This window comes from Rattus rattus, chromosome 1 (assembly GCF_011064425.1).
Source record: "Rattus rattus isolate New Zealand chromosome 1, Rrattus_CSIRO_v1, whole genome shotgun sequence".
Classification (NCBI taxonomy): domain Eukaryota; kingdom Metazoa; phylum Chordata; class Mammalia; order Rodentia; family Muridae; genus Rattus; species Rattus rattus.
The window spans coordinates 6345674-6416735 of record NC_046154.1 but is presented as its reverse complement, the minus strand read 5'-3'; the positions used below and the strand labels follow the sequence as shown (position 1 = coordinate 6416735).

Below are 71062 nucleotides of genomic sequence, written 5' to 3'. Positions count from 1 at the left end.
TGCAAAAATACATTTACTACAACCGTCAAAGCCACATAGTCTATATCAGTCTCACCAATGTTATAAGTCCGAAGTTCAAAGTCTCTTCTGAGATAGATCTATCCAATCGCTTAACCATAATCCCCAAAGCCAGACAGGAACCCAGCTGGGCAAACTCCAAACTCTGCATCTCCGTGTCTGATATCAAAGCCGTCTTCAGATCTCCACTCCATTTTCATCTTTGTTGACTGCAACACACTTCTTTCTCCTGGGCTGGTTCCACTCCCCATTAGCAGCTTCCCTCAGCAGATAGCCCACGGCTCTGGCATCTCTAACATCTTGAGGTCTCCAAGGCAACTTCAGTCTCACGGCTACTTGTTCCAATGTCTGGGATCGACACACGATCTTCTGGGCTTCTCCAAAGGACTCGGGTCACATCTCCAGCTCTAACCTCTGTAGGACTCTAGGTTCTGGTTGACTCCAACCACTGATGCTGCTGTTCTTGGTGGTCATTCACGGTACTGTCATCTCCAATACCCTGGGGTCTTCCGCCAAAGGCTTCACCAATAGCCTCTCATAGGGTCTCTTCATAGTGTGAGGCCTCAACTTCTTTGCATGACCCCTTCAGTCTTGGGCCATCAACTGCAACTGAGGCTCCACCTCCACCAATGCCCTTCCCTGGCCTCTCACAGTGCCCAGCCTCAGCTGCTTTCCATGAACCCTTCACCCCTTCAAAACCAGTACCACCTGGGTGGCTCTTACACATTACCAAGGACAGCTGCAGCACGAGGTACAAACTTGGCTGTCTCTGGAACACAACTTCTTTGTGCTCTCAGAAAACACTTCCCTGAAGATTTCACCTCAGCGATACTGGTCTCTTGTTAATCACCACTAATTTCTTAGCTCAAGCTGACCAAGCATCAATTGTCCCAGTCGTCCCTTCTATTCTTGACTCTAAAGCCAGAGCCATGTGGCCAAAGTTGCTGAGTTTTGCTGCTTGCCCCCCTTTTCTATTACATTATCACTTTCTGCTCTCCAACTCCTTCACTGCCTAAGCTTGGCTGTCCTGGAACTTGCTCTGTAGACTGATTTGAACTCAGAGATCTGCATGCCTGTCTCCTGGGATTAAAGGTGTGTAACACTATGCCTGGACTTAAGCTTTTCTTCACCTAGAACCTGCTCTGTCCCAGGCCTTGAACTCACAGATCTGCTTCCCTTTGCCTCCTGGGATTAAAGGTGTGTACCATCACGCCTGGACCTAAACTTAGCTGGGTGGGATCTTGCCCCAAACACTTCTCCCTTAATTCAATTTAATATCCTCCAACACAGGATTCAGCTCCGTTTCACTTCCTAGAGCCCCTTTAATACTCAAATCATGTATTTTGTATTTTTCCTTTCTTAGCTTACTACGCTTGCTTAAAACACTCGTCACGAGACTTAACCAGAGAACAAAGTCTGTGATAGGCGTTTCTGAGACTTCCTTTGTCAATGCAATTAATCTGAGTTTCTTCACTTTAGCCTCAGGCAGACTTTTCAGACAAGGGCAAAAAGCAGCCATATTTCTTCACCAAAATAACACAAAAACGCTCTCTAGGCCACATACCGAAATTCTTCTTTACTGAAATCTCTTGGGCCATGTTTACACATTTCAAATCACCCTAAGCAACAAAGTCTTCCATAATCCTATCCTACTAGGATGGCTCATTAAGTCCCACTTAAAACGTTCCATTGCTTTCCAAATCCAAAGTCCCCAAATCCACATTCTTCCAAACGAAAACATAAACAGGCTTATCACAGCCAATACCCCAGTCCCCGGTACCAACTTCTGTCTTAGGGTTTAACCTTGGTGAACAGACACCATGACCAAGGCACCTCTTCTAAGGACAACATTTCATTGGGGCTGGCTTACAGGTTCAGAGGTTCAGTCCATTATCATCAAGGTGGGAACATGGCAGCATCCAGGCAGGTGTGGTGCAGGAGGAGCTGAGAGTTCTACATCTTCATCTGAAGGCTGCTAAGAGAAGACTGGCTTCCAGGTAGCTAGAGTGAGGGTCTTATAGCCCAACCCACAGTGACACATCTACTCTTACAAGGCGAGTGCCACTCCCTGGGCGAAGCATATACAAACCATCACAGGAGGTAGAGGGGGAGAGGGCAGGTGAGGGGGAAGCTGGGAGGAGTGGAGGAAGAGAAAGCTGTGATGGATATGTATTGTATAAAAGAATATATTTTTCAATACATATGAGAAGACTTTCAAAACATGGGGCCTGGAGAGATGGCTCTGCGATTAAGATCACTTGCTGCTCTTCCAGAGGACCTGAGTTTGGGTCCCAGCACCAGTGTTGGGGTGCTTGAAACATCAATTCCAAGAGACTCAATCCCCTTCTCTAGTTCCTGAGGGTATCTGCGAACGCGCGCGCGCACACACACACACACACACACACACACACACACACACACACACACACACACACACAAATTCTTCTAAACCCTCCAAATTACAATTGCATTAGTTACTGTCCTTGTTGCTGGACAAAATGCCCAATAAAAGCAACCTAAGGAACGAAGGACCTACTTGGGCTCACAGTTTTGGGGGACAGTTTGTCATGGCGGAGAAGTCATGGCAGGAGGGATGCGAGGCAGCACCATATTACAACCACAGTCACAAGCAGAGAGCAATGAATGCTGGTCTTCAACCCCCTTTCTCTTGTGTTACGCTGGGATCCCAGTAAATCGCATGGCGCCTCCATGCTCAGAGTGGTCTTCCTCACACTGTCAATCCAGTCTAGAAGCATCCTCACACGCATGCGCACGGGCCTGCCTCTAAGTGCCTCCTGGCTTTTCCAAGTGATGGCATCCATCGAAACAGGAAAGATCACAGATCCTCCAATCAAAGAGCCCCAGAACAGCAGACGTTCAGAGCAATGCATGCTGGGTAGACTTATGAAAAGCCAGGCAGAGCGTCTTTAGGGGTAGAGAAAAAAACTCAACCGGATGTCAGAGTCTGCACACCAGGGGCAGGATGGACACCTCTCACACGCAAAAGAACAATCCTGTCATCTGTGTTGTCTGTTTCTGGTGAAGATATCCTTCAAAAAATATCCTTTTTTTTTTTTTTTTTTTTTAAAGACAGAAGCTGAGAGAAGTTATCATCACACCCTCTGGGCAAGAGCTGGTGGGAGTGTTTTTCAGACTAAAATGTTGCATGTAATCTCAGATCCGCACCGGGATAGGAGCCCTCCAGGTATTTAAGCATGTGCATAAATATTAAGTAATCTTTTTTCTGTGCTTTAAATTTTTTGAATGCTTTTAAAAACAAAAATAATGGTATTTTTAAAAAAGTAAATAATATTAATTTAAAAACAAAAAATAACTCTGGTATCTGGGAAGTACGATAAATCGAATCACAGCAGAAGTTCCAACGCAAGAGAGGGCCTGTGCCAATTGAGGGCCAGCCCGACTTCCTGGACTATGATCTGCAAAAGGAACTAAACCCTCCATTCCCCAAGATGCTTTTTGGTCACATGGTGTTTTATCAGAATAGAAATCCCAACCAAGACAGGAACCCATCACCTGGATCTCCAAGGAAATGCTTAGTTTCAAATGCTTGTATTTGAGAAGTAAGACATATTTGAAATCCATGGTCTACCCTTTTATCTTCAAAGATTTTTAAAATCAACATAAAATAAAACTGAAATAGGTAGAAGAAAAACAAATAATAAATTATCAGAGGCTAGTATATAGGAAATTGATCTACAAGATAAAAACAAACGAACAAACTGCAGAGATATGATTTGAAAAGCTCAATAGAATTGATATCCCAAGACCTCTCAAAAAGATGGGAGGGAGGGAAGGAGGGAGGAGGGAGGGACAGAGAGAAAGAGACAGAGACAGAGGGAGAGAGCCATCACTACAGATCTTACAGTCAAGTAGATTCAACAGCTTATAGAAAAGCCCCTCTAAAGGTGCTATCCATCAAACTGGGCCCAAGCACAAATAATCGATCTAAATGGAATTGTATCTATTGAAGAATTAGAGTTAGAAGTTAAATTTCATTTATTTGTTTACTTAGTGTGGGGAACATACATGTCACGGGAGTCAGTTCTTTCCTTCTGCCATGTTGGCCCTATTTAACTCAGTTGTCAGGCCCATCAGCAAGCACCTGTACTCAAAGAGCAAAGAAACAAACACAATTTCTGCAGAGAAACCTCTAGTCCCTGAAGACATTGCTGGCGGATCAACTTAACATCCGATCCAAGGGAAGAGATAATATTCATCTTGTATAGAATGTGTCAAGGACTCCAGGAAGCAGATTACACTTCACGTGCCTGCTATCACCCTAAAATCAATATTAGCCACATCGTGAGAACCCCCCAAGGAACTGCAGGCTAATAGATTTCATGAACATAGAGGCCTTTACAAAATACCAATGAGTCAAATCTGGTGATGTGTGCGGTAGATGATAATAATCAAGTCGGGCTTTGTTTTTCAAATGCAAGGGTAGTTCCATGTCTAGAAACAAAAATTCAACGTCATTCACCATATTCACAATAAAGGAGGCTGGCTGTGAGCTATTTCGCATAGGTGGAGAAAAGACATTTGATCTGACCCAGGAGCTATTAGTAATGGAAATCTCATCGATATGTGAACAGAAGGGGATCCAGATGAGGGCGAGCATAGCTAACATCAAATAGTGACAAAAGGCTGGCTGCGTTCTTAGGCTCTGGACAAGACCGAGAGGTCTGCAGGCCATTTCTGACTACTGGGGGATTTTTATAGCTGTTTTACAACACGATGAAGCAAATGTGAGAAAAGTCTTCCCTCTCCTTCCCCCATGCCCCAAATGCATTGCAGGTGACTTTGAACCCCGCCCCCCCAGACTCCAGTTTTTTTTTTTTAAGATTTATTTATTTTATGTATATGACTACACTGTAGCTATCTTCAGACAGGCCAGAAGAAGCATCAGATCTCATTACAGATGGTTGTGAGCCACCATGTGGTTGCTGGGATTTGAACTCAGGACCTCTGGAAGAGCAGTCAGTGCTCTTAACCACTGAGCCGTCTCTCCAGCCCCAACTCTCCAGTTTCAACCTCTCTCTTTTTCTCCCCTCTACATTGAACTTATCCATCTCACACATGGCTTTGTTCTTAGGAATCTTGCACTCGTACCCATAAAGTCTATGTTCTCGTCTGGACTGTTCTGGAACTCTGTGGATGATACCAGATGGAAAAAATCCCTGCACACAAACCCTGTGCTGGCTGAATCTGAGCAGAACACGGGTAGCCAAGGGTGAGCGGTTCTGGGGTGCTGCCGAGCCGACTTCTCAGAATCATATGCCCGACCGATCACCCTTCCTTCCTCCCATGGTCTCGATCTCCCGCCTTCTTCTTCACACTTTCCTCTTCCCTTGCTCCTTCCCCATCACCTCTGCCCTTTTTTATCCTTTCCACGGTTTCTCTCAAGAGACTGCTGATTCGTATCTGGGCAGCTTGAGTGTTGAGGGACGCAGGGATCCTCCACAGAGGGCTGGATGGCTTGCTAGGGGAGGCTGGTACAAGACCAAGGCTCAGCAGGCCCCTGACAACCTGACACAAACCTTGTAGTCATACTAGAACCTCTGTGAATTCTGGACTCATTTTCTATGGCAGGACTGGGTGGCACACACTGTTCCTAGGGGTGGGGACCTAGGCCCCGTTTGTGTGCCCTTTTCAGAGGGTCAGCTGAATAGCATTGACCCTTTCCTTCAACTCAGCACCACGTGAGAGAGTCAGCCACACTGTGGTGACTCACACTGGCTCTATTCCGCTGGAGAAGAGGAGACTGAAAATCACACCGACGGGGAGATAGCTTTGTATGCTGCCAAATGGCCAAAGTCAGAGCACCGACAAAACCAAGTGCTGGCGAGGGTGTGGGCCGGTAGAGACTCCCATGCTGCAGATGAGAGCCAGTCTGTGCAACCATGATGGGAAGCATCCATCCACCGTTTGATCTAGCGGTTGTGACCCTCGTCATTTACCCAAGGGCGTTGGAAACTTCCATTCCACGTAAACCCCAGTTCTCAGGCGTTTATGTTATCATTATTTATATTGCCCAAATGGGAGGCAGCCGAGGTGTCCTTCAACAGTCAGGAGGCTGAATGAACTGTGGTCTCTCACAGTGTGGAATATCATTCAGTGCTCAAAAGATATGCATAGTCCAGCTATGGGGAAATACCAGGGAATCTTAAGTGCATGCTGCTAAGTGCAAGAGGCCGGGCTGCTTGGCTGCACGCTGCGTGAGCATCACACCGCGACAGTCTGAAACGGTGGAATCATAGAGAAAGTGAAAAGACCGGTGTCATCAGAAATTATGGAGAGGAATTGCTATAGGGTTCCCAGAAAGGATGGCCCTGAAACAGTTGTCCACAGGTCTTATATAAGCAGCAGAACCCTACAGTAAATACAGGTGACATCGTGGCAGTGTTTGTGACAAACTAGTCACTGATAGGTCTTGTGTCCATTCTGGGGATGGTTCAGGGGCCTGGGTATGAGCTAAATCCCTCTTATTTCTGGGCAACTTTGTTGTAAGACTGAAATGGCTCTAAAAATATTAATTCTTGGGGCTGGAGAGATGGTTGTGCTTAAGAGCACTTGTTCTTGCAGAGGACCCGAGTTCAATTCATAGTGCTACAGAGCTTTGTGGTCATGCACACACAGCACACTGCCCTGCAGAGCCTGGGGTCATGCACACACAGAACACTGCCCTGCAGAGCCTGGGGTCAGGCACACTCAGAACACTGCCGTGCAGAGCCTGGGGTCATGCACACACAGCACACTGCACTGCAGAGCCTGGGGTCAGGCACACACAGCACAGTGCCCTGCAGAGCCTGGGGTCATGCACACACAGCACACTGACCTGCAGAGCCTGGGGTCATGCACACACAGAACACTGCACTGCAGAGCCTGGGGTCAGGCACACTCAGAACACTGCCGTGCAGAGCCTGGGGTCATGCACACACAGCACACTGCCCTGCAGAGCCTGGGGTCAGGCACACACAGCACAGTGCCCTGCAGAGCCTGGGGTCATGCACACACAGAACACTGACCTGCAAGCCTGGGGTCATGCACACACAGCACACTGACCTGCAGAGCCTGGGGTCATGCACACACAGAACACTGCAGTGCAGAGCCTGGGGTCAGGCACACTCAGAACACTGCCGTGCAGAGCCTGGGGTCATGCACACACAGCACACTGCCCTGCAGAGCCTGGGGTCAGGCACACACAGCACAGTGCCCTGCAGAGCCTGGGGTCATGCACACACAGCACACTGACCTGCAAGCCTGGGGTCATGCACACACAGCACACTGACCTGCAAGCCTGGGGTCATGCACACACAGAACACTGCAGTGCAGAGCCTGGGGTCAGGCACACTCAGAACACTGCACTGCAAGCCTGGGGTCATGCACACACAGCACACTGCACTGCAGAGCCTGAGGTCATTGCACACACAGCACACTGCCCTGCAAGCCTGGGTTCATGCACACACAGCACACTGCATTGGGTAGCTTTGACTGAAGAATTCACATTGTAAAGCCTGGTCCCTGATCCCACGCTGCCACCTCTGCCTTTCTATAACCGCCTGTTTTTCTGGGGTGTGGGCTAGGAATACAAGAACTACAAACCTCACCTAGGGTCTACTCCTTCCACCAGGTCATGGGGGCTCCAGCCCCTCTGCAGGGCCATTGGCTCTATCTTGGATTTGTGGGATCCGGTTCTAGCCTCCTCCGCCAACACACACTTTCTCCTCTACCCTTTGCCTTTTGGAATAGGTGGAGTTGTGGAACGGCCTCGTCCAGCCTGGAGGGGAGACAGGAGGTTTTTCCCCAGCAGGGCTGCAGTCTAGGCTCATGGCTGGGGACCCCTCATGTTTCAGAACCTCTTGGACAATCGACACAGCAGGCCTTCGCTTTCTCCACTGCAGAAAGACACAGCCCCGGCCGTGGCTACTGTACCCCAAAGCATGACACAGCTTGTATAGTGGAAAACTTTTGCTGCATGAGAAATACGGTTTAGGGCTCCCTAAATTAGCTTCCCTGCAAATGGCCAGCAGTTCCTTGGCCCAGAGGGGGAGCGAAAGGGAATGAAAAGCCCTCTCTTCCCAGAAAACAGATTCCTCTTTGACACATTTTTTTTCCCTCCTCTTAATACCCCATCCCCTTTTCCAAAATGGGGCCCTTTTCCTCAGTCTTTTATGTAGGGGACTGGGCTGTGAGAAGACAAAGTCCACTTGTCAGCAATCTTCTGTCAGCTCCCGTTCCCCGTTCCCTCTGGGGTTCTCCCAACAATACAGCCATTATCGGCCCCTCTCAGATTCCATTGAGTTTTCCTCTCTCCGGGGCTAATGAGGAACGAGGCTGCCAGGTTGGACAAAATGGGGCAGTTTTCACTCCGCTGGAGCCCCAGTGTGGTGAGCTCTGGGAAGCACCATTATGGGGGATCTGTGGGTCACTGCCATGCCATTTGGGAGAAGCACTTTTGGGAGTGCGGCCTTCAGTTAGCTCTGAGATCCACAGTGAACGGAAATGTACTTCCCGAGAGGGTTTCAAGCCATCCTGGGCAGGCTCCAAGGCCGACCATCCAAGCTTAAGATCTCACTGGCAGTTCGTCAGTCATGGTGGGGAGGAAACAACCTGAGGCAGTTAGTGCCACCCATGCACGCTGCCCTCCACTTGATGGTGTTAAGAAAATGTAAGGGATCGGCATCCCAGATTTGGGTAGAGGATCTTACGCCAAGATCAACTTCCATTTCTTTTCTGGCAGCCCCGAGGAACTGCTGATTAGGGAACCTCAGAGCCTTGCTCTGATGTTTATCAGAGCCTGTCCTGGTCCCAGGGAGAGATTTTGGAAATCCTGGAAGTCCCAGAATCACTGTTTAGGGACGGTTCAAAGGGCAAATCATTTACTACTCCACCCACCCACCATCCATCCATCCACCCATCCATCCACCCATCCATCCATCTATCCACCCATCCACCCATCTACCCATCCCCATCCATCCATCCATCCACCCACCCATTTGCCTATCCAGTTGTCCATCCAGCCATCAATCTGTCTGACTGTCTGCCCATCCACCTGTCTGTCTGATCATCCATCCATCCATCCATGCATCCATCCATCCATCCATCCATCCATCCATGCATCCATCCATGCATCCATCCATCCATCCATCCATCCATCCATCCCATCCATCCTCCATCCATCCATCCATCCATCCATCCATGCATCCATGCATCCATCCATCCATCCATCCATCCATCCATCCATCCATCCATCCATCCATCCATCCATCCATCCATCCATCCATCCATCCATCCATCCATCCATCCATCCATCCATGCCCATCATCCATCCATCCATGCATCCATCCATCCACCCATCCATCCATCCATCCATCCACCCATCCACCCATCTACCCACCCACCACTCATCCATCTATCCATACATATATCCACCTACCCACTCATCCGTCTGTCTGTTCATCCGTCCATCCACCCATCCATCCACCCACCTACCCACCCACCTGTCCACTCCTCCACTGCTCTGTCCATTCCATCCCCGCATCCACCACTCACTCCTCCACCCAATCATTCACTGGTGCTGGATGTATCCAGGCTGCCGTAGGCACCAAGAGCTGCAAGGAAGAGCAGAGGATGCCGTGAGTCCAGAGTTCCTCTGTGTCTGGGGCCCAATCACGTGCAAGTACTTCTACGCTATTGATTAGAGTCTAGATACCTGTCTTGTGTCCAACAGTGTATTGGTGTAACACCTGGGGAAGGGCGGTGACTTCGTGAGTTGGGGTGGGAGGTGTGAGGCCCATGTGCCCCATCACTGGAGTCTGACAGAAGAGGAAAAGCCAAAGGCAAGGCCAGTGGCTGGAGCGAATGCTGAGGCAACTGAACGTACAAGGTAGGGAAAAGGACACAGAAGGCAAAGGGTGCTGGGAGGTCAAAGGGCAACTCCAGGCGTCATGCGTGTTCAAGGTCAGTTTCATTAGCCTGGGACACTCGAAACAGGGTCTTTTTAGTAAGCAACATTAAATGTGCATGTGTATGAGTGTGTGCATGCCGTGGCATACGTGTGGAGGTTAGAGGAAAACTTGAGGTAGTCAATTCTCTCCTGCTATCCGGAGGATTCCCAGGGATCAAACTCAGGCTGTTGGGCTTCGTGGCAAGCACCTTTGCCTCTGAGCTTTCTCAGCAGCCCTAAACAAGTTCTCTTAAGAGGTCACCCTGGGTAGCTGCTGGAAGGCAGGTCTGCAACCTTGGTTCTGCATCAAAAGCATTTACTGCTTGGCACTACTGCCCCAAACCAGCCAGGCCTGCTTTGGAAGAAAAGAAAAAGAGAATGGATAACTCACCTGGGGCAAGGAGAGAGTGGAAAGGAGGGCCAAGAGCCAGGGGGAAACCAGAGACCCTGACCAAAGGTGGATGGTGGCAGGTGTGACTGTTCACCGGAGATGTGAGCTGGCCCTGCCTGACGAGGTGCAGGGAAGGGGCAGGAGCAGGAGGAGCAGGAGGAGCAGGAGGAGCAGGAGGAGCAGGAGCAGGAGGAGGAGGAGGAGGAGCAGCAGCGGCAGGCACAGGAGGAGCAGGAGCAGTAGGAGGAGGAGGAGGAGCAGGAGCAGGAGGGCAGGAGCAGGAGGAGGAGGAGGAGCAGGAGGAGCAGGAGGAGAGGAGGAGGAGGAGCAGGAGCAGGAGAAGCAGGAGGAGGAGGAGCAGGAGGAGGAGGAGGGAGAGCAGGAGGAGGAGCAGCAGGAGGAGCAGGAGCAGGAGGAGGAGGAGAAGGAGGAGGAGCAGGAGGAGCAGGAGGAGCAGGAGGAGGAGCAGGAGCAGGAGCAGGAGCAGGAGGAGGAGCAGGAGCAGGAGGAGGAGCAGGAGAGGAGCAGGAGGAGGAGCAGGAGGAGGAGCAGGAGCAGGAGGAGGAGGAGGATCAGGAGGAGGAGCAGGCAGGAGGAGGAGCAGGAGGAGCAGGAGGAGGAGCAGGAGCAGGAGGAGGAGGAGGAGGAGGGGGAGGAGGAGGAGGAGGAGGAGAAGGAGGAGGAGGAGGAGGAGGAGGAGGAGGAGGAGGAGCAGGAGCAGGAGGAGGAGAGGAGGAGGAGGAGGAGGAGGAGGAGCAGGAGCAGGAGGAGGAGGAGGAGGAGGAGGAGGAGGAGCAGGAGGAGGAGGAGCAGGAGTAGGGAGCAGGAGCAGGAGCAGGAGCAGCAGGAGGAGGAGCAGGAGCAGGAGCAGGAGCAGGAGCAGGAGCAGGAGCAGGAGTCAGAGCAGAGCAGAGCCTGCCCTGTGCGACTTGACTTGGGACAGCTGCGCTCAGACCTTTGGCACTTAACCTTTTCAGGTTCCTTCGTCCTAAGGCTTCTCCACCAGAGCAGAATCACGTTGAGGTTCAGAAAGTGGAGGAGGCAGACGGACTACAGAGGGTTATCCCTGATCCTCCAAAAGAGATGCATTCTGGGTGAGGCCAAAGAGGTCCCTGGGGAAGGCTGAGGCTGCTCGCCTGCCTCCCTAGGGTCTGCTGGGGCAGCTCCAGGCCTAGCTGGGTGCGTGCGATACGAACCGAGTGAGCACAGGCAGGGCGTGTGCCCCGGCGGGAAGGATGGCTCTGCGTAGTGCCGGGACCCACGGAGTCTAAGCTTTCCGAGCGGGGAGGCATCACACCCCTCCTATCCTCCTCCACAGGCCAGGGCTCCCCTTAATGAAGCTTGCAGGCACCGAGAACTTAGAAAAACACACAGATTTATTGCATATCAATCTCGTGTATAAATTCATTGTAGCATCGGAGAGATTACATTTGGTATCCAGTCAGACCTATTCTACAGCATTGACCTCAAAGCCAGGCCCTCCTGGCTTTCGCCTTACAGAAATCTCTACACAAGTACATCTGTCTTTGCCGTAAGCCTCAGAATGAGATCTGCCAAAAAAAAAAAAAAAATCACTTTTGACTATTCTCAAGTCGTGTCTCCTCGATTCACGATTCTCCCACGGCGATTTCCGTAGTCACCAGGAACTGCGGTCCATTTTTTTTTTTAATTTTTTTTTTTTTAATTTTTGTGGGCGTTTTCGGGACTCCTGGCCCTGACTTAGACCTAATCACATAGTCAGTAAGTGCATCTACGGGATTTTCTCCTCATCATAAGAATTCCACAAACAGACACAGTAATGACCGCTAAACACGAGCCATGCACAGCTTATCAACACAACAGCAATTTACAAAGGAAGGGGGCGGGGCAAACGCCGGCCCCCTCCTCCATGGTTTTTTTAATTTTTTTTTTTAACATCATATGGAGAGCAGACATTTACATTTGATTCCTTTCTCAACACTATATAGTTCTAGAAGGGGGGGAGAAAAAAAAAAACAACGACAACGAAAACAGAAACAGAAACAAACTGAATGGGATCTGAATGTAACAATGGCGACACGCATACAGGTCGGAGATTCTCGCGGGTGTCAGGGATATATATATTTATTTATTTATATTTATATACTATCGGTTCAAAGTACACATACACAGCATACATGCACACACGTGCACACACACACACTCACTCACACACACACACACACACACACATACACTACACACAACCCCACACGCACAGGTTTTTAAGTTATGTATCCTGACACCAGGGCCCCGCTTCCCCAACACTGAATAGAGTAGCTACGTTGCGGGAGACACTGAGGAAACCCCCAGCTTCTCCCAGTTGCAAGGGAATCGATTGATCGCACACCTAGAGATTCAAGCTGCCTCCCTTCGGCTCAACCTTTTCCCTCCTAGAAGTGGCGGTGTGAATTGGTGACAGACAATGGCTGGAATGGTGGGGGGGGGGGGAAGTGAACTTGTCTGGGGAAGAGTTCAAGAACGTCTTGTCACAGTATCGCTCAGGGCTAGGGACAGTCTTCATGGCTTTTGATACCCGGCTGATCTCCACGGACAGGAGTGTCCCAGTGTCCACTGGCAGGAGCGAGCGCTGTCTGTTCCAGGCCTCCCCACCCTCCCATCCCGGCAACAGCACGGGAGGCCTTCTCTTCCCTACCTCGAACGGCACAGTGAACAGCTCAGTAGATCTCAGTCACTTGGGCAGGGACAGGGGACCATGATCCAGTGCTTTGAGCTTCGCGTCTAAAACACGTGATATGTATTTGAGCAAGTGCTTCCTTCACAAACACTCACTGGGGAGGCGGATGAAGCAGAGGAAGCCAAGAGCTTGGAGTCTGGACTCTGGGAGGCAGAGGGGTTAGGTCAGTCTGGGTTTGGGTAGATCACCTGTTCTCCTGGCCTTGGGAAGTAGGACCCCACAGGCTGGGCAGGCTGGGCCCATGTTGTGCTCGCTGGTTACTGAGACTTAAACCCTGGGTTTACAGAGAGCTTTTACGCCCTGGGTTTGCACAGAGGTCTTAGTCATGCAGGATCTGCCTTCCTGCAGGACAGGGAAGCCCCGTATTTCCTACCTGACCATCCTAGGTATGGCAGCAATGACAGGGCCAAAGTGTGGCCTTGCCTGGGGCTGGAGGGAATGCAAGCTAGGAGGCCTCCTTATGAACTTCTATTTGGGGAGGCAAGTGCAAACAACGGAAAACATCATTGCAAGCAATCATGGCTGCACATCTGTCCTGCCCTTCTACGCTGTGTGGCAACAGACAAGACAGCCCTGCTAGGGTTTGGTTCTCCAGTGGCCGAGACCTTTGAACTCACACCTGGTCCAGCTCCCTGACCCTGAGAGGCTCTCCTGTACCTGATGCTTGCTTGAGCCAGTTGGGCACGGTAAGACTGCAGAGATGCCGGACGGGCAGAGCTCACTGGTTGAGGGCAATGCAGAGCAGATGCAGAATGTCGGGAACTCAGTGCAGAAAATCAAGTGCTGTCTTTGTCGGGGGTGGTGAGCTAGGACAGAGTCCATCAAACTCCAAGTGCTGGGCCCAAGGGGATGTCTGTCCAGGAGAAACTGAGGTTGGGGGCGCATGGGGGTTGGAGGGGGGACCAAGCATTTGACTCAGCACAGCTGGGACTCTTGGGTCAGAGGTTGACAGGGGTTGGGAGTGACAGAGGATGAGAAGGGAGCCCAAAAAGGTCCACAGGGGTCCCCCATTCAGACAGACTCCCTGTCCTGGAGAAAGTCACATCGCGGAAAAATAAAAAAGCACACACCTCGCTCTTTCCGAGAAGAAAGCTTGTAATTTGGGGTTTACAAAAGTGGGGTATGTAATATCTGAGGTTGAACTCATACAGGGATCCCACCTAGCTCCCATCTAGAGGAAACTGGAAGTTTTAAGCTGAGGTCCAGCCCGCCATGGAGAGGATGTCGTGAGTCCCGTTGAGGAGCGTGAGCAGTTAGGCCTGCAAATCCTCACCACAGGACCATGGTGAGTCCCTGTGCAGTGTCCCCGCCGCCTCGGGCTGTCTAGTTCGCACATGTGAATGTGCTTCTGAGTACAGCACAGGACTATTCTGTGTTATGTCACTGCGATTCACTGCAACCTGCAGGGGGATGGTGTCTTCAGGGATATCTCTGTCACGGATCTCAGCATAGCCTGGACCACTCAGCATCAGCAAAGAGGACTGTCTTGGCGCCAGAACAGCCACAGCAAGTATAAAACATCTGCGCTTGGAGGTTTGAGTGGCTCCCAGAGGGGATCGCGTGCACCGTGTTTGCTGACGCGGATACAATCTCTCATAGTTTTTTAAATGACAACCCAGGTTGTTTCTGGCCCCTCTTATCTTGGTGGGATACTCCTTGCCTTTTGTTTTTTTTTGTTTTGTTTTTTTGTTTTTCTCTTTCCGAACAACAAAATAAATAGAACACTTGTCTTAAAATGTAACTGAGACTCAAATTTAACAAAAATCATATGATTGTCTGGTAAGTGGGCGGCGGTGACCGCGGGACTCCTGGAGGGAGGGACACAGGGGTATTTGGCACATTAACAACCGCCCCACTCCCTGGGCACCGATCACACAGCACACGACCTTATCACACGGTTTTGGTCCTTCACCACATACTTATATTAACATCATTTCTTCAGGAAAAGTTGTCCAATGCCAAAAAATACTGTTAAGGAAGAAATAAAATAAGGAAAGAAATGAATTAGAAAAAAATTACAAGCTATATACAGATTAAGGGAAATTCCATCAGGGAAAGAAATTATTTGAAGTTGGCCCCTATGGGATAATTTAAAGCCCATCCGAGCAGAGAAGTAGACACGTCCCGACTGTCCCAAGGGAGTGAGGCATCCGGTCCTGGTGTCTGTACTGTCTCTGTCCTTTGCTGTGGCAGGGTCCCCTGGATCTTCCTCCTGTTCCTGACCTCACCTCGCCAGGAACCCACACAGAGAGCAGAAATGGCGGCTACGCGGCTGATCTGGAGTCTTAGGCACAGGTAGTACTTGGTGTCCTGGAGTGGAGGAGCAGGCTTTCCACACTTGGTGGCCATGGGGAGGGCATCAGACTGCCAGGGTTGGGGAGGGTTGAAGGCTGGAGGCCTGGATATGGCCTTCAGAAGAGCAGCAGTCAAGACCAGGCTAGGGCTGCTGAAAGGGGAAGACCCTTAGGTGTCCGGCATGGAAGACCTGAGCCACTAGCTCCCGACTTCCCCACACAATTGGGGTGTCTTGGGTGGGACCCGTGGATTCCTCTGCAGACCATACAGGGCAAGGCAACCTCGCTGTCCCGGCCTCTGCAAACCTTCAGCCAGGCACCATGTCCAAGGATTCTTGTGTAGTCAGCGTCCTGTTCAGCCGAGTGGCTCCCATGCCCCTATCCTGTGTCGGGCGCACCAGAATCACCTTGGCTTGTACAAACAGGTCAGAGATAAGAAAGAAAGTCTCCATTATCTACATTATAAAGGGCACACCCGAGCCGCGCTCGTGCCCCGGCAGGTGTGGGTTTGCCAATAAGCCAACATTCCAAAGCAATGCAAAATTACTTTTAAAAAAACATTTTGCAAGTCATTTTTCTGATTTTTTTTAAAAAAATACTGTCTATTTTTTTTTAAAACCCACATGCTTTTAAATAGACTCTATAGTCAATTAAGATTACCAAAAGGGTTAATCATGTGATTCTTGTTATAAAAATCATTCACGAGGTCTCTCTCCATAGCACTTGCCCACTTCTTTCCCATCTCTTCATTCATACCAGGTGGCGGCCCGGAGGTGGCCAATTGGCTCCTGCCAGGATGGAGACCCCCCACCCTCGCCCATGAGTTTTCTGATCCACAGCTCCTGCGAGCAGCTCCTGGGTGGCCGTGCGCCGCACCCACTGCAGATCATGTCCTTGAGGCCAGGTCTGAGAGGTGTTGAAAGTCAGCGGCTACTCGAGGGACCTTCGGGTTCTGAGTATCATTGGAGAAGCTGGGCTTGAGCCATGGCGGCTGGGGTTGGAAGCAGAGTTGAGGCAGAAGGTGTCGGGGGTGGGGGGCTGCTCCCTGGCCCCTTCTCTGTCTCCCACAGCTGGTACCCTGGCTTTGAACTCTGGCCCTGGGGCCTCCAGGTCCTCAGAGGTGGTTGATGGGGTTAAAGGCTCCGGACTCCGACGAGGGTCCCGTGATGTTCAACCAAGCATCCAGTGAGCTCTGGGAGGGGGCGTGAAGAGGAGTGTCTTCAGAGAGGGACAGCATCATTGCGTATGCCTGGGGGCAGGGGAAGGACAGCACACACAGGACAGGTGAGGGGCATCCCAGATAGGTAGGCCTGAGCCTTGACTCACCAGTTGTCCCCAGCCTGTCCAGCCCCCCATCCCCACCCCACCCCGCCCCACCGTCCTGTCTAGTGAAACAGAAACAAAGGTGCTAGAGAGGCCTAGATTCCTATGGCTTGGGAGAAGGACATAGGAGGACATGTGAACAGAGGGGACCTCTCCTGCCCAGAGTGACACCAGAACTCACAGTAGTCCCTCTGTGCCCATGGAGATCTCTTGACCTCTTGGGGTGCTCCCCTGCAATTGTGTTTCCACCTCCCCCTCCACCCTTGGCTTCTATGTCTGCTATGGGAGACTGTCTTTGTCTAGTGGGCAGGAGGCCTGGGAGGGGCCTCTGGATGAGTGTGGCCAGCTACTCTTTGGAGCAGAGTGGGTAGTGTCTCTGAGCTGTTGTGATCATAGGGTGATTTGCTGTGTTTGCTGGCCTCAGACAACCATGGGGGCATCCTTCTGCTTCAAGCCCGGGGCAGGAGGTGCCAGGGCTGAGGGCTGTGTGGAGCATGGCACGTGAGTTACAGGTGGGCACTGGGGATGCCCAATTTGGATCCCCTACACCTTGGAGCAAACACTGGACAGAATTAGTTAGAGACGAAGACAGACACGCAGACGAGTTGGGGTGAAAAAAAAATCTCGGGGTGGTGCCGAGAAGGCTGGAACAAGAGCCAGGCCCCTTTAGATGTCCCAACAATGGGGTCTAGAGTCCTGCAGCCACTGTCCCCAAGATGCGAACATGCAAAGTGCCCGGGACAAGCCTGCACCCTCGAGGACCCTGTGTTAGTTACATCTTAGAAGCCGGGGCCACCTGACAGAGACTGTCCCCGAAACAGCAGGGTGGTCACCCATCCTGGCTCGGACCAGAGATGAAGAGACCTAGCATCTGGTGGGAATGGAACCTGATCCAGATGTTCCCACCGGGGATGGGAAGACTGGGAGAGCAGCCCTCGCTCTGGATGTAAGAGCTAGCTCCTGTTTATCTGTCTTCAAAGCCCCACCTGCTCTACCAGGCTGCCGGGGGCTCGCAGCTATTGGCCTGTCTCTTTGGACAATGAAGCGGGCATGGGGGCTGTGGATTTGAATGCCCGTCAGCCACGGGGTAGCTAGAGCCAGGGCATTCGGGTATCCTGTGGTGGGGTAGGTGGCACCGGGGGCTGCCTGCTGTCTACGTGGGAATGGGAGGAGGGGTCAGGGCTCTGCTGGGTACCTACCTGGTTCTTAGCCTGCCTGTACAGGGTTTGTTTTAAGACCTCAGAATCTAAGGTGGAATTAAGCACATCTTTAACTTCAAATGCTTCCTCAGCTGCTCTGCGGAGGTCCAGCCCCTTCCCAAAGGTCGGCGTCGGCTCCAAAGCTAACAGGCCGCCTCCTCGCTCCTCAACACACCTGCGCCAAGGACCAGGGAAAGGGGCCTGGGGTCAGCTCTTTGGCCACTGGTGGCATCTCTCTGGCGCTTCATGGCCGGTCCCCGTGACTACATGCATGCCACGGGTCTCCATGAGCCACATGCAACAAGGAGACAGACACATGGACAACACGGACACCCAGATAGGAAGCCACACAGACGTAGGAGAGTGGACAGGCAGAGATCGGGAAGGAGGAGTGCGTGCACACATTATCACGGGCAGCAGGCAATCCGGTCTTAGGGATAAAGGGTTCAGAAGGAGGCTTTTAATTTTTCTGAGGCTGAAAGTAACTGGTAAACAGTTAGGACATAGAGAAGTAGCTCAGGCCTGCCCAACTTCTAAAATCATGGGTGCTGGACCCTGCTGCCCTAGGTGGATGTAGACAGCCGCGCAGCAGAGCCGGACTCCCGAGTCAGGGTCAGCAGAGTACGCCCTTCCTCTCCTTTTCCCCACTCCAAGCTTCTAGACACTCTACAGGGAGCAGAGACACAGGGCCGTGAACTCTGGCTAGCATCACCCTAGGCCTAGCGCCAAAGCATTGTGGTAGTAGCACCTGCTGGGCAGAGGTGAGACCAGGTTGGGGGACATGGATCCCGAATTGTCACTTTGTATTCGGGTCCTCTCACTCAGCCCATCCCCTCGCACCCGGCCACGCCCACCTTCGGGCACCACCCCCTGGCACCCGGCCACGCCCACCTTCGGGCACCACCCCCTGGCACTCGGCCACGCCCACCTTCGGGTATGGTCAAAGCCCATGGTCAGGTTGGGTGGTTCCTCATCCTCTTCATCTTCATAGACTCCTTGGGGCTCAGGTGTGGGGGACACTGTGTCCTCCTGTGACTTCCCGGCTAAGCTGTCATCATCCTCTTCCTCCAGCTCCTCCTCCTCCTCCTCCTCTACGTCCTCCTGCTTTGCACTGGCGGAGCCTGGACACGGCGGGTTGCCGTCTAGGTCTTGGACCTCAGGCCTATAATGACAGGCGAAGAAATTGGCCGTGTTCAGGGCCTTCCTTCTTACCAAAGGTGGCTTTCCCTGTTTGCCTTCCTGGCCCTTCAAAAAGAGCTGGTGTCTGTGGTGACTAAAAGAGGTGGTTACGGGTCCAAAGGCAACCATCCGCTCAGTCCTCGAGGAGTAAGAGTTATGGAGAAAAGCCGGGAAGTCCAGAAGAGACAGAGGCATCCTGAGGGAGAGACGGGGTTCAGGGGAGGGTCCCTGAGGAGTAGTCTGGGAAGGCGAGGTGCCCTTAGGACACTGGTGTGAGGAAGTGTCCGGAGCCCATCCTGCCCAGGACTCTGCGTTACCCATCTATGCTCGCATCTCCCAGCCAACTGCAAGGATCTAAGGTTGCAGAGCCTGGGGAGTGAGGGCTGGGCTCAGGCTGCTGCTGCTAACAGGATGCACTGCCAGGATGGGCCAGAGAATGTCGGTCGGGGCTTGAAGCCCAGGCTCTAACTCAACAGCCCCTAGGAACTCTGCAGCCTCAGCAGATCTTTGACACTCTCTTACTGTCTTTGAGTCTCTTAGTCCTTGGTCCTTTGTCTGTGTGTCTGTCATTCTGTCTGTCTGTCATTCTGTCTGTCTGTCTGTCATTCTGTCTGTCTATCATTCTATCTTTCTCTCTTCCCCTCCTTTTCCTCCTCCCCTCTCCCTCTCCCACCTCCCCCCTCTCTCACACACACACACAGAGTGTCTGAGTGTAGTCACATGCATCTATATTGAGGTCAAAGGTCAACCACCCATATCCTCCTTGGTCACTACCCACTATGAGGGTCTCTCACTGGCCTGGGCTCACTTATTTAGCTACTAGACTGGGTAGCCAGCAAGCCCCAGGGGTATCTGACCACACACACCAGAAGAGGGCATCAGATCCCATTATAGATGGCTGTGAGCCACTATGTGGTTGCTGGGGTTTGAACTCAGGAACTCTGGAAGAGCTCAGCCCTTCATGGTTGCACAACAAATGAACATGCCACCAACTGAGCTATGTTCTCAAGCCTCTGGGTGAGATTATTTTAAAAAATTGTTTATCCTTTTGTATGTTTGTATGTGGATGTGTGGATGCCTACGGACTCCAAAAGAGGGTGTTGGATCGGCTGGAGCTGTAGTTACAGGTGATTGTGAGCTGCCTGGTGTGGGTTTGGGGAAGCAAATCCTAGTCCTCTGCAAGATCAGCTGGAGTCCACTGACTCCTTACTAACAGGAGTGAGCAAGCCAAATCTATTCCCTTCAAGGAACACCACCGATTTGGTTCGAGTCAATGACCATAACCTGTGTGCCAGGAACTGTGGCTATCTTGACAGGTCCACTCCAGCAATGGACGCAGCCAAAGACGACCAATTCTTAGATCCCATGTCTAGAACCCCCAACTCTTCCTGGCCTTCATTTCTACTCAGCTTTGGGGGCCTGACTAGGCAGTGCTTGTGGTCTTGAGGGAGAGAGGGGTCTGGTCATTTTCACCGAAGGTGGCATCTTCATGGACTGACTTGCACAGTGGTGTTAAGGCTGTGGTTGTGTAGGCGGGACTGAGCTGGGGAGATTCTGTTGCAACTGCAGGCTGACTCCACCCGTGACACTACCTCCCACCATGCCTCCAGGACAGGTGGAGTCTTGACAGGTTTTGAGGCTCTCTAAGTCCCAGGCTTCTAGTCACCTGTGTTGGGGGTCAGCAAAGACTATGCTGAGTTCATCTCCTGGAACAGAAGGCTCTGGGATAGGTGGGGCCTGGATACTGCCACCCTGTAGTGGCAGTGGGAGAGAATTCAGTCCCTACGGTTGCAAGGACAGGAAGAGAAGGCATGGGCAGGGAGCCCAGCCTGGCCCTGGGTGTCACACTCACCAGGTAGCTGGTGTGGTAAAGCTATACCTGCCGGCTGGTCTTGGGAAGGGCTGGAGGAGCCCTGCTGTTTATAAGCAGAGACAAGGCTCTTTTCTTGCATGCTTACTCTGTGGTATGTGCTGTCCAGCAGAGACCCTGACAGGCTGGTTGGTGTCAGCTTCAGGTAGGAGGGCAGCTTCTCTCTTGGAGATGGGAAGGCTGCCCTGGATGGAAGCTGTGCTAGCATGCTGACTGATGTGGCTTGCAGCAGCAGGAAGGGACAGTCCCAGAGTCAGAGATAAGATCTGGTGTCTCCCACAGTCCTTGGTCAACATGTGGTTTCCACTATATCTCCCCGTGTGTGTGTGTGTGTGTGTCTGTCTGTCTGTCTGTCTGTCTGTCTGCCTGCCTGCCTGTGTGTCTATGTGTGTGTTGCATGTAGAAGCATCTCCACCATCCAGTAGGGCTTTTCTATAAATTTATCACCTCAAGGGAGACCCTTGTCCCAGGTCACCATCTGAGGGATGGGGTTAGATTCTACATGTGGCCCTTGGGGACACAGTTCAGCACATGAACAATCCTTTGGGATGGCCTGGCAGCCACTGGGTTCTCACTGATCACTAAAGGTGGGACTCAACAGAGAAAGACCCAGAGAATGTGGGTGCCAGCCCCAGCTGAGTCTGCTATCCTCCGCACCAGACTGTCAAGTAGCAGCAACCTCACATACGCTCACTCTTACAACAGTGGTGACATGGGGAACCTCTCTTTAGTTCCTCGGCTCTCAGGGCAAAGCTGGTGGGACCTGGGAGACATCGACACTAGCAAAATAGGCTGGGTTTGCGAGGGGTTGGCTCTCTCTTGGTCCACCCGCATTATCATCAGTGTTGAATGCAAGGGAGGAGATACGGGAAGCTCTGTCAGAACACCCATGATGTGGTTAGGGTTGCGAGGATGGGGAACGGCTTCTCCCCTTCCTTCCACAAGTGTCTTCTGTTCTGCTGGGCACATGGAGGGTCCTCTGGCCTGCCACTGTGGAAGCTACACTTTGAGCTTGCCTTCAGCAATGGGTATCTGTTCTCTAGCTCTCTGAGGGATCAGGGAAGGCCTGCTGTGAAGGTACCTTCTCACACACAGCTTCCTCTGAAGGGGAGGGCATCAAGCTGCTGGACAAGTAGGTGGCTCTCAGACATGGCATCTTGAGGGACAGGGCCTGGTTCCTTTCAGAGCACTGTGCCTAAAGTCAGGATGCGTATGCCTGGGCACTTGGTGGACTGTAGCCTGGGCCCTGATCTGCAATCATAGACCCCCCCCCCCCCAGCGAGACCACAGACTTGTGAGCAGCAACACAAGACGTCATCACTGATGGTGTGGACTGGTCTGGTCTTCACAGTTTCCCCAAAGCGCCAGAGACACCAGAGGTGCAGCTGACAGGTGCCTGAGGGAACACATCTCTAGCGAACCCTCCTTCACTTCCTCAGAGTGGACGGGAGCAAGCTGCCCTGGTGGCACAGACATGTGGCCCACGGTGGCTCATGCAGTAATGGCTGGGTCCTGGCTCTAGGACCTGGGCCAGTTTTGAGGCAGCAACTCATGCCACTTCTATGAGCCTCTGGTTCTTCTCTACAAAACTGGAGACCCTTCTTGGGGTTTCGTAGGGTTTAGAGAACTTCTCTATCTCAGCAACTTCTCTGATCGGTTTCATTTCCTGGGATATGGGAGTGTCCTTGCAGAAGGGAGAGTCCCCACGTAAAGGACACACACTGACGCTTGGATGTGAGGTGTCCGAGAACACCTCTGTAGCCTGGTTGAATTCTCCTCCCATCATCTCTATGTCTCTCTCTCCCTCTCTGTCTCTGTCTGTCTGTCTCCCTTTCCCTCTCTCTTAGTGGAAAAGCTATTGCAGGCGTGCACATGGAGAGGTTAGCGGGGAGGACTCTACTTATTTCTAGCAATAGAGCCTGGGACCTCCTCCATATGGGACCTAATGCCACCCGGGGGGAGGGGGACATGCATCTTGGGCAAGACCATTGGAGCAGCTGAGTCTAGATCTGCCGGGGCTGGCTTATTTTCCTTACCGTTTGTCCATTCGAGCGGACGCCTGGTTCATCTCGCTGTTGGCGATGAAGTTTCGGATCTCGGAGAAGTAGGAATCTTCCTTCTCATCTAAAAGTGCATGGTTGTCCGACTCGGAGGTGGGGGAGGAGGCGCTGGTGCCCAGGTGGTTCGTGAGCACCCCGGAGTGCTGGCTCACTGTGGATGGGCTGAGTGTCAGGGGCATCCTTGCGGGGCATCTAGCCCTCACTCAGTTCCAATGTGAACTAGGGGTGATCTCAGGAACTGTTTCTTAGAGAGTTATCTGAAGGGGTGATATTGCCCTTCCTAGCCAGGTCTCTTCCCTTGCCCCTCCTCCGCCACTCCCCTCCTCGTCCCTCCCCGCAACGCTCCTCACCCGCCACGCCCCCATCACGCCCCTCCTCTGCCTAGTCCCACACCTCACCAACCTGGTGCACCTTCGTGTTCGTGCTTCTTCAGGTGCCGGTCTAGGTTGGTCTGCTGCCCGAAGCAGCGGTTGCACAAATGGCACTTGAACGGCTTCTCTTTGTTGTGGATGTTCCTCACGTGCCGCTGGAGGTTGGAGGAGATGCTGAATGACCGGTCACAGTACTTGCACCTGGAAAACAGGTGCGCCTTGCCTCAGAGGAGAGGAGATCAAGTGCGGTGAGAGATGGCCTGGCCTCTGTCGCCACTGCATCTGTGTCCACTGTGCAGCCCCTGAGGCCACCTGACTACCCGGCTGGAGAGTTCAGATGTGCCCTAGGGTTTCTGCCCCTAAACTATCCCTGAGCATTCTAGTGGAGGGCGGAAGATGCTGAAATACGGTACGAGATGACATTCCTTATTCAGCCTCAAGAGGGCAGCCTTGAGCCACCGAAAGGTGCAGAAAGCTGTTCTGGCTGGTTACCCTGAGATGGGAAAGCAGCCTTCTTCTGACTGAAGACCCTGGGCCAGTCCCATTTCACTTGGGGGCCTAATGCTCTTAGTAACCCTGAAGGTCAGGTGAGGGATTTGGGGTCTGTGGCCTTGATGCTGAGGCCCGCTAGTAGCTATATTGAACCCTTCAAGCTACTACCGGCTCTTGTGTGCTCAGAGTATTGCATGCCATGCTCCCACTAGGTTGACCAAACAAGCACTTGGGAAACCATTTTACCAGAGAGCATGGCGCCACCGTTAGAAGCTGTGGGCAGTGAGAGATGTCTGCTGTGTGACTGTCCTCCAGGTGTGACCTCGGTGGCCCTAACATCAGAGAACAGAGGCCTGCTCTCCCTCAGCTTTATAACTGAGCCCACGATAAAGAAACCAAGACCGAAACAAAGAACAGAGAGTGATTTAAGAAAGGACCTTCCAGGCTCCGCAGCACACGTGGGATGCCCGGAAAAAAGCAGCACGCGGTGCATTATGGGAGTCTGAGCTGCAGTGCATTGTGGGAATCTGAGCTGCAGGGTGGCTGACAGGGCTTCCCTGAGGGCCAATACAAACAGGCAGACCCTGCAGCAGGGATTCTGACTCCGTGGTGTTTTTTTCTTTTTCCCCCCTGCATATGTGTGCATACATGTAGTATATGTGTACAAGTGCATGTGTGTGCTCAGGTATTTGAGCACATATATGTAAAAACGGCCATCAGAATGCCTTTGGGTGCTTATCTGGATCTCGGAGGTACATAGCACTTGAAAACGCTGTTTGTGTGACTGTATACTTTCATAATTGGGAAATGAGCCCTACTGGGTGACAACATAATACACAAGATTTCCAGCGCCAGTGCCGTGAGACAGGCTGCCTTCCTCTCTGGAGCCAGAGCCTGTGATGTCGGCCTCAGTGAGGGCAAAGATGGGGGGCTTTTTTTCCCACCCACATGGATGTGCGATCATTCTAAATACAGCAGCCTTGCATTCCTATGGGCCCTACCCTACTGCGATTTGGGGCTGGTGGCAGGCTGTAGAGTAGCACCCTGGTCACGAGCCTTTGTCACGTGGTTGCGGACGTGCCTGAGGACACCAGGGGCGCAGCCAGGAGGGGCTGTGTCAAAGCAGCTTTTACAGCATTGTGCTATCCAGTACAGGAGGAGCCAGGCTCTAGACAGACACTAGAGGTCCGTGTGGGCCCCTCCCCGGAGTATCTGACTGTGTTTCTGTCCCTGTTGAGTTCAGAACCCTCAGGGCTGCAGTTGACTTTGCCCTTGGACTCTCAGAGCCTGCGAGTCCTATGGTCCCTGGATGCCCCATAAAACCGAGGAAGTTTAAGACCCTAGAGAAAGGGATGCTGCTCTGAGAGAGGCCCTTCCTCCTGACCAGGCTGTTCCTTCAGGTGCGGCTACCACGTGTGTGACCTTCCAACCTTGAGGTTTTGTGTCGCCCTTTACGGTTCCCTTCTTCAGTCAGTTCCCGCAGCCTGCAGCCTTGTTTGAGGCCAGGCTCTCCCAGCTCCTTCTATATTAACCGCCTCACCAGACTTTTTAATCACAGGTCTGGGCCGTTCTACTGTATCTCAGGGAGTCCTAAGTGGCCTCGAGGGCACATTGGGTGTCCTTGGACACAGCCTTTCTTCCCACAGCCTGGGAAGCAAAGCAGCCTGACTCACATGATCGTCTGCAAAATATGCCTGGGTGCCTGGCTGTTGGTTCTCATAGTCTGAGCAGTAACAGTCTTCAGTCCTGCTCGCTCTGGAGCCCCCTGTGGATGGGACTTTTTGGAAGGAATTTCACCTCTCACCTGCTTTCCCCACATGCTCTAAAACATAGTGACACCTTGACAGGGCCAGGCCCAGCTCTTCCTGCTTTTTTGGGGGGGGGTGGTGGGATGATTGCTCAGGAAAAGAAAATTTGATTTGAATCTGCAGAGTAAAGGCAAGGCTAAGCTGCCCATAGGACTAGGAGTTCACTCAACAGCAGAGTCCCCTGCAGATGCCACAGGTCACTCGGGCAGCCCTGGTCTGGTCTGCCTGTCCATGTTCATATAGTTAGTTCTTTCTTTTTTGGTTCCTTAGGAAATGCAGAGACCCTCGGACAGCCCCCCCCGCCCCGCCCCACTTTCTAGGCAGCAGCTGTGGCACAGACTCCTAAGCACGAGAATGCTGGGACGGGGAGGGAGGTTGGAGCGGCAGAGGTTTGTGCAGAGCTCTGCTTGCTGGGTGCTGAGTTTAGCCTCTCCTTGTTCTCATCTAAATAAATGGCCCAGGCAGAGACATCCACTTGAAATTTAGGGGAGCAGAGAGCCCCAGGGCTGTGAGGGAGCAGAGTTTGCCCAGCAGCTGGGTTCTGCACTGTGAATAAGCTGACTGGCAGCTAGGGAAATTTACAGTCGCACCGCATAAAGCAACACACCATTGTGCTCACAGAGAGGAGAGGGCACGGGCAGCCCAGCAGAGAGCTCCGGGAGGACCTTGCTGCGACCATGCCTATGGCAGTTCCAGAGAAGCAAGGGATGCACAGGGCAGGAGAGGATGAAACTAGGCCTCTCAGCCCCTGGGATGAGACACAGGAGGGCTACTGTCAAACACCATTGCCACGTCATTTAAAAAGCAAGGACAGGTAAGGAAAGAAGAGAGCTAAACAATGTTCTAAGAAGGGCTGGGGAGACGGCTCAGCGGTTAAGAGCACTGACTGCTCCTCCAGAGGTCCTGAGTTCAATTCCCAGCAACCACATGGTGGCTCACAACCATCTGTAATGGGATCTGCTGCCCTCTTCTGGTGTGTCTGAAGACAGCTACAGTGTATTCATAGGAGATACATAAAATCTTTTAGAACAACAACACAAACCAACCAGAGCCCCCAGGGACTAAATCACTATCCAAAGACTACACATGGACAGACCCATGGCTCCAGCTGCATGTGTAGCAGAGGATGGCCTTGTTGGGCACCAAAGGAAGGAGAAGCCTTTGGTCCTGCCAAGGCTGCACCCCCCAGTGTAGGGGAATGTCAGGGTGGGGAGGCATGAAGGAGGGTGGTTGGAGAGGGGGAACACTCTTATAGAAGAAAGGGGAAGGGGATAGTATAAGGGGCTTATGGACGGGAAACTGGGAAAGGGAATAACATTTGAAATGTAAATAAAAAATATCCAATAAAAAATAAATTAAAAAAAGAAAAATGTTCTAAGAATAAAAACAAATGAGGAGTCTTGCAGGAGCCACCTGTAGCCCCCACTGGACACCACATTGGCTTTCTTAATACAGGACGCAGAATGGGTGCTGGGGAGGAGACTGAAGGTGCACATTCACAAAGCAGAAATCACGGGTCTGATCAGGAGCTCCAGGTTGGTCCTGGAAGGCTGGCATCTGAGTATGATGCAGGCTGTGCCTGGCAGCTAGGAGAGCCTCTACATCAAAGCTGTACCCCCAGTAGACCCATTTCATTCTCAATTCTTAATTTTTCCAATTAAAAATCTTAATTTAAAATTTATATGTGTGTAGGTGTGCATGCACATGTGCGTGTGTGCCTGTGTGTGTGTGCCTGTGTGTGTGTATGTGTGTGCGTGTGCATGTGTGCATACCTGTGTATGTGCTGGTGTGTGCATGCTGCTATATAGGCATAGGTGTGTACATTTGTGTAGAGTCCAGAGGTTGACACCGAGTATGGTCCATTACTGCTTTTCTGTCCTTTGCTTTTGAAGGCCTCTCATTGGGCCTAGAGCACAACGATTTGGCTAGACTGACGAGTCAGAAAGTTCCAGGGCTCCTCCTGTCCCGGCCCACCTTGTGCTGGAATACAGGGACGTACAGCCTTGCTCAGCTTATACGTGGGTCCTGGGGGTGTGACCGCAGGTCTCATGTTTGCAAGATGGTCTTCCCCAGTCGCAGCTGGTCAGGTCTTCTTCCTACCTCTGCAATCTGAGTTCTGTAAAACTCACATGCTGGAGTTTTTAGGATGTAAGAGTGGTTTTAGGTATGTTTTCTCCAACTCCAGGCAAAGACGTCAAAGCCAAGAGAAGTGCTAAGGAATGTTCCCTGTCTAGAACGTGTAGGAAAAGCAGAGGCCACCCCGTGTCAGGACACAGGGACGTGCGGGAAACTAAGAAACTTACAGTGGCTTCCTGATAATGCAAGGTAACCCCTCCTCATTTGCCTTTTGGAGAGTCCCAGCCTCTGCAGGGTACATACACCCACATGTGTACATACATGTGTACACACAGTGACCATGCACACGTGTACGGACACTAAAGTGGGCATCATACCTAGGTAGGAGCCAAGCATTCTTACTGGGCCCTGTGCAGTGGATTGCTAGGTTGGGCTACACGTTCTCCAGTTCCCACTTAAACTCCTTCCAGTTATCAAAGAAAGACCAAGCAAAGTCCCTGGCAGTATCAAGAGGCACGCTGCACGCTTTAAACCCCTTGGCGAAGGCCTGCCTCCAGCCAGATAAAGCCAGGATTTGCAACACAAACTTGCAAAGCAATTATTGTTACCAAAGTCGAAACTCTCAGATTGGAGGGAGCGAAAGAAATCAATGATAATTAAATTCTTCTATAAACACGGCCCCTACCCTCTGGGGGCTCTTAGCGCGACACGCTGTCCAGGAGTCGGCTCTCATTACAGAAAAAACACAGGGCTTGTTTCTGGGCGAGGACCAGACCAAATAAATCTTTCTGTTGCTTGCCTTTGTTAAGTTGTAAGTCACTATTTTCAGAGAGCAGACAAGGGGGGCTGCATGTCAGGGAGGGCTGGGGAGCCTGGGACACAGAACTAGAAAGAACGGTCGTTTACCGGCACAGATGTGAGCGGGTGGTCACCGGGGATGCTCTGTGTACCCGAGTGGGGCTTGGGGATCACACCATGTACACACCCACATGGGATCCCTGCCACAGGGAGGGGCACACAGATGAGTCCTGTCACCACGTGGCTACATCCCGGTGGCATGAGCTATGCGTGGGCACAGTATAGGAGTCTAATGTCACCGGCCTAAAAGCAAGCCAGTCTTTTTCTTTCCCAAAGCCCCAGCCAGCCAGACACACCCCAGAATGTGTTGCTAAACTGGTCCTGGCAGAGAAGTGGCCATTTCCCTGTTTGTCTCAGGGTGACAATTGCCCAAGTTCTGTTTTAAAAGGCCTACTCCCTGATGGGGAGCTAGGAGCAAGAAAAGGCGTCCTCCTCAGACCTTCTGGTGCAAAAACAAAGGCTCAAGGACAAAGAGGACAGGGGCCCTGGGGCCAGAAGAGTGGGCAGGAGTGGCTATCGGTTCCAACCCTTGAAGAATCTCAGGACGTGTTTAAGGTGTAGCTCCTATTTTTTTTGACACAGGGATAGTAAGATCCCCTGGGAAGCTGCTCCACGTCATTCAGTGACATATCCCAAGAGACCGTGTAGGTGACCCTTTAACAACAAATGCATAGTCTCCCACTCGGGGCTGCTGCAGAGAATCAAGGATACCCCATGTTTGTTAAGAGCTCATACTTGGGGAGGGGGTGGCTGATGGTCATCGTGACACAGACAAGATTAGATGGGGGCTGGCCCCCTCTCTGATTTTGATTGCCTGCTCTGGTTGATATGTTAGCTACAGGAGACAGACTCTCTCGAATCCTCTTTCGGGAGCACGGAAGAAGCCTTCCATAAATTTCCTGGGTAGTTCCTGCCTCCTCCGGACATGAGAGATGGCAGAGAATGTCACAGCCAGATCTCTGGCTACTGTCCACTGTCCTTCTGGTGGCTCCCGAGCTGTGGGTGTGTCTATCTGAATGTAGGTATTTGCCGGAAAGGAGGGAACTAAGGGTGCACAGAAACTATTTAGGGGAAACCCCTCTGATAACAACGCAGCGTGGCTCCTACCTGTATGGCTGTTCCCCCGTGTGTGTCCTCAGATGTCTTGTGAGATTTGCAGATCTGGGGAAGATCTTGCCACAGTACCTGAGGCCGAGGGAAGAGAAGTAGGAGAGGCTTAAGGGTGGCCCAAATTTCTGTCCATCCAGAGTTCAGCTCAGAGGCCTCATACCGGGGTCTGGCCAGTATCCCTGCCATTTTCTCTTTGTCCTGAGTTCAGACAAGCTCCTGGGGTCTCGCCGGTATGAACGTCCTTACCATTTTCTCTTTGCCCTGAGCCCAGACAAGCTCACAAAGCACAGAGCAGAGGGACCAGCATCTTGCCCTCAGTCTGGGGGCCATAGTAGCTGGGATCAGCAAAGGCATCCTGGGAGCATGTCCTCCCGACACCATGAACAATGGCTGCAGCCCTGGGCACACCATCCCTCCTAGTTTTGTGGCTGATGCTGAGCAGACATTCTCTGGCCTCTGAACTCAGCTAAGCCCCATGCTGGGCCCAGATAACACAGCACAGAGGATGGTTCTAGAAGCCTACCCAGGTCGCTCCAGTGCAAACATGACCTCAGGCAGATGGTTCCCCATAACCTTCACCGTAACAGCAAACTCTGGGCTTCTCCAGAAGCAGGTTCCCAGCCACAGGTGTGTGTGCGGCCCCTTCCCACGAGCCCCTAAGGGTCCCTCAGTGCTTCACCTGCACGTGTATCTCTCCTTGCCCTTCCTGAGGATGGGATCTGAGAGCGTTGGGGGTGGGGAGCGGAAGTTGAAGGGGTGGTGAGGCAGGGGCTGCAGGGAGCTGCCTGAGTCGGCCTTCATGGCTGCAAAGCTCTCCAGCTTCTCCGTCATGGTTTCTATGGCTGACATCTGTGGGCACGGAGAGGGAGAGATTGATGACTCAGCACAACTGCCACCTGTCTAAAGAGAGTGCACACCCAGGGTCCTCATGTCTAGTCCTCTCGGCAGCCCTCGGCTAGCCATTCCTCAGATAGCTGTTGGAACCAGAGCCACACTTTACTCTCCCCTTGTCCTTCTTAGAACTGGGACTATAATCCAGGGTCACCTGGAGTGGGTCTTTTCAGTCTAGTAGGTAGAACTTGTTTAAAACTCTAGGCTATGCAGGCTCCATCGAGACTGCAGGTTTCGGTGACAGGGACACTGACCTTGAAGCTCTACTTCTCCTGCCTGTGCCAAGGGCACCATGGGAGGCTCTCTCCGTACCTCTGCTAAATGTCTATCCTAGAAGGCAGGTTTTTATCTGGCAGAGATGGGGGGCAGATGAGGGAAGCAAAGGAAGGTGGGGTGGGGCAGGGACTGGTAAAGGCATAGAGGGAAAAGGTCCAGCCTCTCAGAGTGCTGTGAACGTTGGGAGAAACTGGACCTGGATGAAGGCCCCACTGCCCACAGCAGTGGGGCATGGATGAATGAGGAGACAAGGTATCAATCACTTCCATACCCAGGTTCCTCGTTCATGGACAGCTGCCTCTGGGGAGTGTTTATTGCTTAGTGCTACCCCCAACCCCATCCCCACAAGGCCCTTGTTCACTGATGTCAGAATCTGGGACCCAGTTGCCTATGGTGGACCGAAGGCAGCATGTCATGTGACTGCAGCATGTCATGTGACTGCAGCATGTCATGTGACTGCAACCCTCCGCATGGCTCCAGCCACTCAGCCCTTCAGCACCTTGTTGGGATGCCCGAACCAGACTTGTGGGCTGTTTGCTGGGCACTGACAACAGGGAAGGGGGAGTCTTTGTACTGCGGTTACTTGGAAGCCTCAGAATACAGTGGTGGAGACATTTGGTATCTGGGGAAACAGCGGTATGGTTGTAACAGAAATCCACAGGAAAATGGATGGATGCTATACCCAGCCACCATGGTGGGGCTTTCCCTTGACCACTGGGCGGCTTTGCCCAGGCTGCAGAGATGCAGGCCTTGCCCTGTTCATAGAGGGCACGACCCTCATCAGAACACACCGCACACACTTTCTGCGCTCATGCTCACTGGTGGGCAGATGGAAACTGCCTTGCTGTCTAGGCTGCTACCCGGCCTCTCTAGAGTCTTTTCCAACACCTGAAAGGTGGGACCTCAGGGTGACACTGAGGTCCTTGGCACAGAGGGAACTGTTTACCTTCCCATAGGTTTGTAGAAACCTTCTTTTTGCATGGTTACCAGGCTCTTTCTGTCCCGAGTGACAAGACAACCTAGCTAGCCTCAGACCATTTAATTGGTGACCATAAGTCACCCCCTTTCTGCCTCTTCATCCTGGCCCTGGGACACAGGGCAGGCAGAGGATGTAGGCCCATGGGAGCTGTGGGCAGTAGGGACAATGGGCAGCTGGCCCCCCACGGGCCTCTCTTCCTCAGGCCGGGCGGGTCCTGCCTGCCTGGTCTGCTCTGCCCCATCAGACGTTCCCGTGAGCTCCTAGCACAAACACAAACACCGGATGTGCCTGGCTGCCTTGTCGACTTTTTCCAGCGGGGCCTGGGAAAATTGGGGGAAGCTATTAACCAAACTCTGAGGCCCAGTGGAACAATGGGAGGCTCTAAGTTTAGCTGTGAACTCAGCTAGGGTGCAGGTTTCACAGACTAGGGCTTACCCAAGGCGGGAAGCTCAGGGAAGAACAATACCCCATGCAGGATTTTTGGCCTGAAGATTCGCTGTCAGTGAGGGAGGCTTAAGGGCTGTGACCTGCAGCTCCTAGGAGGGGTGGGGGACAGACCTCATGCAGTGAGGACAGGGGTCCAGGACACTTGGAGGACTTTGCCTTGGGCTGTGGCTTCCCCAGGAGGCATGTGGCCTGGGGGCACAGGCAGGGACATTAGTGTCCCTAGGAGGGTTTCTTCCTGCCCCTTCCCACAGAGAGCCCCCTCTCTCTGGCCCTTTCATTGAAGTATGCTAAGGTATTGCCTACTGCAGGAATACTAGCCCCAGCATCTGTTTCCTTATGTCCAAGGCTCTGCTCCTCTCGGCACCTGCACCAGTCAGTCATACATTCCTTCCTAGGGCCCAGGGCCCTCACATATGTGGGGTTCCTTCGGACCAGAAGCCCCTATGTGCTCCAGGTCCACAATGACCTGTGGGGTCTCAGAAAGCAGCCCCTGCCTCTTGGGAACCGGAAAACCCAAGGCCCAGAGGCCTGTTTGCACAGTGTCTCTAAGCACTCCCATCTCAGAGGCCCAGGGTGGTTCTTACCTGGGGGTGGAACAGCAGTGGGGACGGCCGCAGGTACTTCTCTTTCAGGACTCCCACGGGGTCTGCCACCTTCCGCTTTTCTACCCTGCTGGACAGCAACACAGAGGGTTACATACCCCACAGAGCCACTTGCTCCTCAGGACCCTGCCCATGCTGGATTGATTGTCAGACTGCCGTGGAGGCCACTGCAGGGCCTACCCAGCTAACTCCTACCTGAATGCCAATGGGCCTCCAGATCAGTGGGGCAAGCCCCAGAGGCTCCCTTACCCAGACACCTCAGTTCCTTAACTGCTCCTTTACTTACTCAGTGGTTTCTCCACACACCTCATCTCCCCTCAAACAGTTACCACCTCCTGTGTTTGTTGGAACGTGTTCCGTGCTGGAGTCTAGAACATTCTTTGAAGGCTCCGTGTGCATCAGCCTCCTGCCTGCTGGCTTGCACACTCATATGGTGAGGCTTTCCTCGAGGTCTCCAGCACACCCACAAGTTACTCCGAGTCACCCCAAGCCTTGTCGCCTATGCCCGAAACACGCTGTCCCTGCCGGAAACTGGCACGGCCCACTTTGCCTATTTTGCTGACGAATGCGGGTGACAGATTTCTGTCCTGGGGCAGCCAGGTGGGTTGTACCTGAAAACCTCTAATGGCTGCTGGAGACTGCAATTCTAGAATCTTCCTCAAGTGTCAGTGACACCTTGCTAAACACATCTCCACGGTCAGAGCAGGTGGTAGCCCGGTCCTCTCTTTCACCCCCACAGTTGGTGGAAGCCCCATGAGGTGTTTTATTCAAACCTGATCACCCTCTTGCTCCAGAGGATGCCGGAACAGATCAAGCTATTCCTAAGTCACATCCCGCCTGGGCCCTGGCCTTTTGTCATTTTGCCCCCTTCCATCAGTTGAAGTCTTTGTCCCCCTGCCTTCCAGGGTACAGCAGTGGACAAGTCAATGTGGCTGCCAGAGGGGCAGGGGCAGGGGGAGGGGTGGAAATGAATCCTGAGGCACTTGGCTCTTGGCAAGAGCTGTCAGCCTAGGGCTGTACTTGGGGAACCAGGGCCCATCCACTACAGGCAGGGGGGTCTCTCATGGCAGGAGCTCAGCCTTTGAATCATCTAGGGATGCCTGCAATAACAGGAGGAAGGCACCGATGATGGTAGCAGATTCAGGCTGAGCTACGAGTCTCTCTGAAGCCAGCCTGTGGCAGCGCAGGACCCTCCTTAAGTTCAGGCTGCAGTCTGCCTTCACCTCAGGGGTGGACACAAACTTATTTGCCCACCTGGATTGGACCCATTTTGCAGAGAACTCTCTGCAGAGGCTTGTACAGCTAGTCCTCTAGTGGCCACAGACCTTAGGTCCTAAGGACGCATGCTCAGCCTGGCCTTTTGACATTATGAGTAGAGAGCACATGAGACTATAAGGGGGGAGGGGCCCTGGGGCCCTGTGATCAGTTCCCACGACTCTCTTTTCCCAGATGACCGTGGTTCCTTGCAGCTTACAGGAAAATGTAGGAGGGTCTAACCAAGTTGGTAGAAGGGGTAGGCAGGGGGCAGAAGCAAAGGCTTAGGCAAAGTTCCCTCCATCGTGGGGTCTAACCAGAAGGCTCTGTTTGTCTCCAACTACCTACGCCCTGTATGAACCCAAGGAGCAGCAGGTGGCTCTTGCTTCCTGACTCAGCAGAGTACCGGTCTCCGTCTCTTTCCCTCTCTGGAGCCCGGGTACTTCCTGATAGAGGCACCTTGATGAGTATCATTCTTGTTCCCTGGGATTACAAAGCCAGAATCCGACAGGAAACAGAAGCTTGGTCTGGGTGGGGAAGGTACAGCCTGGGGCTGGAGTGGGTACCTGTGGGGAGGAGGCCATGTTCCCTGGGTGGGTACCCGTGTTAGAGGAGGCCATGTCCTCTGGGTGGCAGCTGTGTAGTCTGCTTCACTTGGGATTTCCTTACAACTTTATCTCTTCCTCACCTGCCTGCCTCTTTAAGAACTATGAGCCCATCACCCTCGCCCCCCCTCCATCCCCAAACCATGGCTAGCTCCAAGGAGACAGCAGGCCCACAGGCCTGTTCCCTGAGAGTCTCTTGATGCATGCTCACACAGGTGCACGATGTGCCTGAGGAAGCACACAAGGTCAATGTCAAGTGCACAGCTCTCTGCTAGATCATCCACTTCTTCTTCCCCGGGACTCCCTCCCATGGCAAAGTGGGTGTTATATGCTAGCAGGAGTGGGGATCAGACATGGAACCCATCCTTGCTTTCTAAGCCCACTCCCCTCTTTGGGAGGCTCAACCCTTTTCCATACATCAGGGAGCAGACTCAACTTGCCCTTCATTGGAACCAGTGTCTGGGAGGCAAGAATTTCACCCTACCAGGACCAGTAACTCCTTTGATTTGCTCAGGGCTACCAGAACCCCACAACCCTGCAGGGCAGGGCTCAAGGCAGAGTAGGGTGCACTGGCCTTTGTGGGAGGCAGAGACCTGCTCCAGAAAAGACAGCTGATGAGGGAAGGTGCTGTGGACAGGGTCTAACCGAAAGGCTCAAAGTAGGTTGGAAGATGGCTGAGTTGTAATTGGTGCAAGGGAACCACACACACCCTGGAGATGGGATCTTGGCCTTCCTAGCAGGGCTCCATTTGAAGGGGCATGGGATCCCCACAGGCTGAGGCACTGCCCTGATGCCAGGGAATGAACACAGGAGAACCTTCAGTTAGGAGGTTAAGAAAGCGAGACGAACAGAGTTCCCGCCTAGCTCCTCGGATGTCGCCCCGTGGAGAGCGAGGGAGGGCCATGTCAATACCTGTAGATGGGATCCATGAAGAAGGGTGAGGGCTTGGCGTAGTGCAGGGAAGGCTGCTGGGGTAGCTGTGCTGGGCACACCTTAGGCAGCCCCTCGCCAACCCCCGGCTTGCGTTCGCCGTAGATGTGGTTCTTCCGGGGTTCACGGCTGCCTCCGTTTTGGCTCGCCCGGGCCCTGCTGCCGATGCTCAGGTCCAGCGGCTGTTCCTCGCCAGACGAGGGCATGAGGGGGACCTTGGGTGTGAGCAGGGCAGGTTTGGCCTCTTTTGGTTTGGTGGTGAGGTCGAAGGGGCACTCCGCACTGGGGCCGCCCACCTTGAGGGCATCCCGGGGTGACTTTGGCTCAGCCTTGACCAGCAAGTTGTGGGCGAGGGCTCGGTCCGTAAAGGGGTAGAGAGAGTGGGGGAAGTTAGGCAGGAACTGGAAGGGGAACACGGAGTGGTAGGGTAGCGAGCCCAGCTTCTTCTCCTGCATGCTCATGAAGCCGGGACCGAAGTACTTCTCTGCGATGGACGCAATGGCCTTGATGGAGTCGCCCGCAGCCCCCGAGGCTGTCAGCAGCTGTTCCTCGGGAGGCGGGAAGAAGGAATGCTGTGAATAGAAGGCCGGTACCTCGGCCACACTGTTCATGGCCCCGGGGGGCACCGATGCACCCCCAAACTCAGGTTTGCTCTCTGCTGGCTTCCCTTTGTCCTTGCTTTTGTCTCTGTCACTGTCCAGGTCGCTGTCCAGGTCCGACCCTGTGCCGGTGGTGGTGTCCAAGTCTGTCCCGGTTGTGGTGTTAATATCCTCGAAGTCACTGCCATCCGACATGTCAGGGCTCCTGTTTTTGACCTTCTCCACGTATGAGTCTTCCAGGCGGCCATCGAATTTCTCCTCCGGCCCCGAGGCCGCTGTGGCGCCCTGGCTGCTGTTGCTGACCGCAGAGACAAGGGGCAGGGCTGGGTTTCCCAGGGGGCTGTGTAGCTTGGCGTCCTGCCCGTGGTTCAGGGGGCTTTTGAGCAGCGGTGTGGGAGGTAGCAGAGGTGGTCGTGGGTACAAGGATGGAGGGAAGATGCCCGGGAAGCCTGGTGTGAGCGTGGGGAAGGCCGGAGGGGCAGCCGAGAAGGGCAGGCTCCCAGGATGATGTCTGGAGGGGAAGTACTCGCTGAAGCCTAGGCCCCCGTGGTTGAGGGCCGGGGAGGGCTTCGTCTTGTCCATCATGGGGCTGGGGGTCAAGGGCAGGCCTGGGGTGAAGAGGCCGCCCGGCGTGTAATGGTTCTTGCCCTCGCAGAATCTCCGGTGCTTGTTGAGGGAGGAGGTAGTGCTGAACATCTGCCCACAGTCCTTGCACTTGATCTGCGTTCTGCAGTCGGCGTGCATCCGCTTGTGCCGGCACAGGTTGGAGAACTGCGTGTATGACTTGTGGCAGACCTCACCTAGAACAACCACAGGAGGCGAAAACACAGACTCGGAGTGAGATCACCAGGAACTCCAGGTACAGAGGAAGGTATAAAGATGTAGAACTCTCGTCGCCTCCGGCACCATGCCTGCCTGGATGCTGCCATGTTCCTGCCTTGATTCCAATGGACTGAACCTCTGAACCTGTAAGCCAGCCCCAGTCACATGTCCTTACAAGAGTTGGCTTGGTCATGGTGTCTGTTCACAGCAGTAAAACCCTGACTAAGACACTGTCTGTGGTTCAGGCTGGGTGAGGACAGAGCACAGGTACACAGCACCAGTCTCACTGGCTAGGAGATGGCATCTCAGAACGTCCATGCGACTTGCCTCAAGGTGGTGACCTCAGTGATGGCTATTTCTACAAGGTGAGCATTCTCACTTCCCAGATTAAAGTGTTCCTTGCTTTCTGCCTTTCTGTCCCAGATGCCACCAGGATGTCCCAGCAGTCCTTAGGAACCCTAGAGTTAGGGCCTGGGTTGGGAAGGAGAGCTCCTGATTGTGTTTAACCAGTTTGGGGTCTGGCCAAGTATGGGTGAGGCTCTGTCTATGACCTTTAGGGAAAGGGCTGGGTAGCTATGCTCTCAAACATGGAAACCTTACTGGCTAAGAGCTGACATCCTGGAGGGTCCAGCAGGGTCTGCTCTGGCTGACAGATACCAGGTGATCTCTTACAGGGCAGGACAATACCAGCTGGATCTCACCCTAGCTCAGAGGGTCAGAAGACTCCACAGTCATCTTCCAGAAGCCTGGGAACTGGAGGCCAGCAAAGCCCCCACTGTTTTTTCTCCTTTTCCACCAAAAGAAAAAGAGGTATACGTGTATATGCTGCACATTCCTTCATACTCTTTTTTTTTTCTTTTTTTTTTCGGAGCTGGGGACCGAACCCAGGGCCTTGCGGTTGCTAGGCAAGCGCTCTACCACTGAGCCAAATCCCCAACCCCTCCTTCATACTCTTTTTTTTTTTTTTGTTCTTTTTTTTCGAGTCTGGGGACCTAACCAGGGCCTTGCGCTTCCTAGGCAATCGCTCTACCACTGAGCTAAATCCCCAACCCCACTTAAATCCTGTCTATCTCTCATCCTCTCTCACACACACACACACACACACACACACACACACACATACATAGACACACACATACATATACACAGACACAAATACATACACACATTCATACACAAACATAGACACAGATACACACATACATATACACACATAGACACAGATACACACATACATATACACACATACATATAAATATACACACATAAACACATACAGACACACATACACATCACATACACAGAAATATACACACACATACACACAGAGACACAGACACACATACATACATACACACAGACATACACACTGACACACAGACACATATACACACATATACACACATACATACAGACACACATACACATATATACATACACATATACATATATACACAGAGACACACACATACACATATACACATACATACAAACACACACTCACACACACACACACACACACACACACACACACACACACACCACCCTCTCTGACTCTCCCCACAGGACAGTTTGTTTCCGCAGCATGGTGGAAACAGTGATTGTAGCCTGTCTCTTGCTCTCCTGCCCTCTGCAAACCCACATCTGCGGCTTCAGCTGGGGTGTCTTTTCTCTGAGATTATCACACACTTTAATCACAATATCTATTTATATTAGCGGCCCTGCCCTCCTGGTCATCATGGCAGGACATTTTCTGGCTGAGAGGAGACAAATTTCGCTTCATTTAATCAAATCTTCCCTTTTGGGGATACTGTTCTGGGAGAGGCACCACATTTAGGTGGGCTATAAATAACCTTCCCCTACCCCTGGTTGCCCACAGGGAACCACAGGCAGATTCCAAGCTCAGGTTACTCAGACAGACTAGACAAGCAACTCCCCTGAGACCTCTGTTATGTTCCTGGGCCCCCAGGGGACCCTGATGGTATCTAGATATCACCTGCTGCCATCATCGAAGGAAGCCTCTCACTCGGGGGCCTTCTGGGACAGAGGGACCCATGGTTCTACTTATTTCTCCAACCGGGGATGAGGGCTCTGTGGTATGTGGGTTGCAGAGACATCTGGGCAAGTCCCAGGAAGGGTAGGTCCTAGATTATAAGAATGGCCGCTGGGCAGAGGGAGAGAGAGTGTGTGTCCTGGCTACCACATTATGCTGGGTATATGAGGAGCAGAACCTGATGGACCTACCAGAACAGGAAGGGACCCGGTCAGGAGTTCACTTTACTTCTGGGTTATGTGTGTAGGTATGCACAAACACTGGCATATATGCATGTATGCGTGTGTGTGTGTGTGTGTGTGTGTGTGTGTGTGTGTGTGTGTGTGTGTGTGTGTAAGGCAGTAGTGTCAACTCACTAGCCCATACCATACACTCTCTCACAGGGATACACATTCCTTCCAAGAGTCCTTTCTGGAAAGTGTCCATGAGAATGGCTCTGTGACCCAGACACTTTCTCTCTTTACCGCCCTCTCTCTCATACACACGTGCACATCTGAGCTTTCCGATCAGAAATATGCTTTCTCTCCCGGTCTCTGCTCAGTGAGGTATGGATGTGGGGTGTCCAGACATTGGTTGTACACCCAGGTATCAATCATCAGGTAGACACACAGGGTCTGCTGACATGCGGCCCTGGTGCCTGGTCACTGGGAACTCTTCTTCAGATAACAGAGCCTTCCTTGGAAGGGCCGCACCATTGGACACCCCCGTTAGCGGACCGTGGCTTCCTCTCCTAGCTTCCTGTATCTCTCAGGCACACTCCATGGTCCGCAGGATGCACAGCAATGCACCTTGAGTTTCAGATTTATACCACACACCAACTGCTCATAAGGCCTGTCTATCCACTGCTGGGGATTTCCTTTTAGTTAGCTACCCTTGGTCAAAGCAAGGTTGCAGAGACCACAGACAAAGGAGGGGTCACAGATGCCGGGAGAGCCTTAGGAGATGCCATGTTCAGTGAATGACACCGAGGGATGGTTGCATTCGGGGCTCCCTAGGAGACACGATGCTCAGAACATGTCAGCTGGGACGGTCACACTCAGAGGTCCAGCTGGGGCTCTACTAGGGTGAGGCACCAGGGAGAGCCGGGTGAAAACACAGGATGAGCAATAACTCACCCCCTCTACGGAAATCTCCATCACTAGAGAACCCCTTGCCTACATCAGAGGTATGGGGGAGATGTGGAGGTGGGAAGGGGAGAGGAGGTGGCCAGCCAACAGAGAAACACCGTGGTGTCACATTCCCTCTATCCAACCAGGACCAGCTATAAAGGCGTCTGGATGGAGGAGCACCTTCCGCAGGGGCCAGAGGGTCCAGGCTGGGCACTCACATATGAATGGCTTCACCGTGCTGTGGATATGCTTGTGCTGTTTGAGGCCGGAGGATGTGGCAAAGGTCTTGCCGCAGTCAGGGCAGGCATGAGCCCGGGCACCGACGTGCTGTGAGCGGATATGACGCTGGAGGTTGCTGGGGTCTGTGAACACCTGGGGAGATAGAAGCCATTAGTACCTGCCCCTAATGAACTCCACTGTAAACCTAGGGGTACGAAAGCTGGGCCCCGCCCCTCTTTCTTGCTGTCCCTGCACTGAGCTAGCTGGGATGGTTCTTGCTGTCGTAGGGATTATTAGAGGGCCTCAGCGAGGTGCTGGATTTCTCCTGGCCTCAGTTTCCCTGCAGTGGCCCTGAGGCTCTGAAAGATATACACTGTTTTCTAGAGCACTGTCCTGGGTGATCACGGGTCTGAGAGCTTCACCCCTGCAACCCTTGTCATTACACCCTGGCAGGGGCACAGGACTGCCCTGCAGAAGACTCAACCCTGGTCTTGCCTCTGTTTCCTGCAGGGCTGTTGGATGGCATATTCTCTGGGACTTCCTGTCCTCCCCAGTCACGAAGAACCTAAGGACCTCAGGGCACCCTAATCCACGACATCTCATCTCATTTCATATTAGGGCGGAGGGAGCGTATACAGGTGAGTGCGTGCTCCCTGGGGCGGGCGGCTGGTACCTTGACGCAGTTTTCACATTCGAAGCGCTTGCCACTGTCGTGAGACATCTGGTGGCGGATGAGGTTGGACTTCCAGTTGAAGGCCTTGGGACACTGGTCACATTTGTACTCACGCTCTTCCGTGTGAACAATCATGTGTTGCTCCAAGCTGTGTACAGGGGATGGGAATCACTACAGGGTCCGTTTGTCTGGAGGAAGAGGTCCCCTACCCCATATGGCTTGTTCACCTGTATGTGGCCCCTTGGAGGCCCCATCACGCTGCAGGGGGATTGGAGTGCATGCATACCCTCCCTCATTCTAGGGTCACAGGGACTAGGGCCGAGATAGCCTTCCCATGTCAGAGGAAGAAGCCATGAGCTGTCTTCACTCAAGGCTACCTCACCTCCCAGCCAGCCAGGGGCAGTCGCTTGTTAGATGATCCCAAGTTTAGGGCTAAGTTTGGGTCTGATGCTGTGGTAAACAACTATACTTCTAATATCCAGGAGGCTGAGGCAGAATAATTTCAAGCCTGGAGTCATCCAGTACCACACATCAAGACCCTATCTTGGAAGAATAAAATAAAAGCTAAGCTTGGGTCTAGGGGTGAGAGACTCAGGGTATCAACACTGCTGTAAGTCCCAGAGTAAGTCAGGGCCATGGTTCAAGGCAGCCCCCTGAGAAGCTCTCTGGCTGAGCACATACGGTGGGTAGTGGTAGAGAGGGTCTTAAATGAGATATGTCACAGTGTTAAGAACAGATGCTAGGGGCCGGGTGGGGGGGACGTGCTCCTCTCGGCCGCACTAGCAACTCCTAATCCCCTCCTCCCTGGGGACTCTGCCTCTTCTGTCCCTGGGATGACCGTTAATCTTCATGAGCAAAGCAGTAATATATCACGGCCCGTTAATTACGGGGCCCAGCCATCCGCGTAGAGCAGGAACGCCTGCTCCTCTGGCTCCCAGAGATTGTATCTTTTCCCCGTTGTTAATTGTGATTTATGTGTTTATGTAAAGAAAACACGGACCCTCCTCAGCCCTGTTCTCCGCTAAGCGCTCAGGCGGGATCTGCCCACGCGTTTATTCGCCGTCATCTGTTCGGGGTGGAGGGTCTGCTGTCCCTGGGGAGTCCGTGATGGGATTGGTGGTAAATCCCTTGTAATCACAGGCCTGTTAGCGGCCTGATGAGATTTTGCTCTGACTTTGCAAGGTTGTCCCGAGCAAACTCTTCAACGCAGGGGCGCTTAGCCTGGAGAAGTTCCCAGATTCCTCCACTCCTCGGAGCACTTGGGGCCAGAGGTCTCAGCTTCCCTACCCACAGCTGAGGATGCTCTTTTATACCAGGGGTCATATAGGTCCCAAGGCTCCCGGTGCCTGGGTCCTCAATCCTGCCTGGCCTCAGAGAAGGACAGGTTGGGACCGCTCCAGCTGCCTGAGTGTGGCTGCCACTCAGCTGAGCTTAAAGCTCTCTTTGAGGATACCTCTGAAGTCACTCCTAGGCAGGTAGCTGCCATGGGGTAAGGGTGGGCAAATCTCCCAAGTGAAGGCCTTGCATGATCTTTCCTGGGTCCACTAAGAAGGACTGTGTATGTCCAGAGAGCCAGGCTGACTTACATCCCCTCCACAGTGGGTACTGTGGCCCTGTGCCTCCCAGCCTGGGGCCTTACTGCAGAAGTAGCACTAGGGCCAACCAGGGGGCCAAACCCAAGCTGGTCCGCACTCTTTCTATCTTTCGAGATGTCTCCACAGCCCTGACTGTGTAGGGCGGTGGTGCCCGTGGCCTGCCCTAGGTCTCCCCGCTGGGGACCAGGACCTTTATGGTAAGAATCAGAAACCGGCTGTGGCTTCCAGCCACGTGCACACACATGGTTCTCCGTTTAGGGCGGTGGCACACAGGAGCCCTTAGTCTCTTAGCCCTAGAGCCCTGGCCTGACAGGGGCGTGGGCTGGGGATCAAGGGGTATGGGAGGCGGGGCGGGTGGCACCTGTATTTGTTGGGGAACATCCGCTCGCAGTCCTTGCATTCATGGGCTTGCCCATCGTTGCCCCCGCCAAGGCCCTCAGGCTTGAGCTCCTCCCCTAGGCCCTCGTAGAGCGGGGCCCCTGAAGAGCTGCATGCATACTTCTTATGGCGTCTCAGGTCCAGCCTGCACTGGAAGAGCTCATCACACTCGTCGCAGCGGAACGTGGGATCCTCTGCAAGACAGAGGGCAAAGAGGTGGTCAAGAGAGCCAGACACCCACCCCTGGATCCACAGGGGACCAGAGACCCAGCCCATTCCCACTGCCAGCCTTCCCAGGGCTTCGATCCACCCTGGGCTGATCCTAGCCAGCTTCCTTCCAGCCCTCGTCCTGGCTGCCCAGGGGTGCAGAGGTCACAGGACAGATCAAGCCACACTGGAGGACCCCATCCCTTCATCATGGAAACACTGAGCGAAGTCAGGCTCCTCCCTGCCTCCCTAGCGGCCACTGTGGATTCAAGGAGGCCCTGCCTCAGAGCTGAGAAGGAAGCCAGGCCAAGAGCTTTGTTTATGAATTAGGAGGAAAAAAAAGGCAGAACTCCATCGCATATAATAAATTATTGTCGTCAAGGTCAAACAAATTAAAGGGGGGCAGTTATTATTAAGTTTATGAGGCAGCATCCCGAGCACAGTGCCAAACCAAACAATTAGCCTGGAGCTGTAACCGGGCGGGGTCTCCGTGCCCTGCCCCGCCTTCCTGCGGCTGCAGGCCCTTCAGCTTTCAACCCGGCCTGGAGAGAGAACACCTGCTTTCAGACCTTGTACAAAGAGGGCTTATTGCACACGTGAGCGTGCGCGTGTGCATTTTGACACACTCTGACGTTTCAGGTGGACATGTATGCTCATACAACTGTGTTTTCACAAGCGTCTCACAAGAACTGCATCCATGTTTGTAAAGTGTGTGTGGCACGAGTGCATGCCCAGGCGTCTGCACTAAGACTTTATTGAGTGGGTATGCATGCATATCTGTACCTACTTATCAATGTGGGTACATGTTTATGCATATAACTACATGTGTAAACACACATGTAGCATGCATATATATGCATAAAAATTATACATTCATGAACACCTTCGTGTGACTCTGTATATGACTTCTTATGGGTTGTGTGTGCATGTGTGTTTGAGTTCTATATATACAAAGACACAGATGAGTGTTTGTGAGGTATTTGTGTGTACATATATGGATCTGTCATCCTATATGCCATTGTGAATAGGTGGGTACAAGTTTGTATGTGTGTGAATGGGCATGTATTAGGGATTTGCATTTGTAGGCGAGAATGTGTGTCTGTGCTTATATATGCTTGCATGTGGGAGGTATGTTTGCATCTGTGTGCATGGTGCAAATGGGTAGGAAGGTACATGGTCATGAGGACTGGCCTGGTATCCAGCACCAAGCAGGGACTTAGGTTACGGCAGGGATGTGCTGCTCCCAACCCCATCTCCCATCAGAGAGAGACTCCCACCATAACCACAGGCTGTTTTCCGACTCTACAGGATATGGTTAGCTTCTCTGGGCCCAGAACAGCATAGGCTTCTGAGGAGAGAGCCTCTCTGCTGCCTTGAGTGGAAGTGTAGTAGTCGCAGGCTGTACCTAACCCTGGGTCTGCAGAATCCAAAGCACCCTGTAGAGCCGGGTAAACGAGTGCAGTGCGCTGAGCCTGGGCACTGATACCCTCCATGACACCGGTGTGCTTGCTGGTAATATCTGGGAGCCAGGGAATAGGCATGTGTGTGCTTAGGGATGACTGGGTGGGCAGCACTTCTGATCCAGATAATCCAGTTATGCCAGGGGCCAGACAGCCTGGCCCCACTGGCTTACCTTGCCCAGACCTCTTTTCAGGGGGGAAAGGAAACTGTGGAAGGAAGGTGCTGTGGGTCCTCTGAGTCAGTGGAATTCTTTCCTACACATAGCCCTGCCGTGCTGAGCTGTGCTGTGTACTCTTTTGTGCTGAGTCGGGAAAACAAGGATTCTTGCCTTAGCTTGGAGATCTCCACCCCTAACATCTCCGGGGAAGGCCTCGAACCCTTCCTTAGGTGCCAGAGGTGGACGACACAACTCACAGTTTAGGGTCGGGAGGAGGCAGGCCCAGGTGATCCACACACACAGTAACCACCTTCCACGTCAACCGAGGGATAAAACGCAATTCAAAGGAGCTCTTCTCAGAGCAGCAGGCTGTGAATACTGTGAATAGTAATGCCCAGGGGGAGGTTTGCTGGCACTCTTGGGGCAGGCAATATTTGGAGACCCTCCACCCAGGGTAGTTAGCTGTGTTGGGGAATGGTTCTAGGGAGTCATCATGAGGACACACATGGAGCAGAGTGAGCCAGGGCAAGACTCAGATTGCAGGTGAAGGACCATGTTGCTGGAAAGTCAGCAGCCATAGACAGATAGACAAATGTCTGCCCAGCACAGTGCCTGCAGCTTGTTAATGAATTTATTAGGTTTCTGTGTCATTCATTCGAGAGCTACAAGGAGGCTACATTCGAGGCTACAGCAGGCACAGAAACACCCTGTGGTGACTCAGGAGCAAAAGGGGGTGAAGAAAAACCCCCACGGAATTACATGTGCACAGCTGCGGCTGGCCCTTTTCACCGTCTGGGAGTGAGGTGCCGGGTACCAGGGCTCTCACAGAGGGTTATGAGGGCAACAGTCAGATCCTACAAGAGTTCGAAGGTGTTCACACCACCCTTCAAGCCAACCCTGGTATTCAGAGTTAGAACCCCACAAGAGAGGATCCTGTGTCCGGGCACGCCAGGCACACGCTACTCACGGAACCCTTGTGGCTCCACAGAGCTGCTCCTGAGAACCAGAAGGGACTGGGTGTGAGGATCATGGAGTCAGGAATGAGACATGCTTTCCAGACTCAGTGAGGAAAAGTCTCCTTAGCTCGAGAGGAACCTGACGTCACTCACCATACTGCTGGTTATCCAAGGCCTCTGGTTCTGATTGGGAGTTTGGCTTTAAACATTATTTTATTTTTAAATTAAATTTAAAAAGCTGTTTGTGGGCAGGGTCTTACCATGTAGCCCTGCTTGGCCTAGAATTCTCTATGTAGACCAGGCTGGCCTTGAACTCATAGAGATCTGTCTGCCTCAGCACTGAGTGTTGGGATCAAACTTATGGGCCGTCCTATCAGGCCTTAAGGTTAGACATTTAAATGTAGGGATTCAATAAGAAAATTCAGCTGGATTCTTACTGGATGAATTAAAAGTTACCCTGGACGGTGGTAATGACCTTGGTGACTGTGGTTACCCTTGTCCTCTGGCCCTGTGTCTTCTGGACTTCAGCTTGTCCCTGTAGGAGGACAGAGCTGGGAACAGAACGTGCCTAGGTCTAGTCTTCCTGGGTGAGTGGGGTGGCAGAGCCTCTCAGATTTTTCTAGGCAGGAAGAGGGTGGCCTTGGGTACACACCTGGGGCACTCAGCATGACCTTTTCATTTTCCCGGCACACAGAAGTCCATGTAAGGCACTGCCGAAAGGCGGGCTATAGTGATGTCATGTCTATCACTGCCCGTCACTGCCCTAGTCTTTTCTGTGCCCAGGACACAATGGCCACATCTTGGAGAGGGGAAGTGGATCCTCAGGAGGCTTTGTAAATGAAGAAAGGGTCTGAATGCAAGCGGTTGCTTTTTCTCCAAAGGGCAAGTACTTCTCAGAAAAAGAAAAAAAAAAAACTCTTCCTAATCAAAACTTAATAAGGCCTCGTGACTAGGGAGTGGGCTGTGCCTTCCGTCCAGCCACCCGTGAGGAGCGCTATCTGTACAGGGCTCCAACTTCAGGGGAACAATGCTGTCCCCTACCTGTCATCAGAGGTTCTGTTTTCATCCTCATTCCAACAATCCCGACCCAGACCTCCAGATCCCCGACAAAAGCACAAGGAAAGAAACCCTAAATGCGGTGTGGGTCTTGGACTGGGTACATTAACCTTCCATCAAATTATCCCATACCAGCGCCTGTCTGTCAAACCTGCACCTTGCTTGTCTAGTTCAGGTTCCATCAGCGACTTTCCCCCGGCCGAACGGGAACGCAACAGAAAAAATAAATCCCTGCCTAATGGCTTGAAGACCGAGGAGCTCACAATTACGCGGCGGCACCCGCATCCTAATCTACGACTCCAGCTCAAAAGCGCTCAAGAGTCTACTCCAAATTCCCGCGGCGATAAAGGGGCTGGCTGCATTTAGCCAGGGCTGGGATAAAAGATTTTTTTTTTATGATAATTATCTTAGTGAGGGACGCGTTTGCATTCCCTTTCTGTGAGGTTCGGAATTTGACTAGGGTGTTTGCCTGGGTCGAGGGGGTGGGGGTAGCTGTTGGGGTGGTGAAAATAGTGATCTTGACAGCGGAGGTTAGGGAAGTCAAATATTTGATGTCAGGCTATTATGTGTGGAAAGTAATTAGCTCCCGAGTGTTTGATCAGTTATTAGAAAAAAAATTCAGAGCGGGTTATTTAATATCGGGGGTGGGAGGCGTGTGTAGGGGGACAAGAATCAAAGCCCCAAAAAGAACCTTTCGGAAGAAAGGGGTTTCAACGTACAAACGCAGTGGCTCAGGATTCTCCTCTGGGCTCAGAGTATTTATCTCCTGTGGTTCTCAGGTGCTGGCCCGGATTCACAGGCCCTCTCAAGGATCATCTAAAGGGAAAGCAAACCTCCCCTCTTGCTGTGCAAGTCTCGGCAATTTGTTTTTGTTTTTGCGACCGCCCGATTGAAATGAAATTTTAGGGGAGGAGTCAGAGAGGATCTGGCTGGTAAAATGGTCCTTCTGCCTCGATGTCTTGTCTGACAACATAGAGATATGATGACTACGGAAAACGAAACAGTCACCACCACCAGAAGGGGGCGCTCCGGTCACTGGCGGGCTTGAAGGGTCAACAGATAAACTGAGGCTGAGTCCACAGGTGTGGTCACAGAGCCTTCCAGTGTGCATCCAGCTCCCTGGTCTTTACCAGGGAATCCTTGTGTCTCCTCGGGGATCCAAGGCTCTGGCCTCCCAGAGAAGGGGACAGGATTTATTCTAGACTCTAGAAAACAGGTAGGGGCCACACAAGATGGCTGGAAAGAGAACCGAGCAACACGCTTGCTATGTCATGCATGGCCCGGAACGGAATGGTGCGATGCAGACACCAATCTCAGAACTGAGACAGAGGGATCCCTGGGATTTGCTGGCCATCCAGCCCTGCCTAATTACCTCAAGCTCCAGGCTAGTAAACAAGGGAGAGAGCACCAAATGGGGAACAGCCGAGGTGGACCTCTGACCTCTAGATGCATACCCACACATGTGTACTTCTCCTGTACACACAGGAACAACACCTCCCCCTCCTCCACCCCACCATGCCCCACGAGAAAGTAGCCATGAATCCTGAAACCCCTTGGTGAGCAATGCCAACAGACCCACACTTCTTCGCTACAGACATGGCCTTCTTCTTTGTTTTTTTTTTTTTTTTTTTTTTCCCCCGGAGCTGGGGACCGAACCCAGGGCCTTGCACTTCCTAGGCAAGCGCCTACCACTGAGCTAAATCCCCAACCCCAGACATGGCCTTCTTGAAAAGACAGCTGTGTCAGGGCCCCAAGCAGTCCACATGGAGTATAAATCCATGTGTCGAAAGCCCAGAGTGTGTGAAACTGGCTTCCTCTCTACCCTCGCCTCAGAGATGCTCAGGTAGAGACTGTCAGGCAGAACCTGCTGGACACACCCTAACAGCTGGACACATACTTGTATGAGGAGCTTAAGGACTCATCCCACTGTGGGATCCATTTCAGCGCTCAGCTTGGTTCTGATCAAACACCGACCCCTCTGTGACTCTCTAGGACTTGTAACTACTGGTGGGCTTCTGGAAACAGCCTGGCTCCTTCCCCTCTTAGACGGACCAGTTTCTCTCCCAAGTGGCAAACTAGGTTGGGGTCCTTTTACTACAGAAAGTTTGTAATACACTTAAGACATCCTCCTGGGGCTGGGAGACGTCTGGGTGGGTAAAAGGCTTGCCGTGGGAGCATGAGAACCAGAGTTTGGATCCCCAGCATTCAGATAAAAGCCAGGTAGGTGTGCAGCTGGCTGCCTGCAACTTCCAGCCTCAGGAAGCTGAGACACTGTTGCTCAGGCCACCTGGCTGACTAGGCAGACTACCCAGACTGGTGAGCTCCAGGTTTCAAAAAGAGCCTCTATAAGTAAAATAGAAAGTGATCAGAGAAAACTCTCAGCATCAACTACACGCTTCTATATGTGTGAGGACATGTATATACACACATGCATATATGTACATAAATATACATATATGCACAGGGCCACAGCTCAGCAGGGTCTTACCATCCAGGCTGGGGGCCATGACACCCAAGGAGTAGGCACCTTCTTTCACATGTACCAACAGCTCCTCTCCAGGCTCGATGTCCTTAATGACTTTATAGTAAATCTAGAAGAGAGAGATTAAAGACAGCAGTGAACACTCAAGTTGTGTGTTGTCATCGTCGAGGGGCCCACAGAGCCTCTGTCCCACTGCACTGCTACCCATAGAGAGGGCTATCCCGAGGCGGCCTCTTGACCAACGTTTAATTTTTTTTATTTTTCGGAGCTGGGGACCGAACCCAGGGCCTTGCAGTTGCTAGGCAAGCGCTCTACCACTGAGCTAAATCCTCAACCCCTAAATTTTTTTTAAAGAATTATTTTTATTTTATGTGTATGCATGTTTTCTTTTTTACCAGCATGTATATACACCGAATGCATGCAGTGCCTGAGAAGGCCAGAAGAGGGCATTGGATCCCTTGGAACTGGATTTCGAACTGGAATTGTGGGTACACAGACCCTCTAGAACAGAGGATCTCAACCTGGGGGTCATGACCCTTTGGCGGTGGAACAACCTTTTCATAGGAGTCTAGTATCAGATATCCTGCATTTCAGATAGTTACATTGTCATTCATAACAGTAGCAGAATTACAGTTACAAAGTAGCAATGAAAATAACTTTATAACCACAGCATGAGGAACTGTACTGAAGAGTTAGGAAGGTTGAAAACCACTGATCTCTAACAGCAAGATCTCTTCACTGCTGAGCTATCTCCCCAGACCCCAAACTGTTTATTTTTTTTTTTATCGAAAACAAGTTTTATTATATTTATTTTTGTGTGAATTGGGGGCAAAATGTGGCACTCACAGGACCACTTCTGTGAGGCAGTTCCGTCCTCCCACCATGTGGGTCTTAAGGATTTAATTCAGGTTCTCAGGCTTGGTGATGCCTGCTGAGACATCACACTGGCCCGATCCAGCTGCTAACTACAGTGGAGAAGGTCTATGCAGGAACGTTTGCAGCATACGAGTGAAAGAAAGAAACAACACATCTTAGCTTGTTGTACTCTGCTCTGATAGAAAGGAAAGGTGATACTCGCATCAAGACACCAACCAGGGGTTTCCCATTGGAGTGCTGTAGTCTATTCTCAAATCTCCTTTGTCAGTGTGAGCAGGAGACACCTGGCTATAGGAGGGTTGGCTGGGGGTGGGGGTGGGGGCAGGGGTGGGCTCAGAGTTGCAGTTGCTTGTGAGGGTGCTTTCCAGCTGGCCACAGGCTCTTGGGTGAGGATGCGAGGCTGTGATTTTTACACCAGTGTGGTAGCCATTCAGGAAGGCCAGGAATAGGATGGAGCGAATGCCTGTCAGGATCTGCATTCAGCAGGTGACATGGGATTTGGAGACTGTATGGTGTGTGTGTGTGTGTGTGTGTGTGTGTGTGTGTGTGTGTGTGTATGGTATGTATGTGTGTGGTGTGTATGTAACTGTGGGGGTGTGTGAATGTGCATGTGGTATGTATGTGTGATGAATACATATGTGTGTGCACATGTATATGTGTGGTGTGTGTGTGTGTGTGTGTGTGTATATGTATGTGGTATGTGTGTATATGTGTGTGTCTATGGTGTATGTGTATGGGCTTGTGTGTGTATGTGTGTGTGTGCATCTGTGTGGTGTGTGTGCTTTGCGTATGTATGTGTGGTATGAGTGTGTGTGTCTGTGTGTGTGTGCATATGTGTGGTGTGTATGTATGTGTGCTTTGTGTATGTGTGTGGTATGTATGAGTCTGTGTGCACATATTGTGGTATCTGTGTGCATGTGTGTGTGCATATGTGTGTATATGTGTGAATGTGTCTGTGTGTGTGTGCATGTGTGTGTGTCTAGGTTCTATGTCTGGAGCTGAGACAGCTACATTTAGTGTATCCAGTTCAGAGAATGGTCTGACATGTAGACAGCATAGAGAGCAGCTTGCTACCCTGTTTCCCCAGAGCCAGGGCCACGCCTGCTTTAGTGGCGGAGATGACGACTTTTCTGCTGGGGAGGCTAAGTCTCCAGAGCACCGTGGGTTTGGGCGATTTGGGGGGTGTCTTTCTTGACTTTGCCCAGACTCTCCTGTGACTTCGAGTTTTAAACCCTATTTTTAATGATGGCTTTTAAGCACTTTAACCTCCCCTTCTAGCCCACCACCCACCAGAGGTAGTGGAGAAGAAAAGAAGCAGGGGAAGTGGACCTGTTTAGAAAGGTTCTTTAGAACACATCTTATCTGTGTCGTTCAGTTCACAGGAGTCAACGGCAGCAGCTTGATCCGCTCCCAAACACCTAACAGATACCAGCAGTCCAGTCTGGTAGAGTCGGGATAGGAAACAGGAATCAGCAGGGGTGGCACCGCCCAGCAGAGACAGCCAGGCCTCAGCCTCGGCTCGAATCAGCAAGAAGGACCGGGACCGACAGGGTTGCCAAGAGAAGATCTCAGCTGTGCCTCTCTCCGCCAACTGAAGACCAACAAAGACACGAGACCCACAAGCACTGCACAGCTAGCTCTATAGCAAGCCAAGCTCAGCTGCTGTCACTGTCCTCCACGGGTCTTGCCTCAGCTGACATCACTCTGCCAATCAGCCTGAGTCTGCAGAAGTGGCAAGAAACTGCGGAACACCACCAGAAGGTTTTTTGGTGAGGCTTCTCTCTATGGAGTCCCGACAAACGCAGCTAACGACACTACGGACCGATACGTGCGTGTTGTTAGCGAAGAATCCTTCATCACATGTCCTTTCACGTGCTCGCTTTAGCAGAACATCCTTTCACCTGTATCTGCTCCAGCAAAGCACCATCCAACACAACTGACTTTCCAAAGGACACTTAAATTTCCACTTCACTCTGCCTCAGAGACACCAGAGGCCCAAGCCTTTGTGTGGGGTCCTGGGCCTCCTAGGAGCTCAGCTGGATCTGGAAGTGTCAGACATGTGGAATCTCTTCTCTGTCACAGTAACTCACTGCCCACTATGGTTGGGAGCTCTGTCCTGATGCTAGGACTGGTTGATGTGGGAGAAATACTCCAGAGACACTTGCTACTCTGGGGAGGCCTGGCAGAGGCCCAGCTGCCCTAGGCTAGCCTTCTGCATTGTTGGAGGGTTCGGGACAGGAGGGAGGGGAGAAGAAAGAGCATTTTAAGGGAAGACAAACTTAGACACAGGGACAAGAGGGGAGGTGACCCTCTAGGCCAGCCACAAACAGTAAACAACACTTCTGTTTCTGGCAGAGGTTTGCCCTCTCCCAAGAATACAGCCCTACTTAGTGCTATAGGCAACTAGCTCCAGAGTGACTCCTGGATGTCACTAAAAGCCACAGAGGAACTGCACTGGGTCTCCAGTGCCCAGTGGCTGTCCCTCCTAGAACATCAGATAGCGGAAGTGCACACGTGGGAGCCTGCAGGTGGACATAGGGATCTTATCAGTGTGGCATTCCTCCACACAGCAACCCATGGTAGTGACTTGGGAGTTATTCTCAGGGAGGTTGGTACTGCGTGGAGATCTTAAAATGGAGGTTGGAAATGAGGATCAAGCAGAGTTCTGGAATAAAGCCAGTGGTTTCTAAGATCTCAGTTTTACGTCATCACACGGCTGGCTGAATAGCTTATCTTTCTGAAGGTCAGACTCCGAGCGGCTTTGCTTCAGAAGAGGATACACCCACAGCTGCCCCAGAGTGAGGAGCTGCGGCCACCCGGGTGCCCCCTGAGCTGGAGGGTGTGCGTCAGTCGTTAACAAGCTCGCGAACAGAGTGCATTCAGAAGTGGTCAGCAAATACAGGCTTCACGACCACGGCTCAGCAGCACAAGGGTTGGGTACCAGGGCTGAAAGAGAGGGGAAGGAAGGCACATCCCCTGGAGGGCCTGCTTTGAGTCAGAACTTGCCACCAGCCGGCCTTCCTCCCATCTGCAAAATGCGATTACCCAGAATGCATGAAGCCGTGGTGGCCATGGCGGCCATGGCACAGCATGTGCCCTCTCCACCAGGCTATCCCGGGAAGTAAAGGCAGAGGGGAGAGTCGCCTTCCCTTCCACCCACACTCCTCCCAGCCTGCCTGCCTCTCACATCACCCCTGGCTAGGCTGACTGACCTCCAAGGCTCCTCCCCACATACGCCCCACTCCTTTCTCTCTGGGCTACGGGAACCTGGAGCTCTGCCACCCGGTTCTGGTTCTGGGAGCTACATGGCCACTACTTTCCTTCCTGATACCTCTGAAGGTAGCCAGTCCTACTGGGACACACTCCTGCCCACCCCAAGCCCATTTCTGGGGACACTGGGCCTCACTGACCCCCACTTTGGCTCTAGGGATTGCCCAACATCCCCTTTCTTGATCCCCTCTGAGGACTACAGGGAATCCCGGGACTCCACACCCTCCCACACCTCTGCTCCTGGGCTCACCAGGGTTCCACGGACCTCTACTCCAGTTCTGAAGACAGGAGCCTGCTGGGGCCCTCCCACCAGCATGGACACAGCAACAAGAGCCACAGTAGGGCTAACAACCGTCCCTTCTCAGCCTCACAGAATGGCCACCAGGGCCCCTGTCAGGGACATGTTGGGGACACAAGGCACTAAGCTCAGTAACCGTGGCCGGTAGGACTTTGAGCCCCCTATGTAATTAATCAGTGCCTATTAGTGCTAATTGCAGAGGCCGGGTGGGGCCGAGGTGTCTCCTCTTGCCTCTGCCTGGGTGTCTGAGGAAGTGAGCAGGAGTCTTCACAGCCTCAGCCTTTCCTGAAGTCTTGGCCCTGCCTTAGGCAACCACAGGAGGCACATACAGAAGCCAACCCATGCTTTTATGACCTGTTTCAAGCAGCACAAAGGCCTTATCAGCCAGGAATTCTGAGAAAGCCAGTTCCTGGTCTGTGGGGCTGGGTGACTTCCCTTAACAAAGGCCAACTTCGGTGGGAACTGGGGGGGGGCGGTGTTGGCAGGGGTGCCAGGTTGAGGGGGCCGGGGGTGTGGCATCCTACGTTTGTGCACTGCCACCCACTGTATGCTCTAGGCCCCTCTGTGCCTGGCTCATAATAAACCTGTAACTGCAACCTTTAGGGTTCTTATACTTGATTTATGACATAGCCTCCATCTAGAAGGCTCCGGACCCCTGACCATTAGCATTACAGGAGAGCTGCCACTGAGTTTCACAAGACAAGAGGAGAATAAGAAACCAGGAGTCTGATACCCTCTAGCCACCGCCTCCCCAAAGTATCCTGGGGTGCAGCGTTGCAGGGAAGAAGCAAACTGCCTTTGTTCTAAAACACAGCACCCCAGGTTTTAGGTACACACGAGTCCTGGGGACCTGTCACCGAACGAACGTGTGGTGGCTGCTCCTTCTCTAAGAACCTGAGGGTGGGAACCGTCTCCCCGACCGCTGAGGTGACAAGCTTCTGTCGGCGACTCTCTGAAATAAGGACACACGCAGACAGAGCCCGAAGTGTAGCCTCTCATTCTTTCTCCCAGCTTCCCTCATCCAGCAGACCTTGGGCCAACACCCTCACTTGTAAACTATACTTGGCTCAGCCCAAGTGTTTTCCTATCCCCCCCCGCCACACTCCAGACATGAAGACTCGGTTCCGTGTACGTAAAGAGAACAGTGGGACTGACTGTCTCCCCCCAAAGGTAGACAGACACCTGCTCCGGGATCAGTTCCAAGTCCAGGAGCTCTTCACGCAAATGAACAACCAGAGCAGTGCAGAATGACCGCCATCCCTCAGCTCCTCAGAGCCCTGGGCCTGTACCAAAAACACTGTTTAAGTGATTAAGACTAAAGCCCCAGAGTTCCCGGGCCTGCTTAATCCTAGATTCCAACCATTTTAACAAATGAAACCCCCAGCAGGTGACGTCGGAAGGAAGCGAGTGGAGTCCGGGTTTAAAACCGTGGACGCCCAGGTGGTTCCTTTCTATGGCCAGGGCGATATTTATCGGTCGTCCTAAATCTGTATGGTTCTCACTCATGCTGGGCTGGGCCAGCTTCTCCTGTGCCCAAGCCTTTATAATTTTGTTACAATACATTTGCCACTCGAAAACTTAAAAACCCCTACACATTTATTTTTCCCTTCCTTGGTTGCAAAGTCTGGATAAGGGTTATAAAAATATAAAGTAATTAGCCCATAGCTAAATAGTCAGCAACATTACATGGCCTCTGACAGGCACTGCATTTAGTTAATGGGAGATCAACTATGACAAACGGCTGTACTATAGCACCACAGCAGAAAGCTGAGTTTATATCTAACTGCTCTTCAAAACAGAGGATCCTTCTGGACCGCAGAGCCCCTGACAGTGAGTTTTTCTGAATTAAAACAAATTTTGACATGATTTTTTAAAAGTTTTTTAAAAAAAAAAAAGTCTAAATTACACCATGCGTGTATATGTGTGAGAGTTTGAGTGTGTGTGCGTGTATGTATGGTTTTGTGTATGTGAGTGTGTGTGATGTGCATGAGAGTGTGTGAGTGTGAGAGTCTGTGTGTGGTGTATGTGTTCCTGTGTGTTTGTGTGTGTATATGTGTGTGAGAATGTATGTGAGTCTGTGTGTGTGTGAGTGTGAATGTGTGTTAGAGTCTGTGTGTGTATGTGTGAGTGTGTGTGTGTGTGTGTGTGTGTGAGAGAGAGAGAGAGAGCGAGTCTGTGTATGGTCTCTGTGAGTGTGTGTATGTGAGTGTGTGAGTATGTGAATGTCGTGAGAGTGTGTATGGTATGTGTGTATGTGAGTATGTGGGAGAGTGTATATGTGTGTGAGTTTGTGTATGTATATGATTTCTATGAATATGTGTGTGTGTGGGTGTGCATGGGAGTGTGTGGGGTGGTGGTGTGTGTGTGTGATGTGTGAGTTTTCTCTCTCTCTCTCTGTGGTGTGGTGTGTGTGTGAGAGTGCCATATGGTGTGTATGGTTTCTGTGGTGTGTGTGTTTCTCTCTCTCTCTGTGTGTGCATATGCTGTGTATGGTTTCTGTGTGTGTGTGTGTGAGTGTGCATATGGTGTGTGTATGGTTTGTGTGTGTGTGTGTGTGTGTGTGTGAACACAACTTGCAGAAGTTTGTTATTTCCTTTCACCACTGGATTCAAGGTATTGAACTCAGGTCATTGAGTTAAGTGGCCAGTGCTTTTCCTGCAGAGACCCTGCCATCCTGCACTAGGGGTTTTACGTGTTTTGTTCACTGGTTAGGAAAGGCTCAACAAATTCTCCAATCACACCTTACTTGTTCTCAAAGGGAAAATGGCACATTCCTACTTGGAGGACCAAAACAAAAAAAAATTATGATTTTTAATTTAAAAGGATGTAGGGAGAAAGGAAAAGGAGCCAGGAAAGGTCAGGGGCTCGGAGCCTGATGACCCTGCTTCAAATATCAGCCCTAGTGTGTCGTGCACCTTGCAGGAAAAGGAGGTCCTGTGGCGGGAGAGGGAAATGAAAGGGAGAGAGCAGCTCGACTGGGCCCCAGCAGCATCAGGGTTTTCGTTAAGACGCAGGGACGGCTCTGTGGACACTTGAATGTCCAGCTCCTTACCAGGTCCCCTGCTCAAACACTTCACTCAAGAGGGACTACTGTTCTGCTGGGGGCAGGCCTGCCCTTTGAGCTTCGTTGCTATGGTTGGCTCTGCCTCGTAGCCACAGGCTAGGCTAGGCATGGCATCCTGGCTGCTCACCCTGCCACGGAATACCAGGGTGCTGCGCCATGAGAGGAAAAGTGAGAAGCCGGAGCAGCATGGCTGAGCCTTGCAGCCTCTCCCAGAGCTGCTGGAAAACACCCTCACTCAGTCCTCCAACCTCAGCCTGCTGACCAGTAAACGCTCCTCTATCCACATCCCCCTCACGCTGAGGCAGTGCACAAAAAAGGGAAAATAGCCCCTCTGTGACTAGACCTCTGCCTACCCCTGCTTCTTCCTGTGGGCACAGCATTTTCAAGCTTTCTTTTTTTTTTTTTTTTTTTTTTTTTTTTTTTTTTTTTTTTTTTGGAGCTGGGGACCGAACCCAGGGCCTTGCGCTTCCTAGGCAAGCGCTCTACCACTGAGCTAAATCCCCAACCCTTCAAGCTTTCTTTTTACTTTCTTAACATTAAAACAAATTCGGCAACAGACCCTGCTTGTGTCTCCTGAATGCTTCAAGCCAACCCATTTGTTCATAATTGCAGGAGAAAAAAAAAAAAAAACAAAAAAAAAAACACCCAGGGGTGACCTGGATGTTTTGAATTTTCCAGAGAGAGGACTTGTCGGAAAGGGTGGGTGGAGCTCCACTTGAGGTGTCCAGAGTGAACTGGGATACCTGTGAGTGCTTGTTTGTCCTTAGAAGAGACAGCGAAAGCACCCAGAAATGGTTGCTTGGCATCTGGGAATGCTGTAAGGCTGTAACTCCACTGCCCCCAAACACCAGGGCGAAGCCCTACTCCCCTGACTTCTGCAGCGGCCATGTCGTTCTGACCAGATGGACCAGCCCAAAGCCTTTGATTTTCAAAAGCAGGATCTTGGGGGTCAGGTGTACTGCTGACCAAAGGCCATCTTGTCCTCTCTGTGTGTACAGGAGGAATACTCATGGCCTAGCATGGTCTCCCTTAGTTGCCTGCCTCCCTTTTCAGAACCATAAGGAAGATTCCCAGGCAGACATGAGGATGATGGCATGAGGAAGATGAGAAGTCCCTTCTCATGAGCCTGAGGTCCCCCGCCCAACCCTTAAAAGAGGACTCTTAGGACCACAGAGCGCCAGGAGGGGAATCTCATAGCTCAGTTGGTAACTCGGGTACGGGGCAATGAGCGCTTTCCTGTGGCGTCACTGGGCAAGGTGGGATCTGAGAGGGACAGGTGCATGGCCCCTGGCTGACTCTACTAGAGTAAAGGGCCACTGGTTCCACAGCCACGCACAGCAGGTCACCGGGAGGCTACACCTTGGAGGGAAGTTTCAGGAAAGCTGGATGGGAATGGAGTCCCTTAGAGCCTTGGTCTCACTTCTGCCCATGTCTCCAGCTCCAAAAGCCTGCAGACGATCAATAAGATAACCTTTGTCTTCTGGCCAGAGGCAGGTCTGAACGTGTCAGGTAAGGCTGGAGTGAGGGTGCATGGCTGGGCTGAGAGGACTCTCAGCATCAGAAGAGAGGTAGGCTATGGCTTCCAGTGCCTATCTGGGTCAGGGATCTCTGCTGCAGCCGTAGGGACAGATGTGGCCCCGTGATGGTGTGAGAGACCACTTTCCTCAGTCTTCTAGATGCAGCAGACATGTGGTCTCTCCCAAGGACACAGGACTCCAGGAATCCAGGCTTCTTCCAAGCCCAAGTCCTGACCATTAATAGCACAGGGCCTAGGGATCCTGAGTTCCCGTTCTCCATGCTGACCTGTGTCTTCAATTTAGAGCCATCTCCCCTCTGTATGCGGCAGCTCCTCTCTTCTGGTAATTGTAGCTCCCAGAATTTTCTCTTAAGATGTTGGGAGCTTCTGTTCTTGCATCTCTTTTAGATACGGGAGCTGAGGTCATGCATCATGAATCTTGAAACAAGGCCTATTCATCTCTGATCTGACGTCTTTTCCTCACTAAATGTCCCAGAAAGCACATCACCATCTCTGCAATGCAAGTGTTGGGTCATAGGCTCCTCCCCTTCAGGGCCTATGCTATCCTGGGAGTGCTGTGTGTATGTTCATGTGTGTGTGTGTGTGTGTACCCGCAGTACGTGTGTTCACACATATGGTTGTCACGTTTAGGTATGTACATGATCCCATGTGTACACACATGCATTGTGCATTTGTCTGTGGGTCTCTGGCATTCTTAACTGCCTAGAAGCCTTTGCAGACACTCTTGGGAGGGGGAAAATAATCTGAGAAACACTACCGACATTTTTTAGTGTTTCCTTCTCAAAGAGAAGCTTGTCCTCAGGCATCTTTTTAAGTCCTGGATCTCTAGGAAATTTTATTCAGCCACAGAGAGGACCAAAGCACTACTCTGTGGGAACAACTATCTCCATTGGGTGGCCAGGAAGTAGAAATACTTATATGGGGGCTATGGCCTTCTGGGAGGAAAGAGAAAGAGAGCAGAAAGAAGAGGGAGTAATAGAGGGACAGGCGTGTGTGCATGTGTGTGTGTGTGTGTGTACACATGTATGTGTATACATATGTGCGTGTGTGCGTGTGCATGTGCATGCATACATGTGTATGTACACATACATGTGTGTATATGCACACATATGTGGTATGTGTTTGTGTGTGCATGTGTGCATGTGTGCATGTGCATGGTGTGTGCATGTGCATGTGTATGCACAAGTGTGTATATGTACACATGCATGTGTGTGTATATGCACACATATGTGGTATGTGTGTTTGTGTGTGTGCATGCATGCGTGTGTATGCATACGTGTATGTGTATGCATATGTGCGTGTGTGCATGTGTATGCATAAGTGTGTATATGTACACATGCATGTGTGTTTGTGTGTGCACGTGTGTGTGTGCATGTGTGTGTGTGTATGCACATGTGCATTTACCTGTGTTTGTGAGTGTGCAGACATCTCTGTTTTGGGGGAGAATAAGGACTAGCTTGAAGTGTATTTTTCCTTTCAGGAAGTCATTTAATTTAACTGGCGAATATCTGCTGTGAGTCTGTGGGTCTCAGTGGGGAAGGGGCTCTGTTCTCCCCAGAGTGGAGGGGTCTCAGCATGGGGTTTAGGACAGGAAATGCCCCAGGTTTGGGGGTGATTTTGGCTCTGGGCCCTCCAGAAGGTGGCATTTTCCTAACTCTCTGGTTCCTTTTGATGCAAGGCTACTTATTACCTGTCCCATAAACCAGGGAGAATTCACCCTGTAAGGCTACATGGGAGAGACAACCAGCAGGTAAGGAGCCAGGTAAGTCTGACTTGATGCTGGCCACACAGTATAGCCAGGTGTGTGAGCACAGGGCACAGGGCACAGGGCACAGGGCACAGGGCACAGGGCACAGGGCACAGGGCACAGGGCACAGGGCACAGGGCACAGGGCAGGGCAAGGTTGGGGATGCAGTGGCTTTGAGTTAAAGGGATTCAGGGTGTTTAAGGTTGTAAATCTCCCTATCCTGGAGCACTCTTGCCCATGGTCTGAAATGAGGAGAGAATTCCCCACCACGCAATCCCTTCTCTAAACCCACAAGGTAGTAGTCAGAAATGAACTTCCTTGAAATGGCTTTTGTAAAGGTTTCTGCAGGCCAGTTTTTCTTTGGGAGGACCCTACTCTGTGTTTTCTAAAGAGTCTGTGCCCCTGCCAAGATTCACGCCTCCCTGCTTCAGGGCACCTGAGTTCTAGCATCTGTTTCTTAACCTCACAGAAGCCCACCCCTGCATCCAGCCGCACCCCTCCCCCAGTGCTCCCCAGGTCAGGGTGCTCTGCAGACCTGAGCCTCAGAAGGAGCATGGCCAAGCTCTGTGGCACCCGAAATCCAGTATTCGGTCACCCTGCCTCTTTCTTGCAGAAGCTGGAGTTTTTCCTTCTATGTTCCATTTTAACATCATGGTTATTTATTTCTGTACTTAGTGTTAAGTTGGTCAGAAAGTCCTTTTTCTCTGCTCTCACTATTATGGTTTTAGTTAAAGTCTTAGACGTCTTGGTGACAGAGGCCCTGGTCCTGGCTGTCTGGAACCAGTAGGTGTCTGGTGTCCGGTGGATCCACTGCTAGGTCCAAATTGAGCCCAAGATCTAAGGAGACTAAGCTCTCGAGGAGTTCCGTGAGGCAGTGCGCAGGGTCAGGGGTCTCCCCACAGCTTCCTTGTTGTCTTTTTAAATGCAAAATATTTCTCTAGAGTCAAGAGCCTTGAACCACTTTAGAGAGCTTGCAGAGGCCGCACAAGAATGGGGCCTTTGTTACGTGGTCTTCAGGAATCGTTTTTTTTTTTTTTAAAGTAAATGGAGCCCCTTTCCCCCCCTTCTCATCAAAATCTCCCATGTAGCCCTAAGACCCAGGCAGAATAAACTGCTCTGCCCAGGAGCTGGTAGCCAGAGGAACCCACCCGTGCTCTGAGAATGGGAGGTGGCTTTGCTGGGGTACTAAGTCTGTAGCATCAAACTTGCAGCTACAAAAAGGGACTATGCAGTGCCCATCACAGTGGAAAGAATGGGAAGTCTTCTCTCCTGATGGGCTTCCAGGTCTGGACCCCGGCCCTGGGAACACGCTGACAAGCCATGAAGCTGAAGGACTCAGTGAACTTAGGAGGGTTTCTGCTCTGAGAGCTGAGCTCAGAACTGGAGGTTCCTGGGCCTTTGAGGGGACTTAAGTCAGGACAGCTCAGCTCGGTTTACTCCCAGAGAGAAGGGAGGCCCTGCCAATGTGAGACCACTTTCTTGGCAGTAGGTCAGGCCATGGTTATGACTTGTGGGCTTTGGATATTTTCCCTTAGCCTGGTGTAGAAGGCAACTGTGTGGCGGTAGACTGGCTAGCGCTCACCCTTCTGGAAACCTTGTTTGACCAGGGCTGTTTAGGCAAATCATTTATTCCTGTCCACAAGGCATTGGTAGGGAAAGCAGACCCCGTGACTCGAGGTCCTGTCTACTCCTGCTGGCCTTTAAAACCACGCCTTCAGTTCTCCAATGCCCTGTGCCTCAGACAAGTTCTCCCGTCCTTTGCTTTTCTGAGGTGTTCTGGGGCAGCTGAGTTTTCCCGGTAGCCCATGCTGGGCAGGTGTTAAATGGCTACCCCTTATGACAGGACAGCTTAGCAGGTGACCCATGACTTTATCAGAGGCTCAGCTGACCCTCATCTTAACACCCACGCACCATGGTGCAGTCCCCAAGGACAGTTTGCAGACACAGAGGCCCCGCGAGCGGCCTAGACCTACCTGTTCGTTGATCTGACACATGGCAAGGTTTTGGTCATCACAGGAACATGCTACACGGATGTACTTGAGCCAGCTGCCGGCCCCCGCCTGATTGGCATCCACGCAGAACTTCTCGCTGCCCAAATCTTCAGAGATCTGCTGGAGTAGAAGCAAACTGAGGTCAGTGGTGCCCGCCCTGCGCACGCTGTGTCACACCGCTGCACTGGCCTCAGGGGTCAGGCCGGATGGTAGGTGGTTTAAGACCTCAGCCAGTTCTAGGCAACGAAGAGGCTCTGTCCACCCAGGCTGGTCCTAGGAACCTCTGGGAGATTGGAGGAGAGAAGAGCACGGTGGGTGGCTTTTCCGGTTCGTAACAGAGTAGCTAGCTCTCCCTCAGGTTAGGCAATGACGAGTCTCTACCACGGTAAAAACCTTCCAGTAAGCTAACCAGGTGTGAGAAAGCAGAGCCTTCTTGTGTCTGCCACGAGCCCTCTGCTAAGGATGGTGGGGGCGTTGAGCTAGAAAAAGCAGGTTTGAAGGGAAAGGTGTTATCAGGGTGTGTAGCTGCACCCGCATCTGTGTTGTGTGAGCCTATGTGAGCACACGTGTGCCTGGGTGTACCTGGGTGTACCTGGGTGTACCTGCTCCTGTTGGACATTGCACCACCTGAACGCCAGAAAAATATTTGTTTCCTCTCAATTGGAAAAAAGTTTCAGTTTGACCCTGGCCTGCACGCAGATGTCCTGCTTCCTCACGGCCTTCTGCTCTCTCTGCTTGGTCTTTAGTTGCTGCTAATCTTCTGAAGTTGGCTTCAGAGACTGCTTTGCTGAACTCTTCCCCCACTCCCCACCCCCAACCTGAGGGCTGCTTGCAAGAAGACCTGGACCACAGGCTGATAGCTGGAGGTGCAATAGACCCTCCCAGCTCTTGCCTGCTTTGCCCATTTCTGTGGTAAGCTCTAATTCAAAGAATTTGAAGCCAGCAGCAGCTGGGGTGGCTAACTGGGCATGCAAAAGGCAGGATGGCCGAAGGGATGTTGGTGGCTGGGGTCTCCTAGGGAAGGCGTTTCCAGGTGGGAAGAGTGACTAGGTGGGTAGGATAGAGTCCAAGCAGGCAGGGGTAATCAAGTCCGGTGGAACCATCAGAGGTGGCATAGGGCCTCCGCCCCAATGGACGCTTCACACTCAGCCTCCATCCTGGCAGGCAGGAGGGTCTCCTTTCGGATTGTCCCTTCATATTCAGCACTGCACACCTTTTCAAGATCCTTGCACACCCGGGGCGGACACTGGAAGAGTTCTTTTGAAAAAGTTCTCTGTGCGAAGTCAGCACGAAGCAACAGCCCCAAGCACTCCGTGTCTGTTCCCTCGTCCCCAAGGACTTTGCCGCAAAGTCAGACCCTGAGGCACGTTGTTAGGAAGTGGGGCTTCAGTCTTTCTCCCCACCCCCGCCCCCTGCCCCCGCTCCAGCTTGCTTTATCTCCCATCTGACACCCATCAAACAGAGGGTGGCAATGAGCATCTGGAGATACCAGGTAGCAGCAACTTGGGATGTGGAGCAGGAAATCCTGCAGCTCCCAGAGCACGGCTCTGTGACACTGACAGTGTATGTGACAGTGACACTCCCTACTGCCTGCTCCCGGGACCCCATGTGCTCCCTTGGGTGACTAGCGGATTCCCTGGGAGCTTTTCGTAAGCACTGACGCTGTCAGGCAGGGACATGGGTTAAGTGACCGAGTCCTTCAACCACTTGCCCCCATGTTCCCTCTTGGCCCACAATCAGCTCAAAGGACTCATCACTCCAGGCTGGCTGCGGATGATGCCATGAAGCAACTATGTTTTGTGCCTGAAGAAGGCAGGGGTGGGAGATGCCCGAGGTCAGGTGGTTCAGCGAACAGAGCACACGCCGTGTACAACCCCGCCCTGGGGTCCCGACTTTCCTCTCAGAACCCAAACGCTAGGACTCACACACTGTGGGCAAAGTGTGGAACCCATCTGTGCTCTTCTCTGAGCTTAGGGGGCAGGCCAGGGGGTTGGGCTGCTCTCTGAGAGGCAGGACCTTCAACTCTAGAGGCATCAGGATATAGGTGTGGCCTCCCCCTGCGCCCTGGGGCTCAGGCGATGGGTGCCCAGGGAGATCTCCCCAGGGGTCTGAGCTCAGCAGAGGCTGTCCCACCCTAGCCAGGACCTGAGAGTCAGTCCATCCAGAGTTCACTCAAGGCCCTGCCACTCAGGGATTAGACAGAGCCTTTCCTGCTTCTTGTATATCCTTGGACACTACTGTGCTCCAATCCAAGGGCAGCCTAACCCGAACACTGCTGGGTGACCCCACTGCCTGGTAGGGATGAAGGCAGAGTGAACAGTTTGCTACACGATGAGGCCATGAGGGCTGACGGTCAAGAGGGCAGGTCTCCCACTCTCCAAGAAGTGGGCTCGGGGCACCAAACCCTAGGGAGTGCCCTCCATAAGCACTCAGGATCCCAGAGACTCTTCCCAGCCGACACTGGAAACTGTTGAGGAGGACAGCGCACAGGTTAGTGGGACATCTACCTTATAAGACAGTTTGGCCCCCTCCCGAGATAGGGAATGAGAAGGGCTTGCTTCTGAGGGATTGGTGGACCCCTTCCTCCCTGTCAGAGGGGTCAGGGACTTCCTGTGGATCCCTGCCACACGGATGTCTGAGCAGATGGTGCAGAATCCTAGGTCTTGTCTGTCTCCCTTTCCTCATTCTGTGTGTCCTCTTCTTTCTCATTTTTCTGTCTCTGTTTTTATGTTTATAGTGCCGAGCCTGGAAGGAGCTGGTTAGTGGCGCCGTGAATGACCAGGTCTCCAAACAGGGCTCTTTGTCCCAAGGACTTTACTGGTATTTGGTGGTCGATGTCTCAGAGTTGAGGCTGATTTCCCCAAGGACGATCTTTACTAATTAGCTAGTAACAACTATGGTAAAATGGTTGGGAGCTTGCTGGGATCCGCTGGCCATCTATGTATGCAAGCAAGGTGTGTACATGCATACACATGCTCATGGGTATACGCATGCAGCTATGCGGGTATGTGTGCATTTGCACATGTGCACACAATGTGTGTACTGTGCACACAAGAATCTTTACTTACATGTGTACGCATATGTGCATATGTGTGTGTGCCTGTATGCGTGCACTCAGGGGTTATGGTATGATGTGTGTTTTTTTTTTTTAAAAGACAAATTTGGTCCTATGAGAAAGTGACCTAGGCAGCTCTTGCTAGTCCATGACTTTCCCAGGCTTCTGTTGCTCACTAACTCCTGTCCCTCTGATGATTGCTTCCCTGGCAGTTCCTAAAGATTTGAGAGCATTTCCCTTCTCCACGTGGTCACTGTGGGCCTGCTATTCCTTCTTTCAGAGAACAGGTTTTTCTGTGTCTGAGGGGTGCCAGTGACTAAGCTGCCCCTCCCAGGAAGGGACGAGCTCCTGTCTCAGCCCGAACAGCAGTGGACATACTAGGGGAGGGGTGGCATTCTATAAGCCCTTGAATCCACCACACAGGCCTGGTTCTTCACAGGTCTCTGGCACTGCATCCTTGGAAACAGACTTTGCTTCCTAGCTGAGGGACCCTCAGGCGGCCCACTGGGACTCTGCACTCTGAGGGTTCTCGGGATTCTGACAGGAAGGCCTGGGGGTTGGATCATCAAGGCCACAGCCACAGACAGCTGAGCACGAGTTCCTGACCGCACTGGAGTATAACGAGGACCTGATGCTGGAGGCAATAGCATCGGCCCAGCTTTTTCTGATCTGGAGTCTGGTCTCTGCTTGCACCTAAGCTCCAGCGGGAGTTGTGTAGCTCTGATGGTTCCAAAGGATGTCTGAGAGGATTGCCACGGGAGGCAAGAGAGTGAGGGCTCACGTGTTAGGCACTGCTCACGGGGAGACACAAAGGGTCGTGATCTAGGGTGGCGGTGTTCCCGTGGCTGTTTTGCTAGCACTGTGGAGCTAATGAATCTCATCCAGATTTGGAGTTCAGTATCTACCCACTTGAAAACCTGGCTCCGGGGTTGCTGGAATTGTGCCTGTGGACTCCCATAATTGCCGGCGGAAGTGGCCCTTTTGCCCATTTGCCCCGACTTGGCCTCTCGGCCCCCACGTTCCTGCCAGCTTCCCCAGTTCATCAATCACCCCCATCAGGAATGCTGAGTTAAGAAGGGAAGGGATTGGAAAAAAAAATCCTCATAACCTTGACAATTTTTTTTTGCACATCATTTGAGGTTTCCTGCACTTTTAATTTGTGGTTCTCTGCTGGGCGAACTCTTTCACATTTAATGGGCATGGCCAGGGGCTGGCTCCGTACGGGATGTGCACACAGGCGGGAACGCAGAGGCATCTGTCGTCAGCTCACCTAATGGATTCCCGGCCTGCAGGAAGGAGTGAGGCCTAGGAGTCACAACGTTGGCCTGTGCCCTGCGGCTACAAGCATATTCCCTAGAAGCTCACACTGTGTTGGGCGTCTGCAAGACTGATACACATGCCCTCTGCCACACCTTCATGCACACTTGGGCACGCACACACACACAGAGACACAGAGGCACACGTGTGAGCACACATGCAACGTCTGTGATTTATGACATTCGCGAGGAGCCAAAACAGAAAGTCCATTCTTGGGACAGAAAGAGGAGGGCAGGCCTTCTGGAGACACCTCAGTGTGGCGGACATGAAGCCCGAATGAGCTCATAAATCCGGTCCTGACGCTCATTATGGGCTTGGTGGTGACAGGACCAAGTGCTAAGCAGAAACGGGATGGAGTCTATTGCTGCCAGCAGACAGGAGCCTGGCTGCAGGGACCGGGAGGTCAGGGGCCCATCTGCTCAAGCTGAGAGGGAGGGAATTGAAGGCTAAGAGGGAGAGAGGGGTGGAGTATGTTGTCTGGGTCTGTCTGTCCCCTCTGACCTAGGCCTCTGCTGGACAAGTGCCAGGCTTAGTGGTGCATAATGGGAGTTACAGGGAAACTCCAGAGCACAGCTCAGAGTTTAGATGCTGCAAAAGGAAGGCTGCTGCCTGACCGGGGACTCTGCTGACAGGTGGTGGTGATATCCTAATTCCTCACCTGGATAACTTGGCTCCTGTGAAGTCATAGGCAGATCCTCTGGGCTCAGAGCCACACCGAGAAATGTGTGTCATAAAAAAAAAAAGTCACGGAATTTTACAATTTTTTTTTTTTTTGTATTTGTACTTGGGCCCCACGCAGGCCTTTGAAGATCTGAAGAAAGCCACATACCAGAAGTTACTCAGACGTCCGAACGCCTTGTGAACCCTCTGGGGTTCCCAGCATTTTTGCACTCAGGGCTCAGACTCTGTGTGCAAACACCCCGGGCACACGGCTGATCTCTCAAATGTCCTCAGTCACCCTGTTCGACGGAGTCGCAGGGTACACGCCTTGAGCACCCAGTGGGATACTCGCCTCCGCTCTAAACGTTCTCCCGCCCTCTGTACTGTGCTAACCTCGACTCTCGCTTTCCCTCTTTGCTCTCCTTTGGTCCTGGCTCCGCCTAGCAGGAGATGGTCCTCCCGCCAGCATCTATGAACTGAAGGAAGAGGGCAGGACAGTAAAGGGAAAAGGACTTGGGACTGTGTGCCTTGCCCGAGTGACTCGAACCTCTAGGCTTGAGATTTACCTATCTCGAGTAAACAAAATGGCAGAAGAGGAGCCTTGGAAGCCTGGGGCCGCAAGGGTTCTTCCTTGCTGTGGGTGGCAGAAGCTGGGTCACCAGCCTTTCCCGTGAACTTACTACAAACACAACCGAGGGTGCCTTTCAGCTACCCTGGCACCACCCTCGAAGTACAGGCACTGCAGCCTGAGTGGGGTATTTGAGGTGGGGCGCATGGCTCACCCATCTTGGCAACTGTGGTTTGTCTCAATGGTCACGGGCTGCAACCCTGGGCCACAGTGGAATCAAAGGTCAGCCTCATAATTCACACCAGCGTTCTGTGCTTTACACAAAGCGGAGGCATGAGACGCCGACGGAGCCCGTACGGAAGCTAATCACAGAAGGGGTGATTAGCAACAACGGGTGGTGAAACCTGGAGACTGGCAGGTTAGACACCCCTACCGCTAGCCCTTCGGGTGGGTGAGGTCTTGTAGAAGTGAGTGTACAAGGTCTAGGTGACCACCTCTCCCTCTGGGGAGCCGACCCAGACCCAGACCATTCATCATCCTCAGGTTTCCACTTAGGAAACCAGAGTCTCTTTTCTGATCCCCAGTCCACGGCTACCCGCACAGGTCCTGAGCTCTGGATAGCCTGTTGGAGATACAAGCACAGAACTAGCCAGCATTCTTGCTATGTATGTTTCTGAACACTGACAGTGGTGACCGTTGCTGACTCTAGGGAAAAACTGAACCTGTGGGTTGCCTGCTCTTGAGCCCGCAGCCACAGATGCTCAGAGCAGGGCCCCCTCCCTAGTCTTCAGAATGCACGAGAAGAATGGCTATTTCTGGCCATTGGGAAGCCCTTCGGTGGGATTGTGGGACACAAGCAGAAGCGGGGGGGGGCAAACAGCCCTTGTAGTGAGCATGGAGCAGGGCACCAAGTAACAGTCTTTGCTCTGTGCCCCTACTTTCAGAATGCCTCTGCCCCAACTGTGGGGGTCTCCACTGTCTGTAACATTGGATGCTTGCAAGCTCCCCTACGGAAAGTGCATGGCCACTGCACACCTAGCCTGAGGCTCTTGATAGAACAGACCATCTGCTAAGCAGCCTATGGAGCTGGGAGTTGCTCATGGGTTGGGGGAGCCCTGTGTCTTTTCTCTGAGCGATACTCCTGTGGGATGAATAGCTGCTGTAGCCCACTCCCTGAGGGTGAGCGTGAATAGGATCAGCGAGATTATACAGGAGGGCCAGGGGAGAGGGGGTCTCTCCAGACAACTCTCCTTCGAGGTGGGCGCAACATACTCTCAAAGAGGATGCTGTGGTGAACTCAAGCCCCTTGCAGAAGTCCGGACAAACAGTCTACAGAGACAAACATTGTACGTCATAAGCAGATCCTAGCAACTTGCACAGAGAGGATTTCAGCTGCTCCACAGAGGACAAAGTCAGAGCTAGGATTTGAGGGAGGTGATGAGCCTGAACCTGTGAGGAGAGGGACCGTAAACCCTGGGAGGAATGGTCCCTGCAGCTCACTGAGACTCTTGGACTCACAGGATCTAGTTGTCCAGATGTGGGTCCTGTAGGGACTCTTCGGATCTCACCAACAGGTGACCGACCAATTTCTGAACTGCAGTGGTACAAATACTCTAACACAGTGGTTCTCAACCGTCCTAATGCTGCGACCCTTTAATACAGTTCCTCATGGTGTGGTGACCCACAACCATAAAATTACTTTCATTTGCTACTTCATAACTATCATTTTGCTATTGTTTTGAATCATAATGTAAGTAATCAGTGTTTTCTGATGGCCTTAGACACACACACACACACACACACACACACACACACACACACACACACACACACACACACACACACCCGAGGTTGAGACCCACAGGTTGAGAACCTCTGCTTTAAAGTATTATGGGTATAAATGCTCTGCCCTCCCCCATGATGTTCCCAACAAAGCACCAGCTCAGAAAGGCCTCTTCTACACGGTTGAATTCAGCCCCCCAACCCTCCCACCCCTTTCATGCTCTGCCCCTTACGTGGTAGAAACACCTGGCTCTGGTTCTGTCACTGCTGGCTGACCCCAGACCACAAGCACAGCTACATCTGGGGCCATGCCCTTTACAAAGGCCCTCTGAAGAAATCCTCCAAGTGCCCCAGGAAGCTTGAGGACTCCTACTTGTTCAGGGTTTCCCTGAACGTGGAGCCTCCCAGATGGCCTACAGCAGTCCTCAGGATGGCTGGACCCTCAGCTGAGGCTGTTGGTGGGAGGAAAGACACGGGCTGTTGTTGCTAGGCTGGTCTATCCACAACAGTGCTGGTGAGACCCAAACTCAAGCTGTATTTCAAATCCAAGTTTGCTCTGAGTCGAGTACAGACCAGGCAGCATCCCAAGCCTGAAGCTTGAGCTTGCGGACTGGCACAGACCTGGCCCTGACCTTCCAAAGCAAGAAAGGCTTCCTCCTCCTCCTCCTCCTCCTCCTCCTCCTCCTCCTCCTCCTCCTCCTCCTCCCCTCCTCCTCCTCCCCTCCTCTCTCCTTCCCCTCCTCCTCCCCTCCTCTCCCTCCCCATCCCCTCTCCTCCTCCTTCTTCTCCTCCTCCTTCCCTCCTCCTCCCTCTCCTCCTCCTCTCCTCCCCATCCCTCTCTTCATCCTCCTTCTCCCTCTCCTCCTCCTCTTCTTTTAATCACAAAATATATTAGGATCCCACAACCCCTAACCAAATGCTCGAGGCCACACCCCTGCTCAGTCTTAGGTCTGCCACAGGAAGTGGCTCTTCTGAGGGCAGCCAGGGCCTGGGAGGTGTCACACACATAACCTTTCTTTGGCTCTTAGATGGTGACAAACTGCTGTGCCTGTGAACGCAGCGCAGCGACCCCCACAGCGGATGCAGGAGGAGTTCCCCACCACAGGCTAGCCACTGACACAGGGTTGGAACCACATGAGGTCTCAGGCCTGTGGGAACAGGGCCTTGGTGTAAGCCCAGACCTTCCTCTGTTTGACAAAACCCTCATAACTGGGAGTTATGAGGGTTAAATGCAAGACTGAGGAACTCAGCCATACAGTCTTAGGCCTCCCCAACCCAGCTTGCTGAATAGATCCCTGCTCTGTCCAGTGGGATTTCTGAACCTTAGCATACAACTTCAGGATAGGGCTGTTGAAGGCTCCCTCTCCTTCATGCTCACCCCTGTCACAGCAGCCATCATAGACAGCACGTGAGG

At 52.3% G+C, this 71062-nt stretch overlaps 1 protein-coding gene across 1 annotated transcript; it reads right to left on the bottom strand.

The window, feature by feature from the left end:
• Positions 1 to 14753: 14753 nt before the first annotated feature.
• Positions 14754 to 62885, bottom strand: Prdm16 (PR/SET domain 16). Its single transcript, XM_032890777.1, has 15 exons — positions 62859 to 62885; positions 62249 to 62386; positions 49490 to 49592; positions 43148 to 43358; positions 41192 to 41339; positions 40518 to 40671; positions 35699 to 37115; positions 32910 to 32997; positions 30412 to 30581; positions 29730 to 29807; positions 23420 to 23589; positions 22994 to 23168; positions 18837 to 19070; positions 17909 to 18083; positions 14754 to 16635 (listed from the first exon to the last, which is right to left on the bottom strand). The coding sequence occupies exons 1-15, from the start codon at positions 62883 to 62885 to the stop codon at positions 16501 to 16503; spliced, it is 3423 nt and encodes a 1140-aa protein (XP_032746668.1). The 3' UTR covers positions 14754 to 16500.
• Positions 62886 to 71062: the final 8177 nt, after the last annotated feature.

Coding starts and splice junctions, on each gene's coding strand:
- Prdm16 (XM_032890777.1), bottom strand. CDS start 62,885: ATGTCCAACAGGAGCAGGTACACCCAG. Junction 29,808..30,411: donor AAGGAGAGATACACGTGCAG/GTGAAGCACTGA, acceptor CCTCGGCCTCAG/GTACTGTGGCAAGATCTTCC. Junction 16,636..17,908: donor ACAGGCAGGCTAAGAACCAG/GTAGGTACCCAG, acceptor CCCTGCCCCCAG/GCATACGCAATGATGCTGTC.